Here is a 71,735-nt window from a genome sequence, read left to right on the forward strand (position 1 = left end):
TGTTGGAAAAGCATTCCTCATGAAGCTGGTTGAGAGAATGCCAAGAGTGTACCGAGCAAGGCAAAGGGTGGCTACTTTGAAGAATATAAAATATTTAAAAAAATGTTTTGCTTACGACATGATTCCATATGTGTTATTTAATAGTTTTGATGTATTCACTATTATTCTACAATACAGAAAATAGTACAAATAAAGAAAAACCCTTGAATGTGCTGGTGTGTCCAAACATTTTACTGGTACTGTATATGTTTTTAGGAACTCAGTCTGGTTCTCAACTTACTGTTTAGAGTTGGAATAGTAGAATACATAAGGTGCAATTGTTTTTTGTCACTCACTGACAGTCGCTCAATTAGCCCGATTTGACTGGTACTGTACGTTGCCATCTATTTTAATTAATAAAATATTTCGTTTTTTACTTTACATACTTTAGCTAGGCTACATTAAAATGGATTGCATAAAACTACAAATTTGAGGCAAAATCACAATAGCATGCTGTGGTATACTTTGAAAAGTTTGAATGAATGATTCATGACTGACAACTACTGAACAAAAATATAAACGCAACATGCAACAATTTCACAATTTTACTGAGTTACATTTCATATAAGGAAATCAGTCAATTGAAATAAATAAATTATGATCTAATTATGGATTTCACATGACTAGGAATACAGATATGCATCTGTTGATCAGAGATACATTTTTTTAAAGGTAGGGGAGTGGATCAGAAAACCAGTCAGTATCTGGTGTGACCACCATTTGCCTCATGCAGCGCAACACATCTCCTTTGCATGAGTTGATCAGGCTGTTGATTGTGGCCTGTGAAATGTTGTCCCACTCCTCTTCAATAGCTGCGCGAATATTGGAACTGGAACACCCAGTCATACATGTCGATCCACAGCATCCCAAACATTATCATGCTGAAACATGAGGTGACGGCGGTGGATGAATGGCACGGCAATGGGCCTCGGGATCTCGTTGCGGTATCTCTGTGCTTTCAACTTGCCATCGATAAAATGCAATCGTGTTCATTGTCCGTACTATAAGCCTGCCCATACTATAACCCCACCGCCACCGGGGCACTCTGTTCACAACGTTGACATCACCAACCCGCTCGCCCACACGATACCATACATGCTGTCTGCCATCTGCCAGGTAAAGTTGAAACGGGAATTCATCAGTGAAGAGCACACTTCTCCAGGGTGCCAGTGGCCAGCGAAGGTGAGAATTTGCCCACTGAAGTCGGTTACAAAGCTAAACTGCAGTCAGGTCAAGACCCTGGTGAGGACGACGAGCAAGCAGATGAGCTTCCCTGAGATGGTTTCTGACAGTTTGTGCAGAAATGATTTGGTTGTGCAAACTGACAGTTTCATCAGCTGTCCGGGTGGCTTGTCTCAGACGATCCCGCAGGTGAAGAAGCTGGTTGTGGAGGTCCAGGGCTGGCGTGATTACATATTGTCTGTGGTTGTGAAGCCAGTTTCGACGTACTGCCAAATTCTATAAAACAACATATGGTAGAGAAATTAACATGAATTTATCTGGTATCAGCTCTGGTGGACACTCCTGCAGTCAGTTTGAGACATCTGTGGCATTGGGTTGTGTGACAAAACATTTTAGAGTGTAATGATCATGCCGTTAAATCGTTATCTTGATATGCCACACCTGTCAGGTGAATGGATTTACCTTGGCAAAGGATAAATGTTCACTGACAGGGATGTAAACACATTTTTCGTTAAAAAATAATTGGGAATTAGCTAGTTAAATGATAAAAGGCTACATTGTCTGGGGTCTGTCCATAGGCAGCTGGTTCCAGACCAGATGGATCCACTGCAGTAGAAAAATATGAATTTATTTTGGTTAAACATAATATACTGTAGCTAGCTAGCCAGTTCTATCAGAGACACCTGACCCTCAGTAAAGCTGGCTAAGTTATTTAGCTAGCAATCAACACATTGCTTGGCTATCCAATAATGTCTAACAATAGCTTTGACAATATTATTTAAAAATATATATATATTTCACCTTTATTTAACCAGGTAGGCCAGTTGAGAACAAATTCTTATTTACAATTGCGACCTGGCCAAGATAAAGAAAAGCAGTGCGACACAAACAACAACACAGAGTTACACATGGAATAAACAAATGTACAGTCAATAACACAATAGAAAAAATACAGTGTGTGCAAATGAGGTAAAATTAGGGAGATAAGGCAATAAATAGGCCTTAGTGGCAAAATAATTACAATTTAGCAATTAAACACTGGAGTGATAGATGTGCAGAAGATGAATGTACAAGTAGAGATACTGGAGTGCAAAGGAACAACAAAAAAAAAACAATATGGGATGAGGTTGTTGGATGTTCTATTTACAGATGGGCTATGTATAGGTGCAGTGATCTGTGAGCTCCTTTGACAGCTGAGTCTTAAAGTTAGTGAGGGAGTCTCCAGCTTCAGTGATTTTTGCAATTCGTTCCAGTCATTGGCAGCAGAGAACTGGAAGGAAAGGCAGCCAAAGGAGGAATAGGCTTTGGGGGTGACCAGTGAAATATACCTACTGGAGCGCGCTACGGGTGGGTGCTGCTTTGGTGACCAGTGAGCTGAGATAAGGCGGGGCTTTACCTAGCAAAGACTTTCAACTTTCAGCATGAGTGAAGGATGCTTTGTTGTGAAATAGGAAGCCGATTCTAGATTTCATTTTGGTTTGGAGATGCTTAATGTGAGTCTGGAAGAACAGTTTACAGTCTAACCAGACACCTGGATATTTGAAATTGTCCACATATTCTAAGTCAGAACCATCCAGAGTAGTGATGCTAGATGGGCGGGCAGGTGCAGGTAGCGATCGGTTGAAGAACATGCATTTAGTTTTACTAAAGTTTTACTTGGCATTGGCCAAGTCGATGAATACGGCTGCACATTATTGTCTTTTATCAATGGCGGTTATGATATCATTTAGGACCTTGAGCGTGGCTGAGGTGCACCCATGACCAGCTCAGAAACCAGATTGCATAGCGGAGAAGGTACGGTGGGATTCGAAATGGTCGGTGATCTGTTTGTTAACTTGGATTTCAAAGTCCTTAGAAAGCCAGGGTAGGATAGATATAGGTCTGTAAAAGTTTGGGTTTAGAGTGTCTCCCCCTTTGAAGAGGAGGATGACCACGGCAGCTTTCCAATCTTTGGGGATCTCAGATAATACGAAAGAGAGGTTGAACAGGCTAGTAATAGGGGTTGCAACAACTGCGGCGGATCATTTTAGAAATAGAGGGTCCAGATGATCTAGCCCAGCTGATTTGTATGGGTCCAGATTTTGCAACTCTTTCAGAACATCAGCTATCTGGATTTGGGTGAATGAGAAATGGGGAAGGTTTGGGCAAGTTACTGTGGGGGGTGCAGGGCTTTTGACCGGGGTGGGGGTAGCCAGGTGGAAAGCATGGCCAGCCGTAGAAAAATGCTTATTGAAATTCTCAATAATCGTAGATTTATCGGTGGTGACAGTGTTTCCTAGCCTCAGTGCAGTGGGCAGCTGGGAGGAGGTGCTCTTATTCTCCATAAACTTTACAGTGTCCCAGAACTTTTTGGAGTTTGTGCTACAGGATGCAAATTTCTGTTTGAAAAAGCTAGCCTTTGCTTTCCTAACTGACTGTGTGTATTGGTTCATGACTTCCCTGAAAAGTTGCATATCGCCGGGACTATTCGATGCTAATGCAGTACGCCACAGGATGTTTTTGTGCTGGTCAAGGGCAGTCAGGTTTGGAGTGAACCAAGGCTATATCTGTTCCTGGTTATACATTTTTTGAACGGGGCATGCTTATTTAAGATGGTGAGGAAAGCACTTTTAAAGAATAACCAGGCATCCTCTACTGACAGAATGAGGTCAATATCCTTCCAGGATACCCGGGCCAGGTCGATTTAGAAAGGCCTGCTCGCTGAAGTGTTTTAGGGAGCGTTTGACAGTGATGAGGGGTGGTCGTTTGACCGCAGACCCAGTATGGACGCAGGAAATGAGGCAGTGATCACTGAGATCCTGGTTGAAGACAGCAGAGGTGAATTTAGAGGGCAGGTTGGTCAGGATGATATCTATGCGGGTGCCCGTGTTTACAGATTTAGAGTTGTACCTGGTAGGTTCATTGATCGTTGGTGTGAGATTAAGGGCATCTAGCTTAGATTGTAGGACGGCCGGGGTGTTAAGCATGTCCCAGTTTAGGTCACCTAACAGTACGAGCGCTGAAGATAGATGGGGGGCGGCAGCGTAGCCTAGTGGTTAGAGCGTTGGACTAGTAACCGGAAGGTTGCGAGTTCAAACCCCCGAGCTGACAAGGTACAAATCTGTCGGTCTGCCCCTGAACAGGCAGTTAACCCACTGTTCCCAGGCCGTCATTGAAAATAAGAATGTGTTCTTAACTGACTTGCCTGGTTAAATAAAGGTAAAAAATATAAAAAAATAAAAATTCACATATGGTGTCCAGGGCACAGCTGGGGGCAGAAGGTGGTCTATAACAAGCGGCAACGGTGAGACGCTTGTTTCTGTAAAGGTGGATTTTTAGAAGTAGAAGCTCGAATTGTTTGGGCACAGACCTGGGTAGTATGTCAGATCTCTGCAGGCTATCTCTGCAGTAGATTTCAACAACGCACCCTTTGGCAATTCTATCTTGTCTGAAAATGTTATAGTTAGGGATGGAAATGTCATGATTTTTGGTGGCCTTCCTAAGCCAGGATTCAGACATGGCTAAGACATCCGGGTTGGCAGAGTGTGCTCAAATATATTAATAAATATATTAATATCTAATACATACATTAAATTAGCTAACTCTACTCAACTTCAATTTTCAAAACAATTCTTACCTTGGTCAGTCACAATGCACGTTGGTGGCAAGCTAAAGATGAGCTAACTAGGTAGGTAGCTGTGTTAGCAAGTTTGTTGAAATCGTATTCTTCTGTCACCCACAGAAAACATATTTTAATTCAATGTTATGAATGTATAATCAAATAAAATGCCATTATCCATTAGAAAGCTTTTTGGAGGTGACATCTGCTCTTCTCCTTCTGAAGTCTCCGTGACCACGGGAAAATTCCATTTAATTGTCCATCGCGCTATGAAGCGGACCTTCAGCATTACGGATTGAATAGACCCCTTACAGGCACTATCTCATTGCCAAACAACTATGACCAGTGAGCTGCTATGATCAACAAAAAGGACCTGGAGGATGGAAGTTGGCCTAATGTCTGTTTCAGTTTAGTGTCTGCTCTGTCAAGCAGGGGTGCTAACTATATGCGCTGGACAGCCAACTGTGTCATGTGTCTGGCCTGTGAGGAGAGGAGGCGAGCAGGGCAGGACTGGGCAAGGCATTGCCTGGGGAGAGGGAAGGGGAGCAGGCCAGGACCGGGCAAGTCCTGGGAGAGTGGGCACTAATTAGACTGTGTTAATTAGGGACTGTGAATGCTGGATAATCACGAGACTGGCATCACCACTGGGATTGTGCTTAATGAGTGCATTCATATGAACACACAAAGACACACACACACACACACGTGCGCTGCACACACGCGCTCTTCAGCATGTCTGGGGGCTCTTGTGTCTTATGTCTTTTCTTTCTCCCTGTTGCTCTCTCCATGGCTCTCAGTGTCTCTTGATGGAGAGTCATGGTTTAGGCCCTAATTTAACTACACAGCCACAAACACTTAGTCTTGCACCAAGTTCCTGGTGTGCAGTGACTTTGAGAGTCCAAGGACAAGGCCAAACTTCCCCTCTCTTCTTTAAACAAGTCAAAAGCATATTTTTGGCTCAAGAGAAAACCTTTGTCTTTTCTGGAGCCACTCTACTCCCCTGCAGAGTCTAGTCTCTACAGTGGAACAACAGTGCCCTCTCATGTCTTACGTGCATGCAATATGTACAGGAACTCCATTTTTAACATCAGTGCAGAACAGTAGAGGAGACCCACTGAGATCAACACCCTGATGAGATTCTAACTCGAACCCTTTACAATGGTGGAGCATACTTTTATTTGACAGCTCTAACTTCACCCATAGGGAACATGCCTGTTTTTCCTTTCATGCACTATGAGGGGCACTGGTACTGTAAAGGATGATGGAAGAGTCATTTGCTATAGTTGGGAGAGAGAGAGGGAAGAACGTTACGGTGCAACATGTTTCTTGCAGTAAGAATAACTTCAACCAGGGTTCTTTGAGGACACAGAATACAGTACGAGCAAAATAGAGCAGGCTTTTCATGCTGAAAATTACAAGTGTATGAATTCATAACACATCTGCATGCATTATACCAAGCAGTGCTTTCTAATTTTGCTGTCGGCTTGAGTCCTGAGACATTGTGTAATTACATGGCTGTAGTCTCTCTAAATAGACCAAGGCTGGGGGAGGTTATGTGATATCCTGGCAACGACAGAATGGTATTGTTATTTGTCCTCGTGGTCAGTGAGTCTTTCGAAACAGTTTGTCTTAGTAACTGGTTTGGTGTGTTCCATGCCTGTCTGCCTGTCTCTGTTTGGTCTCTAGACTCTCTGACAGGGACACTCCAACAGCCACCCACATCCTGAACAACCCAAAACCACATTGGTAATGGGATTATTTACCACATAGGATGTCCTCCTCCCATCCCCAAATGGACCTGTTCATAGCTTACATTCATAGCCTACATTCATAGACGACAATCATAGCTTATATTAATAGCCTACATTAATAGCCTACATTAATAGCCTACATTCATAGCCTACATTCATAGACTACATTCATAGCCTACATTCATAGCCTACATTCATAGCCTACATTCATAGGCTACATTCATAGACTACAAAGTACACATAACCTACACAGTATATTTATAGCCTACATACTAGTACAACACGATCATAATAACTGACTAGAATTCAGCATGTTCTGCAGGAAGAATTTACTGACAGTGGATGAGGGTAAGGACTGCAGGAAAAAATTACTTACAGTGGATGAGGGTAAGGACTGCAGGAAAAAATTACTGACAGTGGATGAGGGTAAGGAAGACAATAATTCAATTAGTCTTCATTATCACAAGAAATTGATAGTAAAGTTATTTATTTATTTTATCTTTAAAAAACACAATCTCTCAGTAAATCATTTAGTTTTTTGTATTCTGTAACAAGAACAGCACAATTACATGATATATATTTGAGTCCAAGTTTTTTGGGTTTATCACCACGTTTTGCATACACAACACTAACACACTGTTTAATGCAAAATGAAAGATTAGACTGTATAATGATTTCAAATAGTGAAAAATACTTAGGCTCCACATTTCATTGATTTACAGCCTAACAATTATCCTAAATATGGTATATGTTGCTTTTGGATCTTGTGCGTACAGTAGATAATAAGCAACTTCATTAGGACTAACAAAAAAAGGCATCTTTTCTCAAGTCAACCATTTGAAGTTACAGAATATGTTTTGTATCATTTTAAATCCCTTCTATTGTTCCAAATCCATCCAAACCACACATCTAGCTAATATCACAACACCCCAAAAAAAGAAACATGGACTGGAACGGATGACTTTACAAACTGTACGCGTAATCATTGTTCTCAGCAATACCATCTCTCGTGTTTTTTGTGGAGTTGAACAGTTCTGACTGAACTTTAGCACCATGTGTCTTACAACAACAACAAATCGACCAACAAAAAAGCAGGCTAAGACTTATTCATTATATTCTTTATAACCCAGAGTCTATCAAGGTTTGAGGTTAAAGATAAAACCTAAACTACAACAGTCTCAGAAAATGATACTGTGCAGGTCTAAATGTCCTTAAAAAGTTACATTACGGTCAACCACACAATCATCCTAGTTTTGCATAGTGCACAGTTAAGAATCACTAAGATAACGTGATAGATTAAGCACGCGCGCACGCACACACACACACACACGCACGCACGCACACACACACACACACACACACACACACACACACACACACACACACACACACACACACACACACACACACACACACACACACACACACACACACACACACACACACACACACACACACACACACACACACACACACACACACACACACACACACACACAGCCTTGTCATGTGCTGCTACAGCACTCTGAAAGGATTGTTCTGAAAGGACCAGCTGCCAGAGTCTCTGGATACTGTAGTGGTAACATGGAACATCTCTCCAGAATACTGTAAACCCTGGACCAATGTCCATATTGACACGGAGTCTAACTACTTAACATCAAGTCATCACAACTGACAAATAACGACAGGACCCACCCAGTCCATTAAAGCTAAAGATCTGTCTTTGTTGCAAACATGAAATCGATGTGTAGAATTTTGTTTTCCTTTTGTAACTCAGTGGTCAGTTAGGGTTTACAGGCGACTGGCGGAGAGACGTCCGGGAGAGGGGCTTCTGCTGCGACTAAACCCCTGAGAAGGAGAGAAAGTCTGTCACACAGAGCATTTCTTGCACCTTTGGATTTGAGATGACGTTACTCTCTCCCACTAATACAACATCTAGGTGTTGCTGTTTTGTTGTTGTACTTACCCCAAGGGCTCAGGGTATGCATGGATGTATTTTGGTGGCAAAAGAAAAGTCTTAACACTAAATCACACATGCACAGCTTTCATCTAGTGTGCTTTCCCAACCGCAACTTCCCTGAATATTTTCTTGCATCATAAAAACCCTGGGCTGACGCATCTTTCCAAAGAGTTTCTTGATATTTGTGACATTATTTCAACGTGTTAGGTCTCAGTCGTCGTAGTAACTTACGAGAGTGCGTGTGGGGCTGCCAGAGCGAACAGGACTGCAGCTCCTGCTTCTGCTCCTCCACTGGAAGAAAGCAGAGAAACACCACATGAGTCATTCTGCATGTTATATTGTGATAATGCAGTAATTGCTCAAGCAAAGCCTATGATTCTACAGTAGGGACGGAAGGTGCATCAGTACCAGAGCTCCTCTCCTGGTGACTGCCTCTCCCTTCACTATGACACCGTCCCCCTCCACCAGTGCTGGCCACACATGGTACGCCACCAGAGGAGCAGTAAACTCAGAGTCATAGCTACGACGATACCTGGTAAAGAGCGAGAGAGAGAGGGAGAGGGAGACAGAGAGAAAAGGGAGGAGATGTATATACGGGACCAGGGTGACATCTAGTGGTAAGATTAGGAATTGCACATATAACATATTTTTTTCCTGTAACTTCATGAAGTAAAGGGTTGCAGACTGACTTGTTGTCGCTGTAGAGTTCTCCACCGCTGGTGAAAGCCAGGTCCAGAGGAGAGTCCAGTGTCTGCATGGCGAAGGCCACTCTGCATGTCTCCCGGATGAAGCTGTTGATCAGGACAAAGTCTACCTCCGGGGGAAAGGAGATCCGTGGGTTTACATTCATGGCGTTGATCACGTCCTGGGAGAGGGAAACACATCACAATACACGCTGACACACATCTCCTATTAACAAACACTCAATGAGCTACAGTGCGTGAGACTCTTGAAATTGTAATGTAAAGGTGACTGGAATCTACAGGTTTTTGTAACATGTCAGACATGTCAGTAAGAGAGAAAAGTGTAGGCCGTACATTAACACTGGCCTGCACGTCGTAGAGGTCCAGGTTCCTGACGATATAGTCCACCACCGAGTCCTCCAGGGACTCCGGCCCCAAGTGGGAGGGTGACAGGGTCTTATTTACTCTCAACTTGAATTGACGGTAGGCCAGCTTGGCTGCCTGGAAGGCCTCCTGACAAACATACACACCACACACACACACACACACACACACACACACACACACACACACACACACGCACACACACACACACACACACACACGCACACGAACACACACACACGCACACTCAGACAAAGGGATTAGAGATACTGTATGGTATAGGAGATTTACAGAGAAACCAGAACCTCAGATCTGACATGTCAAATTGGATGAAAACAAGGTCAGGTAGTTCCATGTGCTAGGATGATCATCTCCAATACATTGTGAATCCCAGCTAATCATCACAGGTTGTACTGTATGTAGTGTTATTCCATAATGTACAGGGTTTCCAGATGTCATACCACAGTGGCAATGAAGATGATTCTCTGGACCATCTCCAGGTCGTCTATGTAGCGTCGGAGCAGACTCTGGGCCTCCAGGCGCTCCACAGCATACAAGTCACTGAAGCGGGACACCAGCCTGGCATGGCGGGACGAATTGGTGAGCTGGGCCCGGGTGGGAGACTCACTCTTCAGAGGGCTGGAGGGGCGGCTCTGTCTGGGCAGGGGGCTGGGGGAACAACTCCTCACCAACCTGAGACAGATAGAAAGGAAGAGGGGAGGGATGGTTGACTTATGCCATGTTAATATGATATCTGAGTGAGTGACTAACAATATCAATGAGGGCCCCCTGGAGGTCTCCTGTGCACCTACCCTGCGTGCCTGTCGGTAAGTTGGCCATGATTACTACATGTTTAGATAGCTGGCTAGACAAACTAGTCTAATTTACAAATCTAAAAAAAATGACTGACTTTGTGTATTCTACTATTCTAACTCTCAACAGTAAGTGACTGAATTCCTAAAACAAATGTTGATATTTTTTGTGAAGATTTTTTTTTCTCTTAATGACCAAGGTCTGACCCTCTGTGTCCTCAGTTGAAGCTACGGCCCTGTGTGTGTGTGTGTGTGTGTGTGTGTGTGTGTGTGTGTGTGTGTGTGTGTGTGTGTGTGTGTGTGTGTGTGTGTGTGTGTGTGTGTGTGTGTGTGTGTGTGTGTGTGCGCGCGTGTGTGTGTGTGTGAGCGCGCGTGCGTGCGTGCGTGTGTCCTGCTCACCTCTCCTGCAGCATGCTCTTCTCTGCTGTGAGGAAAGACACCTCATCCCTCAGCAGACGCACCTGTCTCTCATAGTCATCCAGAACATCCAGCTTCCTCTTATAGGTCTCCACCTGGTCACGGGACGCACGCAACCTGACACACAGATACACACCATAATAACCTGGGAACATACACATCAATAAGCCAAAGAGGACAAATAATATTCAAATGAAACGTGTACAATGTTGTATTACAGTATTTATCCCTCACTCTGCTTTCAGCTGTAGTATCTCATCCTCGGTGGCCAGCAGAGTTGTGGCTGACATATTTTTTGTGTTGTCCAGTTGCAGATGAGCATCCGCCAGTCTGTAAACACATTAAACATACCAGTAGGTGAATAAAACAGAGACCAGATAGTTAGCCATACTAACGTAACCTGGGGCAGACTGATTTGTTTGGATAGAAATGAGTAGGTCTATTGTATAGATTAGTCATTTGTTGTATGCTTTGTGCAGACTTACTCCTGTTTGACAGAGTCCAGCTGTAGGTGAGTGGAGCACAGCTGAGTCTCCATCTTCTGCATGTCGTTCTCATGGGAGGCAGACAGCTCTCTGATCTTCCTCTCCTTCTCCACGGACTCCTGCATGACAACACTCCTCATTTAACCTTGATTATCACTGTCTTATTCACACTATGTGACAGGACAGCATAATGGAATAGAACAAGTTAATGAATGTACAGTAGCTAGAACCATAAATAACAGAACAGATTATTTCACCTGGATGAGGTTGAGGCTGGTGTCGTTGGTGACAGAGGAGGTTGCCATGGAGAAACAAGTCCCCAACCAAGGCAGCAGGCGTGATTTGAGCACATCCACTCCTGCATAGTGACCACCTGACTCAAAGGAAAAGGAGACATTATTAGAGAATGTCAAAGAGAGAGGGAAGTTGTGAGAAGCTTGGGCACATACCCTCTCTAGCAGTGAAGTTGAGGATGGTGAAGAGTTGACCCTGTATCTTGGAGGTGAGCTCTACCAATTCACAGCACCTGTTCAGATTCTGATCACAGGAGATGACCTTGGAAGGTGACAGACACTGTATGAGAATTGTGTACCATCACAAAAGGGACATACATTTTAAAGATGTAATGTCATCTCAATTGTGGGGTCAACATTGTAGGACATTTAAAAAACAAACATTCACATGGATCATTGATTAGTGAATATCTGTATTGATCATATTGAATTGAGGGATGTACTATATGTGCTTTTAAAATAAATGATCTGTGACTTCCAGGCAAATGCACTGGTTGGTCTCTGGAGTATCTGTGTGATAATACATGGGTTCTATCAGGACAAGCGGTTCGGGTTCACACCAAAATGCTCAAGGGGGCGTGCTCGAGCCACTAGCTTTCAGAGTCAGCAATGGTTTCACGGTCGCCATGACGACTAGCGTCTATAGCAACCAAACTTCGCCAGAAAATCTATTTAATCGAAACAATTGAATTCCTTTAGCCCCTACAGTGTTTCAAAAACGTTCCAATCCATTGTCAATGTGATACATTGTAAAAAAATAAAATAAAAAATACATACCAAATAATGATTCCAAATATATTACACTATCTGGCCATGAGTGGCATAATCAAGTAGGCTAATCAAGTTATTTTAGATGGGTGGACAGAAATTCTATAGAGGAATCAAGTTCTCAAGGGAAGAACGCATTTGCTGAATCAAACAGTGAAATATGCTATTGATTTCCACATCAATATCACATTTATTATAGCCAATACTAATTTAGACAATAGCCTAAACTATTACACGGATCGAATGATTGCAATAATCATGTGTCGCCTATCTTTATTGTTGGTTAGGCCACTTTTCAGCCAACAGATTTAGGGCAGAAATCAATTATTGATGACTTACATGGTAGTCCTTGTACCAGGACTCAAGTTTGTCCTGTAGAACGCTGAAGGAAGATGTGTTCACCAACCTCCTTAGCGAGTCGGCCATGTCTGCTCCCTCACTAATCTTGAAAGGTTCCAAACGCTTTGGACAACCGTGGGATTTAATCTGGGGCGAGAGCGCCCGTGACAGGCGCGCGCTCCCTTTTTATACCCGCCTTAGAAATTCTTGCCCTTGACGTTTTGTCCACCTTCGTTACAACGGGTGCCAAGTACCATCTCAGTTGTGGCAACGCTTTTTACTCATTTTACTCATATACAGATTGAGAATGTTTGCTAAAGCCACTTGCATTGTTTTCAGTAATAGTCTGGTTATTCTTGTGAGAAAAGTATAGACCGTAAGCGTCTTCTGCCTGTTCTTCCTTTATGATGTAGGCGCTCAAGTGAAGTAGGCTGTCTGTGCTGTAAACGAGACCATTGTAATGTCATACTGTTACACACACGTGGGCGTTGGGAGTCTCCTGCCATTAATGTCATATGTGGAAGATGTGAAACACTGAGCTTTTTTTTCAGAGGCACAGTCAATTTCGGATGACGTCAGTATTAGTTAAATCGGTTATAGGCCAAGTGGTACGTTTGTATTTTAAGGTAGGCCTACTGTACTATGGTAATTTTGTAACCCAATCAAAATAAATGTTTTTTGGTTTGTTGCTGAATGTGTTCTGTGCTTGAAAAAAATGGTTTTGGTTAGTGTGACATCATCGTAGTGTGTGTGGTCAGGTTTCCTTGGTGGGGCGACCTGTTAAAACTGGCATACATATGAAACCTTGCGCTAGAATGACAAAGGCATAATTCTGTCAATTATAATTAATTATAAACAATTTAGCTTGTTGTGTTAAAACAAACTGTTATTGGTAGTGTTTTAAAATATAATAATTATTCATGTAAACAGTTATTATATTTTATGAAAACCAGGTTGATAGTATTGTCCCACTTCCCCTGATTGGTGTTTGATGAATCTTAAAAAAGGATCTTTAATTAATTAAAATATATTTCTGGCATTAGATATTATAAAATACATTGTAATTTGTTGTTTAAGTTGTTCATAGCATCTCTGAATCGATGTCATACACTATATAGCAAATAAACAGTATAGGATGAGGGTGGAAGGAATTAGAGGGAAAATAACAAACAAGGAAATAAAGGAAGCAAAATGACATGGAAGAAAGAGACTATAGAAAGAGGCTACATTAATTTTGAAAGGGTAATTTGGGGGATAGTAGTGTTCCAGGATCAAGTTAAAGCTGTGCAGACTCCCAAAAGCTTGGAATGTCCCCCAATTCATTTTCCAATGGCATGGGGAGGGTTTAGTAAATGTTTATTGTCACAAAATTGTGAAAACAGTGTGTTATCTACAAGATTCTACAAATTCTATAGTCTTATTGATTGAAGTGGGACACGAATGTAGTTCTAAGGAGAATACAGTGTCCCAGTTCATTTACTAAAATGTCCCACTAACACTGAAAGCCACGCTTTAGCAAAAGTGTCGGTCTGGTAGTGTTTTAGGGGCTGTGGAATCCATACATTATCAAGTTGTGTCATCATCTCTGATAAAACCTTTATTACTTGAAATAAACAACACTTAAGTAGGGATAAAGTGATGTTAATTGTCTGTGGACTAGTCTATTCGGAAGCCCTGCCTGGAAGAAAATATGAATGGACAGGCTTTATATGGACTTTCTTATTTTGGACTCCTGTTGCGGGCCTTTCCCATTGGCTGGTTTAGCCAGGAAGGAACCATCTGTGATAAACAGTGATCCAGCTATGAACAATTTGATAAAAAGGCTTCAAATTCCACCTGCTAATATAATAATTACCCTAATAAAAACCTCGTCACAAGTATTAAAACTGGAGAGATATATATTATTTTATTCATTTGAATGAAGTGGTCTAGTCCACTGTCTTTCCGGACTCCGGAGCTGTCAAACGCTTTGGAAGAGGGGGAGGGTGAACATGGCGTCTGAGCAGGTCTGTTTCCATTTAAAGACGTTATTGTTTTTCTACATTTTCCATTCCCGTTTTGGTGTAGGCATCTATATGTACTACGAACTCATTTGAAATGAATTACGGTATTCGGGCGGGCGTTGTAAAGCGTATGCGGAATATCCATAGTACGCTATCACGCTTCCAAGCCCTGTACTACTGTTACGCTTTTTATGATAGACATACCTCGAAATAACGGCTTGATTGCCGCAGTTTTTCCACGGCATTGGGAAGTTTAAACTGATTGTATTACCCCAAATAATGAAGTTATCTTTTCATCCGAGTTGAATATGGACCTGGACTATTCATATTTGTTACGTGGAATATACGTGTACTTTATTTTTAGTCATTACCTACAGACAGAGAGACCCGGGTGTTTAATTGCGCGCATTCCTCAGAAGCAACCTGTCTATCCAGCGACACCTGCATAAAGTCTAATAAAATAGAATGTGGTGGTTACAATATGTGGTGCTGTACTCAGAGATACAGTATATTTGTTACATTGTAACTACATATGACAGCTAAATAAGCTGTCAATTGGGTTGTTACAATGTATCAACTACTAGGTCAACTAGATTGCAGAGTGGGGAAACAAATAACATGTGGTAGTTACAATGTATAGAACTCTTAATGTTTAATCTCACCCAGAGAGGTGTACAGGGAAGTCAATGCTTTGATTGATGGGAACCACCCAGAAAGTGTTGTTTGTAGATGTCACAGCAGTATAGCATGTTAAAGCTGAGTGAGCCTACTGAGCCTTGACATTGCTGCTGTTCTGTGTGCTGAAGGAGAGTTCTAATGGGCCTGTGAAGAGGTCCATGAGGGAGAAGGCCATGGAACGGCGGACCACCAACAAGGAGCACAACAGCAACTTCAAGGCGGGCTATGTGCCCATTGAGGAGGAGCGCCTGCACAAGACAGGCCTGAGAGGACGCAAGGGCAACATGGCTGTTTGCATCATAGTCCTGCTCTTCTTGCTGGCTCTCATCAACCTCATTGTGAGTGCCCAATGACACACAAAGCATCCTCTGCATAATGTCACCATCCTTATTTATCTGAATTCACTTTTTAACAGGCTAGTATCATCAGAATGTTAGTTATGGATATGTTATAACTAGTTCTGATTATGACAAATCAAGTCAATGTATCTGAATCTCTGACATTTGTCCTGTCTCTCAGATCACTCTAGTGATATGGACAGTGATCCGCATCGGGCCCAGTGGTTGTGACAGTATAGAGTTCCATGAGAGTGGGCTGCTGCGTTTCAAGCAGAAGGCAGACATGGGCGTGGTCCACCCACTACACAAGAGCACTGTGGGGGGCAGGAAGGACCAGGACCTGGTTATCACCGGCAACAACAACCCGGTGAACTCAGGCAAAACACACTCACTTATGGAAAAATACACTCACTTAGGCAACACACACACACACACACACACACACACACACACACACACACACACACACACACACACACACACACACACACACACACACACACACACACACACACGGTAGTGGGTTCGATCCCCGGGACCACCCATACGTAGAATGTATGCACACATGACTGTAAGTCGCTTTGGATAAAAGCGTCAGCTAAATGACATACATTACATTACATTACACACACACACACACAGAGAATAGATTCAGAACACACAAATACATTGGTATAAGCAGTCTATACACACACACTTCCCCAGTCTGATTAATGTATTCATATCCAGATATGAATACCTTAATCAGACTGTATGCTCTTACATGTATATGGTTTTTGTATATGTGTTCCAGGTGGTGTTTCAGCAGGGCTCCACTAAACTCAGTGTTGAGAAAGAGAAGACGTCCATCACCAGTGACATGGGAATATCCTTCACTGACCCCCGCACTCAGAACACCTTCTTCAGCACAGACTTTGAAAACCACGAATTCCACCTGCCCAAAGGAGTCAAAGTACTCAGTGTGAAGAAAGCCTCCACAGAAAGGGTATATTCCAGGCCAACAGAAGCCATCTAATAAAACATGTAGCACCACAAATAGTGTTACTGTAGATAAAATACATTCTAGTATCCATTCCTGTCATTTATTTATTTTTTTTATCCCAGAAAAAAGTGGTAGATCTCTGAATACTCTCTCTGCTTTCAGATCACCAGCAACGCCTCCTCTGACTTGTCCATCAAAGGGGACAGCAAGGCCATCATCCGCGGCAATGAGGGGGTCTTCATCATGGGCAAGACGGTGGAGTTCAGGATGGGAGGGGACATCGAGCTCAGAGCTGTGAGTGTTACCCCTTACCCAATTTGGTCTACATGTTTATCAGGCCCTCTCCTCGGGCCCCCCAGACTTTTCACATTTTTCTTTTAGCCCTAAACTGGCACACCTGATTCAATTAGTTAAAGACTTGATGATTAGTTTACTAATTGAATCAGGTGTGCCAGTTTAGGGTTATAACATACATGTGAAACATCTGGGGGGGGGCTGGTCTATGGTGTATTGCATTCCATTAAAACTTATGGTTAACAAGGTCTTTCCCTTTGCAGGAGAACAGTATTGTTCTGAACGGGTCGGTGATGGTGAGCGTCAGTCGCATGCAAAACTCCTCAGTGGGGGCCAACGTGTATTTCGACGAAGGTCTGTTGAGGTACAAGCTGTGTATGTGTGCAGATGGCACTCTGTTCCGTGTCCAGGTGAAGTATCAGAACATGGGCTGCCAGACCTCAGACAACCCCTGTGGAACGGCCCACTAAAGAGACTGGAAGACAAACTGATGTTACACCATCCATCTTGTCCTACAATTAACAGATGGTCAAGTATGGCCAACCAATGTTGAAATACCCTAGAACAATGTGCAGTGCATACTGCATACGCATTCATAATGTAACACCCAGAAACACTCTCTTTTTTTATGGAGGCCTTTTTGTTTGTCTGCATATCCGCTTTGCCAAAGATAAGAGCTACATACAGTATTATCATTTTGTTTTGTTTAGACTTAGAGCAGCACACTATATGAAGTAACAACAGACACAGCACTCTACCAAGCAGTCCAGTATTATTACCGGTGTTCTGGGTATTTATATTGCTTATGTATATTTCCACTGGCAGCTGTGTGTGACTCAAGTACAAGTATTAGGCATCAGCCACTGATCACTTAGCCACTATATTTATGTTTTGAGTATGGTTAGTTAAGGAGTAATGAGTTGGAGTTAGTGGGATATGTGCAAGGGTTAACACTTAAAATAGGAAACATAATTTTAGCTTAAAATAGGAAACATACTTTTAGTGCTCCCTACATTGCTATCTACAGTGCATTCGAAAATTCTTCAACATTATGTTACGTTACAACCAATTAAAAGTAAAAAACAGAAATACCTTAGTTACAAAAGTATTCAGACCCTTTGCTATGAGACTCGAAATTGAGCTCAGGAAAAATCCTGTTTCCATTGATCTTCCTTGAGATGTTTCTACAACTTGATTGGAGTTCACCTGTGGTAAGTTCAATTGACTGAACATGATTTGGAAAGGCACACACCTGTTTATATAAGGTCCCACAGTTGACAGGGCATTTCAGAGCAAAAACCGAGCTATGAGGTCGAAGGGATTGTCCGTAGAGCTCCTAGACAGAATTGTATCAAAGCACAGATCTGGGGAAGGGTTCCAAAAAAATGTCTGCAGTATTGAAGGTCCCCAAGAACACAGTGGCCTCCATCATTCTTAAATGGAAGAAGTTTGGATTCACCAAGACTCTTCCTAGAGCTGGGCGCCCAGCCAAACTGAGCAATCGGGGGAGAAGGGCCTTGGTCAGGGAGGTGACCAAGAACCCGGTGGTCACTCTGACTAAGTTCTAGAGTTCCTCTGTGGAGATGGGAGAACCTTCCAGAAGGACAACCACCTCTGCAGCACTCCACCAATCAGACCTTTATGGTAGAGTGACCAGACGGAGGCCACTCTTCAGTAAAAAGCATATGACAGCCCATTTGGAGTTTGCCAGAAGGCACCTAAAGGACTCTCAGACTATGAGAAAGATTCTCTGGTCTGATGAAACCTAGATTGAACTCTTTGGCCTAAATGCCAAGTCACGTCTGGAGGAAACTTGGTACCATCCCTACTGTGAAGCATGGTGGTGGTAGCAATATGCTGTGGTGATGTTTTTCAGCGGCAGGGACTGGGAGATTAGTTAGGATGAATGGAGAAAAGTACAGCATGAACGGAGCAAAGTACAGAGAGATCCTTCTTGAAAACCTGCTCCAGAGCGCTCAGGACCTCAGACTGGGGCGAAGGTTCACCTTCCAACAGGTCAACGACCCTAAGCACATAACCAAGACAACGCAGGAGTGGCTTCGGGATAAGTCACTGAATGTCCTTGAGTGGCCCAGCCAGAGCCCAGATTTGAACCTGATTGAACATCTCTGGAGAGACCTGATGGAGCTTGAGAGGATCTGCAGAGAAGAATGGACAAACTCCCCAAATACAGGTGTGCCAAGCTTGTAGGGTCATACCCAAGAATATTTGAGGCTGTAATCTCTGCCAAAGGTGCTTCAACAAAGTACTGAGTAAAGGGTCTTAATACTGTAGTACTGAGTAAAGGGTCTTAATACTGTGATAATAAAAAATATAAAAAATGACATTATGGGGTATAGTGTGTAGATTGATGAGAGGGAAAAAAATATTTAATCCATTTTAGAATAAGGCTGTAATGTAAAAAAAAAGTGTGGAATAAATCAAGTGGTCTGAATACTTTTGGAATGTCCTGCACATCTGCCTTCTCATCCTGTATGTGCCAAACATTGTCTCTGTGTTTTCATAAGGGAAGAGATTGGAGTGTCTTTAGTTTCGGTGCCAAATGGAATTCATTTTCATGTGTCTATAATATCATACTGCCTAATGCTCAGAAACAGGACAATTATAAGATATACTACAGATTAATGCAGTCAGCTGCTTTTTTTTTTTTTGGGGTATTCATGAGGCTTTTGTGTTTGTTTCAATTATACATTTTGATAACATTGGTTTGAAACAAATAATTTTGAGTGACATTTTGTGCAACATAACATGAGTGGCAGTGCTACACGTGTGATGTGTATTTACTTTGTGCTAACTGGAGTGTATATTCAAGTGTTGCTATGGTAACAGTGTGGTCATCATCTCAAGCAGCAATATGGACTCCATGCCTTTATTTATGTATGTATTCATTGTTTTCACTGGAACCTTGAGAATGAGCTTTTTGAAAAATGTCCATTATTTAACTTCCATGTTTGTTTAATAATAAAGGGTTGTGCTGTGTTTGAAAGGCCCTGTTGTCTTTTGTCAATTTGCAGTTTTATTCATGTTTATTCATGTTTAAAACCACCCTTTTTGTGCCCTATCCCACAATGCCCACTTGGAGGTGTTATGCCACAATTCATTTAGTGTGTATTACATGTTTACTTCATTTCACACTGTAAAGGGGCTAAATAACCTAGATTTCTTTTTTTTATAGCTTAATTCAGTTCCAATCCAGTGATTTATCAATCAATAATAAATCCAAGCTGGGTTTAGTTGTCCTTGTTATGAGGATTCCTGGCAGCACAGTTACCTATGAAGGAGAGGGTAATAACATCCTGGTAAGACATTAACCATGGCATGTGAATGATTGAGGGAATCTGCGAAATGCTTATGCACATTTTTGTGTATGTGCATGTCTGACTCAACATGGCAGTACACACTGCAGACTTTGATCTGAAACTACAGGAGACAAAGTAAAATAATATGCTACCTTTGCCGGTGCACTGGGTGGGGAGAGAGTCACAAGTTCGTTTCGGTTGTATACAATGCGTACACGGAAGGGTGAGTTAGATTTCTTTTTACGTATTCATTGAGATTTTTGTTTATGACGTGTGCCAATATTGCAGTTTGATTTCTACATTTGAGAGTAATGTGTGTGTTTTGATTCCATTTGGGTGTTTTTGTATGTGTTAGATGTATTAGATTAATATTTAATTACGGTATGTGTTCAGATATTGTCTTTCATGTTGAAACTCACATTTCGCTAACTTTAGTTATTCTCTCTTATTTTACCTATATAGGCACAGGGCGTTTTGTGATGGCCGTGTCTCAGTGGATGTTCTGTGCTGCAGGGCTGCTCCTCCTCATCCAGGGGCTCCAGTGTTCTCCCGTTCCCCCTGCTTGTCCGGAGTCCTGCCTTTGTCAGAAAGGTCTGCTAAACTGTTCCTTCGCTGGCCTTTCCCAGGCACAACAACATGTTCCATCCACTGTCACTGAACTAGATCTATCTCACAACCTCCTGAAGTCCGTTACCCCCTCATGGTCAAGTTGGAGGCTTGAGAGTCTATGGCTTGGACACAACAGCATCACTCACCTGTCTCTGTGTGTGCGGAGGACCTGGAGGGGTAAACATCGGAAAATCCCCCTCTCACGTAGCCGAGGGAGATGTGTGTCCTGGGCCCCAACTCTGCAGCTGCTCTCTGCTGAGAGGAACAAGCTAGAGATGATTCCTGAAGGTGAGTCTCTCTCTCACACACACAAATACATAAGGAATTGCTTCGATGTACTATACATGTAGTTACACTTATCATGAAAATGTGACCTTGCCTAACACACATACAGTAAATAAGCACACATGCTCACACACACACACACATTCACACCCATACACCTGTGAATGATTATCCTTAATAATTAGGACTTTGCTCTAAAAGAAAATGATTAAACCAGCCCTGCGCCAATCACAAAAAATAACTTGACAAACCATTGCACAATCTTCAGCCAATCTTCGAGGCTGTTTACTGACATTCCAATGGCTCATAAGAGGGTGTAAAAGTGCAATGATTATGTTTTAAAAGAGGGCCAAGCCTCAATCATCATTTTACAGTAGTAGTTAATCTCTCTTTGTCAACATTCCATCAGAAGAGTTGAACCTTTGAGTTTTATATGTATCCCCTGGTGACTGTGAGTGTTTTCTCCGAGTTCGAGGTTTGTGAGGACTGTGGGCAGTTGTTATGTGAGCTCTGTGAGACAGACAGAGGCCTCTCTATGCTGCTTGATATTCTGCTCACAGTCTCCCAGTGCTCCTCTAATGAAGCCCAGGCCCACAATGTCTCACTTCAGCTCAGCAGTCTCACGCTAGAGAGAAGAGGAGACTGGGGAGACTGAAAATCATAGTGTGAAATAAGTGCTGCCAATAGAAAATCCTTGGCTTTAATGAGTCATAACAGTACACATATTTCTACCCAACCCCAGTGATTGTTTGTTGTCCCAGGCAGTGGTGTAAAGCACTTAAGTAAAAATACTTTAAAGTGTTACTTAGGTCGTTTTGTGGGGGTATCTGTACTTTACTATTGATATTTGGACAACAGTTACTTTTGCTTCACTACATTCAAGTATGACAATAATGTACTTTTTACCCCATACATTACTTGTTACATTTTGAATGCTTAGCAGGACAGGAAAATGGTCCGATTCACACACTTATCAAGAGAACATCCCTGGTCATCCCTACTGCCTCTGATCTGGCAGACTCACTAAACAGAGAACATCCCTGGTCATCCCTACTGCCTCTGATCTGGCAGACTCACTAAACAGAGAACATCCCTGGTCATCCCTACTGCCTCTGATCTGGCAGACTCACTAAACAGAGAACATCCCTGGTCATCCCTACTGCCTCTGATCTGGCAGACTCACTAAACAGAGAACATCCCTGGTCATCCCTACTGCCTCTGATCTGGCAGACTCACTAAACAGAGAACATCCCTGGTCATCCCTACTGCCTCTGATCTGGCAGACTCACTAAACAGAGAACATCCCTGGTCATCCCTACTGCCTCTGATCTGGCAGACTCACTAAACAGAGAACATCCCTGGTCATCCCTACTGCCTCTGATCTGGCAGACTCACTAAACAGAGAATATCCCTGGTCTTCCCTACTGCCTCTGATCTGGCAGACTCACTAAACACAAATGTTTTGTTTGTAAATGATGTCTGAATGTCGGAGTGTGCTCCTGGCTATCCGTGAATAAATACAAAACAAGAACCTTGTGCCGTTTGGTTTGCTTAATGTAAGCAATTGGAAATGATTTATACTCTCACTTTTGATTCTTAAATATATTTTGCGGTAACACTTTACTTGACACCCAGTGTCATAACACAACATGACATGCTTATAACAGCTGACATAACTTGTCATAACCTGTCATAATATGGTCATAACACTGTCATGACCCATATATTTACACCTGCTGTGACATGCATTGCATTATGTTTTGTCTGGTTATGACACGTAGTACATACGAGTGTTAAAACCCACATTTATTCAAATTAGTTTTTCCCCTGCCAAGAAGTTTCCTTTTGTTTGAAAGTTTGTTTCTTAAATCCTTTGTTGTTAGTGTAATGAATTCTTTAGTCATGTTTTTTTAGATCATATTTGAAATAGCTTGTAGAAAATACACTGTCATGAAGCATTATGAGCTTCATAATCATACAAGCCAGACAGGCCTTTCATGTACATGCCCTTATATTAGTCATCAGTCAAAAAGAGGGTGTCTTATCCTGCTCCTGAAATCTGTTCCTGCATTCATCCCAGTCATCAGCAACAGAGCATTGGGGTAGGTGCATGTCTGACAATGTGTGTGCAATTACAATCATAATTTAATATGGTCAATATATATTTTTTTTTTTAAATATAAAAATATATACAGTGGGGCAAAAAAGTATTTAGTCAGCCACCAATTGTGCAAGTTCAAAATGATTGTTGTCTGTCACCAATTGTGACAGACAAAATGAAAAAAAAAATACAGAAAATCACATTGTAGGATTTTTTATTTATTTATTTGCAAATGATGGTGGAAAATAAGTATTTGGTCAATAACAAAAGTGTATCTCAATACTTTGTTATATACCCTTTGTTGGCAATGACAGAGGTCAAACGTTTTCTGTAAGTCTTCACAAGATTTTCACACACTGTTGCTGGTATTTTGGCCCATTCCTCCATGCAGATCTCCTCTAGAGCAGTGATGTTTTGGGGCTGTTGCTGGGCAACACGGACTTTCAACTCCCTCCAAAGATTTTCTATGGAGTTGAGATCTGGAGACTGGCTAGGCCACTCCAGGACCTTGAAATGCTTCTTACGAAGCCACTCCTTCGTTGCCCAGGCGGTGTGTTTGGGGTCATTGTCATGCTGAAAGACCCAGCCACGTTTCATCTTCAATGCCCTTGCTGATGGAAGGAGGTTTTCACTCAAAATCTCACAATACATGGCCCCATTCAATCTTTCCTTTACACGGATCAGTCGTCCTGGTCACTTTGCAGAAAAACAGCCCCAAAGCATGATGTTTCCACCCCCATGCTTCACAGTAGGTATGGTGTTCTTTGGATGCAACTCGGCATTCTTTGTCCTCAAACACGACGAGTTGAGTTTTTACCAAAAAGTTATATGTTGGTTTCATCTGACCATATGACATTCTCCCAATCTTCTTCTGGATCATCCAAATGCTCTCTAGCAAACTTCAGATGGTCCTGGACATGTACTGGCTTAAGAAGGGGGACACGTCTGGCACTGCAGGATTTGAGTCCCTGGCGGCGTAGTATGTTACTGATGGTAGGCTTTGTTACTTTGGTACCAGCTCTCTGCAGGTCATTCACTAGGTCCCCCTGTGTGGTTCTGGGATTTTTGCTCACCGTTCTTGTGATAATTTTGACCCCATGGGGTGAGATCTTGCGTGGAGGCCCAGATCGAGGGAGATTATCTGTGGTCTTGTATGTCTTCCATTTCCTAATAATTGCTCCCACAGTTGATTTCTTCAAACCAAGCTGCTTACCTATTGTAGATTCAGTCTTCCCAGCCTGGTGCAGGTCTACAATTTTGTTTCTGGTGTCCTTTGACAGCTCTTTGGTCTTGGCCATAGTGGAGTTTAGAGTGTGACTGTTTGAGGTTGTGGACAGGTGTCTTTTATACTGATAACAAGTTCAAACAGGTGCCATTAATACAGGTAACGAGTGGAGGACAGAGGAGCCTCTTAAAGAATAAGTTACAGGTCTGTGGGAGACAGAAATCTTGCTTGTTTGTAGGTGACCAAATACTTATTTTCCACCATAATTAGCAAATAAATTCATAAAAAATCCTACAATGTGATTTTCTGGATTTGTTTACATCATTTTGTCTGTCATAGTTGAAGTGTACCTATGATGAAAATTACAGGCCACTCTCATCTTTTTAAGTGGGAGAACTTGCACAATTGGTGGCTGATTAAATACTTTTTTGCCCCACTGTATATACACACACACAACATAAACATACTGTTGAAACAGGCTATGATGTAATGGAATCTTTTGCCTTGTGTGGTAGGTTTCGTGGGTTTTTACACTATTTTGTAGGTGTCATAACCAGCCATAAAATCACACAATATATGTCACAACAGGTCTAAATATATGTGTCATAACAGGTTATGACAAGTTATGTCAGTTGTTCTGACATATAATGACATGGTTATGATGGTATCATAACCTGTTATGACGCTAGGTGTCAAGTAAAGTGTTTACCACCAAATACTTTTAGACTTTTACTCAAGTAGTATTTTACCGGGTGCCTTTAATTAACTTTTACTGGAGTCATTTCCTATAAAGGTTTCTTTACTTTTACTCAAGTATGACAATTGGTTACTTTTTCCACAACTGATCCCAGGATGGAATGTTCAGCGTAGATAAAAACGAAACGGTTACAAGTACTCTACCATGTCAATCACTCAAATACTGTTAGACCTGTCAGGTATAGGGAGCTGTAAGGGCAGGTATACATTCATCTCTGATTGGTCGGCTGCTTGTAAAGCTCTGAGAGGAATGCCGGACTCCTGCCCATGTATAGAACAGTACAAAGGTGAGCAGGGAACTTACACCTTACAACTACTATCCTCTGTGCATTCACACTGAGGACAAACAGGGGCCTGCCCCAGTCATCTGTGTAATTACACCAATGTTACTCCAATGTTAGGACTGTGTTTGTGCTTTGTCCTTCAGGCCTGGGAGGTAGTGAGTTCCTACAGGTGCTGCAGCTCTCCCACAACAGGATCTCTGACCTGCGACCTGGAGACCTGTGCAGTTGCCCCCTTCTGAGAGAGATCCATCTGCAGCACAACCGTATCTCCAACCTCCACCCACAGGCCCTGAGGGACATGCCAGAGCTCAGGGTAACTATACACATGATAACTACAACATCATAACAGCCATTTTGTTATCCTTTTCCTCCCACCTGACCAGATTTTTGAAATTCATGTTCATAATGTCATCCTTCAAGGTCCTGGATCTGAGCTTCAACTTGTTGACCACGATCACTCCATCAGCCTACCTGTCGCTGCGTAACCTGAATGCCCTGGTGGAGGTGAGTGGGAACAGGTGGAGGTGTGACTGCAGCCTGCGGAGCTTGAGGAGGAAGATGGCCTACGACAGGGACAGGGCCCTGCAGCAGACCTGGAGGGGGGTGGTGTGTACATCCCCCTCCACCCACGCAGGTAGAGACCTGCTACACCTGGAGGACAGTGACCTCACCTGCTCTACTGCTGAGAACAGGGTGGGGCTCCACCAGGATGTGACAGTGGATAAAGGGATGGAGATCCTGCTGCCCTGTGGCTCTCCAAAGCAAGGTAACACACTTCTTTCACGGTCTTCCAAACTCAGTCCTTGTTTTTTGCCCTAGCACTACAAAGCTGATTCAAATAATCAAAGCTTGATTATGAGTTGGTTATTTGAAACAGCTGTGTAGTGTTAGGGCTAAATCCAAAACGCGCACCCAGAGGGGGGGCAGGACCCTGCATTACACCAACAGTTAAAGGCCAAGTCTAGTCAAAAACGTGATTTCCCTGTGTTTTATACGTATATATTTCCACACTATGAGATTGGAATAATAATGTGGCATTGTGAAAATGATGATAATGCCCTTTTAGTGTGCGAGCTGTTTGAAAAGGCCGACTGAAATTTCAGCCTGTTTTGGTGGGAGTTCTGGCCTGCCTAGTGACATCACCAGGCGGTAAATTAGTTAATATACTAATAAGAAAGAGTTCCAAACCTCTCTGCCAATAACAGCTAGTTTTCAGTTTTACGCTCCCCACTCAGACCACTCACAGACAGTTTTAGCAAAATTAGAGCTAAGAAGCTATTTTTGTGTTTCTTTTTGACCATTTTAATTGAAAACAATCACAGTAAGGTACAGTAAGGTACTTAATTGTTATCCAGAAATAAAAACAGAATCATTGGACCTTTAATTTCTTTGTTTGTGTGTGTTGAGTATATAGCAAACAACCATTCGAATTGTAATCACGCTTGGCTTTATAATAGTCTCCCACTGTTTGTGTATTTGTTCTAGATTCAACATGGTGGACGCCCAATGGACAAGTTCCTGGGAGCCAGGCAGGCCTGCTGATCAGTGACATCACAGAGCGAGACGCAGGACTGTACGTGTGCGTCTCTGGGCCTCACGAGGAGTCTGTGTCTGTATTCAACCTGCTTGTTCACAAGGCAGAGAGGAAAACCAGAGACACTAGGAGTTTACACAGGGAGCGGCTACAGATGAACTCAGAGTTAGGCAGCATCCAGGGAGATGGTCAGGAGACAGACCTGAAATCTCTAGACCTCCACAGGGCTACCCAGAGAACACAGTCTGACTTGGTCCTGGCTGTCTGCCTGTCTGTGTTCATCACCTTCCTGGTAGCATTTGTAATTGGTGCTCTGACCAGACCTCTCCTGGACGCTCTCTGGAGGAGGTGTTGTAGCTGCTGTAACCGTACCAAGCAAAGCGCCTCCCCACCACAGTCGGTCTCCTCTGCCGGGCAGTCCCCCTACGATAACACGGCCTATTCAGATGAGGATGAGCGAGAGGAACTAGGGACACACAGGGAGAGGAGAGTGACATTTAGTGGACATCCTTCAGAACAAAGGGATCAGAATAGTATTCCATACTATGATACTGTGGCCAATGGCATGCAGGACAACCTCGCTGGGGAATATGATGCAACATATGAGAATGTTCCGGAGAGGGATACCTCACACCCCTCCCTTGAGGTCTATCACCCGCCTGAGGAGGAGAAGCCTAGGGTACGGGGCTCTGTCAGCTCAGGAAGCTTCCGACATGACAACCCAGAGACAGACACTCACAGTGGAGATCTCTCTGATATGTCTCTGAGTGATCCACAAAGGGGCGCTTACCCAGTCCATACCCACGGCATGGAGTTTGAATCCATCCCCGACCCAGAACAGTTGCAGGGGTGTCGAAGCTCGTCTGTGTCTTCACACTCTGACCAGGAGAGTCCAGATAGGGATCAGGATATGGACTGGCCCAAAGACAATTTGGCTCAGAGATTGGAGGAGCTCAAGACCCGGAATAATTCCTGGGAGCCTCAATCCCCCCAGAAGGAAGGCGACTCCTTTGAGCGGAGTTCAGATTTCCCTACAGTTAAACCAGTTGATGTTCTACAGATCAACATTGGCAGAGTGGGTGAGATCCCTGGATTTGCTTATAGGAAATCAAACATGGCAGATCCCAACCCCATGGATCCTGAGCTGTGGAATGACAGCGGAGAGAGCTTTGAGTTCCCTGATTCCATCCAAGGTGCATCGGCACGATCCAGTAGTCAAGATCTTTCAGGTTCTGCTTTTGCTGATCAGTTGAGAAAAGAGTATGAACAAGCGTGGAATAAAGAAACACTTGTGGAAGAATGGAGGGAGAATGATGAGTCCAGCTCCAGCAACTCAAGTGACAGTGGGAATGTACCTACAGAGTACACTGTGAACCCAGATATGGGGGTAGTGAAGGAGAAGGAGATTGTCCAGGATGCACTACTTACACATGATAGCACAACAGACCCTGCAGCAGCGAACCCCTATCTCAAACATGATGTCGGTTTGGACAAGCTGCACTATAAGGACCCAGTCAGTCCCTCTCCAGATGAGGATGGATTTCATGTGAGTGAACTGAGACAGGAAGTTCAACGCTCTCATTTGTTTTCAGAGCACTCTGATTTGTCCAGTGATAGTAGTGATGAACCCACAAAGTACACAGTGAACAAGGATAGCGATGAGGAAGAGGAGGATGAAGATCAAGTCCCAGCTGTGACACACAAAGGTCCATCTCTCAGTCTTGGAGACATTAATGTATCTTTGGCCTCAAGGAAAGCTCTCAATATTGGCTTCTCCAAGGATGGTTTTCAATATCAACCAGAGCCTGAGACAAGGTCGACTGGCTTGGATCGAACCACCCAGAGTGCCATCAGCACAAAGGAGCCCCTTCCACAAACTTCATTGCCCTCAGACGTGGCAAGGGTTGAAGACCCACCAGTTTCAGTCTACATCCCCAGACTCAGTAAGCGTTTAGATATTCAGCCTCCTCAGGAAGCTTCACCTGCTCCCGCAAAAACACCACCACCCTCTGAATCCTCTTCCAGCAGTGAGAGCGAAGATGAGACTACAGATAACTCAATGAAACTTGACAGAGAGGTCCCAGATGTCTCACAGAAGAATTCATCTCTCAGTCTTGGAGACATTAATGTCTCTTTGGCTCCAAGGAAAGCTCTCAATATCGGCTTTTCCAAGCAAGGTTACCAATATCATCCAGAGCCTGAAAAAAGGTTGACTGGCGTGGGTCTTTCTTTCCAGAGTGCCATCACCCCAAAGGAGACTTCATTGCCCTCAGATGGGACAAGGGCTGGAGAGTCTCCAGCTCCATTCTATTTCCCCAGCCTCGGGAGATGTCTGGATATTCAGCCTCCTCAGGACACTACACCTGCTCCACCACGAACACCACCACCCTCTGGTTCATCCTCTTCTAGAAGTGAAAGTGAGGATGAGACTACAATGAATCAAAAAAGAGAAGAGAAAGCTAAGGTCCCAGATTCATCTTTCATTCCCGCAGGAATTGATGTCTCTTTTGCTCCAAGGAAAGCTCTCAATATTGGCTTCTCCAAGGAGGGTCTTCAATATCAATCAGAGCCTGAGACAAGGTCGACAAGCTTGGATCTCTCCTCTCAGAGTGAATTCACCCCAAAGGAGCCGCTTCCCCAACATCGATTCCCAGAAGTGACAAGGACTGGAGAGACTCCACTAGATATCCCCAGATATTTAGATATTCAGGCCACTCAGGAAACTCCACCTGCTGCCCCAGGGTCACGCCGACCTGCTGGTTCATCCTCTTCTAACAGTGAAAGTGAGGATGAGACGACAATGAATCAAAAAAGGGAAGAGAAATCTCAGGACTCAGATTCATCTTTCATTCCCGAAGGCATTGATGTCTCTTTTGCACCAAGGAAAGCGCTCAATATTGGCTTCTCCAAGGAGGGGTTTCAATATCAATCAGAGCCAAGTTTGACTGGCATGGGTCTAACCTCCCAGATTGCCATCAGTACAAAGCAGCCCCTTCCCAAATCTTCAATTCCCTCAGATGGGACAAGGGATGAAGAGTCTCTAGTTCCACTCTATATCCCCAGTTTCAAGAGACATGTGGATATTCAGCCTCCTCAGGAGACTCCACCTGCTGCCCCACAAACACCACCACCCTATGGTTCATCCTCTTCTGGAAGTGAGAGTAAGGAACTTGACAGAGAGGTCCCAGATGTCACACACAAGGATCCATTTCTCAGTTTTGGAGACATTAATGTCTCTATAGCCCCAAGGAAAGCTCTCAATATCAGCTTCTCCAAGGAGGGTTTTCAATATCAACAAGAGCCTGAGACAAGGTCGCCTAGTTTGGATCTCTCCTCTCAGAGTGAATTCACCCCAAAGGAGCCTCTTTCCCAAAATCGATTCCCAGAAGGGACAAGGACTGGAGAGACTCCACTAGATATCCCCAGCCTCGGGGAACATTTAGATATTCAGGCCACTCAGGAAACTCCACCTGCTGCCCCAGGGTCATGCCGACCTGCTGGTTCATCCTCTTCTAACAGTGAAAGTGAGGATGAGACGACAATGAATCAAAAAAGGGAAGAGAAATCTCAGGACTCAGATTCATCTTTCATTCCCGAAGGCATTGATGTCTCTTTTGCTCCAAGGAAAGCGCTCAATATTGGCTTCTCCAAGGAGGGTTTTCAGTATCAATCAGAGCCAAGTTTGACTGGTATGGGTCTAACCTCCCAGATTGCCATCAGTACAAAGGAGCCCCTTCCCAAATCGTCAATTCCCTCAGATGGGACAAGGGATGAAGAGTCTCTAGTTCCACTCTATATCCCTATTTTCAGGAGACATGTGGATATTCAGCCTCATCAGGAAACTCCACCTGCTTCCCTACGAACATCACATAACTCTGAATCAACCTCTCCCAGCAGTGAGAGTGAAGATGAGACTACAATGAACCAAAAAAGAGAAGAGGAGAAAGCTAAGGTCCCTGATGTCACATATAAGTATCCATCTCTCAGTCCTAGAGACACACCCATTAATGTCTCTTTTGTTCCAAGGAAAGCTCTCAATATTGGCTTCTCCAAGGAGAGTTTTCAGAATCAATCATCAGAGTCAAAGTATGAGAGTATAACCACCACAAATGATAGAGGTTTTCAGGAAGATGCCAAGCCTGCTCCCAAAACATCAATATTTTACTCCACCTCCTCTGACAGGGCGAGAACTGAGGAGCCACCAGTTCCACTCTACATCCCTGGACTCTGGAGGCATCAGAATATCCAGCCCTCTCAGGATGCTACACTTGCCGAATCATCCTCTGCTAGCAGTGAGAATGGAGATGAGCTTACAGAACACACAAAGAAACCAGGGAGAGACGTCACAGATTTCTCGCTCAGTCCTGGGGACACGCCTATTAATGTCTCCTTTGCCCCAAGAAGAGCTCTCAATATCAGCCTTTACAACTCAGCCAGTACCACAGAGGAGGTGGAGAGGAAGACCGGAGCAGAGGACAGGTGGGAAAGGCCAGGGCTTGGTGGTCTGAAGGCACTGTCAGAGACACAAAGGTGGGACACAAAGGACAGTTCTACAAACATGAATGTTTCTTTCTCTCAAAGGAGTGCTCTCAATATCAACTCAGACAGCAGCACAGATGAGGTGGGCAGGAGAGCCAGAGCAGACTACAGCAGTCCCATACTAGAGCGTACCATTAGCAGAAAGGACGGAGGCTTTGAGGAAGAAACCAATCCCTCTCCCCAACTGTCTTTACCAAATACATCATCCCTTTTCTCCACTTCCACTGATGAGGCAAGGCCTATAGAGTCTCCACTCCAAATCCCCCGCCATAGGAGGCGTCTAGTTGTAGACATTCAGCCCCACCTGGCTCCACCTAGTGCCCCAGGAACACCACCACCTTTCCCAGAGGGAGAAGAGGCAGCTGGTTCTGGATGGAGGAGCAGGGGACAACAGAGGTGGAGAGCCATAGATGGATTTGGCCGTAAATCCATGACACAGGGAGATGAAGGAGAGAAGAACTATATGGGGTTATTGGCTGCTAAACCATTCGGCACAGCTCGTCAGTACCAGAGCGTTACCCCAGAAACCATTATGGCCACAAAGCATAGTGAGATCTCCGAGAGGGATGGTTCTGACCTGACCTTCTCCACTGTAAGACACAGTGAGGCTTAAGACCAACTGTATTTGTTTGTGCTGATTTAAGATAAGTTGCACTTAATATTGAGAAAAACGCAGCAGACGACAAAGAGATTAGAAGTTGGATTTTATATTTTATTACAGAATTATACTGTTCTTACATTGTAAAATATGAGTAATTTGTGGTGGAAAACCAGACATGTTTATCGTAATGAAAATGGCTGTTTATATGACTTTGAATGATATAATAGACTGAGGGATTGTAAAGGTCCCTCACATCCTTACCTACCTTAATCGATACACAAATCCCCTTTTTTCTTTGCCACAAAATATATATCTTCATGACACTGCCTCTCCACATGATGTGTATGCACAGACTGGTCATAGACTAGACGTAACATAGCAAACGTAAATCCGGGACCCTGAAATTAGTATGATACACTACAAAAGTATGTGGACACCCCTTAACATGACTGTTTTCAGCTATTTCAGTCACACCCATTGCTGACAGGTGAATAAAATCGAGCAGACAGCCATGTAATCTCCATAGACAAACATTGGCAGTAGAATGACCTTACTGAAGAGCTCTGTGACTTTCAACGTGGCACCGTCATTCTGATGCCACCTTTCCAACAAGTCAGTACGTCAAATTTCTGCCCTGCTAGAGCTTCCCTGGTCAACTGTAAGTGCTGTTATTGTGGAATAGAAACGTCTAGGAGCAACAACGGCTCAGCCATGAAGTGGTAGGCCACACAAGCTCATCGAACGGGACCCCTGAGTGATGAAGCGCGTAAAAAACGTTGCAACACACTACCGAGTTCCAAACTGCCTCTGGAAGCAACGTCGGCACAATTACTGTTTGTCAGGAGCTTCATGAAATGGGTTTCCATGGCTACCTGCCCCAATGCATAGTGCCAACTGTAAAGTTTGGTGGAGGAGGAATGATGGTCTGTGGCTGTTTTTCATGGTTCGGGCTAGGCCCCTTCGTTTCACTGAAGGGAAATCTTAACGCTACAGCATACAATAACATTCTAGAAAATGTTGTGCTTCCAACTTTGTTTCAACAGTTTGGGGAAGGCCCTTTCCTGTTTCAGCATGACAATGGCCCCGTGCTCAAAACGAGGTCCATGCAGAAATGGTTTGTCAAGATCGGTGTGGAAGAACTTGACTGGCCTGCACAGAGCCCTGACCTCAACTCCATCGAACACCTTTGGAATGAATTGGAACGCCGACTACGAGTCAGGCCAACATCAGCACCTGACCTCACTAATGTTCTTGTGGCTCAATGGAAGCAAGTTCCTGCAGCAATGTTCCAACATCTAGTAGAAAGTCTTCCCAGAAGAGTGGAGGCTGTTAAAGCAGCAAAAGGGGGACCAAACTCCACGTTAATGTCCATGATTTTGGAATGAGATGTTCGAAAAGCAGATGTCCACATACTTTTGGTCATGTAGTGTATGTTGTTTGGTATGTTTACATAAGATAGGTTACTTAAATCAAAAACAAAAAGGAGGGTGGAAAAAGGAGGAAGGGAAGCGCTACTAAGGGACACAATAGTACATTTTGGTAGACAGAAGGTGCTCTTTGGTAAAAGGGGTGAATTGGTCATCAAAAAGAAAGGAGGACCAAGGCACTCTTCATATAATTAATTAAAATGCCTTTATTTGTATGGAATGTTCAATAGAAACAAAGTTTTAAAAAACCTGACGTGTTTCAGCTACATGGCCTTCGTCAGAGAGTACAAACGGAGGGTGGTTGGTCAGGTGGATGGGTAAGCATAGAACGTGAACACCTAGCAACCCAAAGGTTGTGTGTTTGAACCTCATCATGGACAACTTGAGCATTTTAGCCAATTAGCCACTACTTAAAATGTTAGCCAACTCTTCCCCTAACCCTAACCATTTTAGCTAACCTCCCTAACCCTTTAACCTAACCCTAACCTAGCTAACATTAGCATTAGCCACCCCTAGCTAACGTTAGCCACAACAAATTGGAATTCGTAACATATCGTATGAATTGAAATTCATAACATATCATACGAAATGCTCTGAGACCACGTTGGTATGCATCATAAATAAACCTGTGAAGAAAGTAACTGTGTTTGTGATGCCTTTGTCTCTGTTGTTCTATGGATAACTGAATAATAAGGTGCACACACACTGCACGTGTAGTTATTACTGTGGTAATGCAATAGTCAGAACAAAAATACACTAGGCCTACAGTAGAGGGACCAAATATGATCCTGTGCAATTTAGGAACGCAGAATGAAACATCCTTTGACAACAATTGTTCACAATCGTTCTGTAAAGGAAAATGACAAAGCAAAAATGAAAGACAACGATAAGTTAATAAACCCATTTATACGTAGAGATAGGTTACAGTGAAAACAGACATACATACTGTACATACAGTCAGGACAAAGTTGTTCTTCCTCCTGCAATACCAATGTAGAATACCATCTGAATTAGACTTTGTGCAAATGATTAGTGAGCCGTTTAGAAACTAGCTCCATCTCCTACCAAAACCTAATATACACAAATACACTGATTACTGACAGTCAAAGCATCATGGATCACTGATAGGTGAAGCTATCATGTGTTCTTATTACTTCAGAAATTGAACCATTTACTGTACATGCTTTAGTTCAGACCACTGGGTTTAACCAATAAATGATTGACATATGACCGGATACCATTCTCACACCACACCTTCAACACTGCTCCAAACTTGTCTTCTTTCTCCAATTTCTCAAACTTTTGTTAATTTCAGTTCATGTCAATTTGTTTGAGAGACTAACAGTGTGGTTCTGTGTGTGTGTGTGTGTGTGTGTGTGTGTTAGAAGGGAGTGGTTGGGCAAATGCAGGATGGAACTCCTCTTCTCCAAATGAGGCCGCATGTGTGTTCCAGCTCTGAATATACACAGTCATGGTTTTCATAAAGCGTTAAGACAACATGACCAAGGATATCAAATGAAGCACAAAAACACTTGCACAATTTCCTGTACAAAAACAACAACAATAAAACAAGTATTCAAAAAATCTCGTCCATTCGCAGATGGCTCTGATGGAGAGCATGCATGCAAGGTTTCACTCTCATTGACAATTGAGCGTCACATCACAGCTAGAGACAAAAGTTGACATGTGTTACAAGAACATTAGCCCTACCGCTAGGCAAAAAAACACCATTACATCACCACCGGGTTCTAAATCTAACCCGTCAGTGTCCATGGTTTTGAGACCTCTTGAATGATACATGGCAATGCATGACCGCTGGGATTGGATTTCCCCTTAATGTACAGCCTGCCTACCCTACACAACCTATTCCTCAAAGGCCTTAAACAGTCTTCCAATTATAACACTCTCAGTACTGGGGAGAGAGAGAGAGAGGCTCGTTAGTAATATGGATTAAACTGGACATGTTCAGTGGACATAACAGAAGACAAGACCAAAGCAATATGCCAGATATGAAGAAAAAAATAGAGGTACGTTTCTATTTTTAACTTGCAACTTAGGCCAAACAGTCTAATTTAATCCTGAACGTATCCCTGACCACTGTGTGTGTGTGTGTGTGTGTGTGTGTGTGTGTGTGTGTGTGTGTGTGTGTGTGTGTGTGTGGGGTGCAAGTAAAGTGACTTCTATAAATTGTTAAAGAGGCACAGAAAACTCTTAAAAACCTACAGCTTAGAAACATAGATTGGTCACATAACCAATGAATGCTGGCCAGTCCACTAACGACTGACCACTGCACTGTAATAAGAGTTCATAAGCAGCACTGCTGATTGGTTAGTTGTTGTGGTATGAGGTAATCTGAAGCCTTCACAGGGGGCTACAAAGCTTTAGCACAGGCTGGTATCACAGTAAGACTAAGGATGGAAAAAAAAGGGGCTCAAAAAGCACTGGCACAAATGACTTCATCACAGTAAACTGTACAGGCGTCATCATCCACCTGTAACAACAGCTTTAATGACCATGACTAAAATACCAACTACTGTAACACTCAGCCATTTGACAGTGTGCTTCTTCAAGAATTCCAATTCAACCCAAACAGGACAAAACTGATAGAAACGATGGGTTCTGTAGGTTATAAAGAGTCAAGCACAGATCAAGTTCAAAGCACGGATATGCAATATTCAAATGTGACCGGGTCAAAATGACCTTGTTTTTAAGACTAAGACCGACCGTTCAAAATGGAGGGATTTAGTTTAATTCCTCCTAACGGGAGCAAAGGGTTCAAGAGTGGATCTCTCGCACACACGAAACCATTTAGCCACTCATGAGAACACGATATCCTAACACGCAGCAATATGACATCACAGTGAGGGGGCGCAACGCCACTGGGGCTCGCCGTGTGATTACCCACAATGTAACATGGGTAGGGATCATTACCTGGAGAGGGTTTTTGTCTCCATGGTGACCTACATCCTAATCTCGCCAGAGCGGCTTGCACCTTAACCCCCCCCCCCTCCCCCCAAACCATATCGCTATCATTACCTGGATGCGCCACCTGCCATCACTGACAAGCACCTCTCCCATTTTGTATTCTTTGTTTTTAGTTTTCTCATAGCCGTTTGTCATCGTCGTTGTATTAATGTGGTTTTGTTGCAGTCTACCTGATGCTATGACATCTCTCTTTCTTTGTACCATTCCACAAACTCATCCAACAAAACGGGCCCTGACAAAAGGAGAGAGAAAAGAAGGATCGCGTTAGAGCACTGATCCCTTGTACCACTTAGGGAATGAGTGAGTGTGTATTAGTGTGTGTGTATGTGTCCACTTACAGGCTCCATCCTCATCATAGTTACTAAGGTCTAGGTTGATTGTCCTGCTGAACTCTAGAACGTTGCACCACTGGTCTTTGTTGATAACCTTATACTTGGATTGCTGAATGACAGACAGGACAGGCAGTCAATACATAGTGACAAAACCGTGTCAAATGTTGTATGTACGGTATCAAGTTGAATGTTACACAGGTCAGTTAGACACCATACCTCTAAAAACTGATTGAATACAGGGAACAGTGGCCACGTCTTCCCCAGGAGAAGCCCCAGCATGCATTTGGCTGTGTTCAGGTCTAAACTCCTCTGGTCCTTTTCCTACAAAATCAGAAATGATTTTGTATCACGGAAATTCAGCTTTACAGCGTGACTGAAATTTAAAGGCAATGTTCCCGCTTTAGCGGAGACTGCCTTCCCTGTAAATACGTCGGCTCAAACGGAAATGACCTTTACATTTATTCTGCGGAGTCTGTAATGCCTCAGCTTTACAGATTGAATAGAGCCCTAACAGATGTATCAGAAGTCAGGGGTGAAATATGACTGACTCAATAGAAAGAGCAGTACTCATGATGAGAGCTTCAGTCATGCAAGACAAATAGGAAAGTCATCTTCAGACACTCAAAACTAAGAGCTGACAGCACAGACGTCACTTATCCCTTGTGTTTATTTCTACAAATGGTAATAGTTTCATTTGTCTGTCATCTTTCGTGTGTTGAATCTAAACATCAACAAATAAATATAACAGTCAAAATAAATATCCCAGTCAGAGGAAATCTAGTGAGAATACTGCAGATGCGGCTTTGTCTCACTCACCCGAGCAAAATCGAAGGCGTATCTGTAAATGAGCTTAAAGTTGGTGGTGTCGTTTAGGACAGACCTCAAGTAGTCCAGGGAGTTCCTCAGCCTCTCTGTGGAGTCGCACCTGACAACGCCAGAGAGACAGACTAGAGTCCCGGCTGACAGAGTACAGACTGTTGACTATAAAACAGACAGTTGAATATAAAGTAGACTATACAGACAGAGGCAGTCTATAAACCCAGTCTGGGGTAAGCACCATTTTGTACATGGCACAGCTAGAAAAGGACAAACTGTAGGGATAGACACACATAACACACGTACAGTAAAACACACAAACTGAGAGCAGAGACTTACTGCAGGGAGCCCATGCCTTTCAACCACTCCTGTAGAGTGAAGTAGCCCATACTCTGGGCATCCAGCTTCCAGGCCAAAACCAGCATCACCACCTGTTCACAAAGAACAGCATACACTCACACGCTATAACACAATGAGATGATTACTTTTCAATGAGTCATTTTCATCTTTGTGCCATCTCTGAATAACAGAGCTGTACCCAACTATAACCACCAAGTGCATGCACATGTGGATGGATTACAAATGTCATGTCTATGTAGATGGGTGACTAGCCATCCTTACATTCTCTGGTTCCACTCCAATATCTTCACAGAACTTCTCCATTCCCTCTGGCCCCACGACATCATCACAGCCTATCAAAGATACACACATATATATACAGGGCCATTATTTATGACATCATCCACTCCTACCAGAAACAAACACATAGGATTAATCTCTGATATTATGACAGCATAGTATGCCACAGACACAACAATGCTATGACATCACAACCATAGAGATTCTATTATATTTACATGGTGTGATATCATAATGTGGAGGTCAAAGCAGTCCCTATTATGACATCGCATCACGAAAACTATGATTGTAATCGCTATTGTTATGATGTCATAGAATTCTATGACATAGAATGAGGTAACAAAGTATTCTGACATCATCACAGCAAAAATTACAATCACAATGCGTACATACATACGTAACAATTCTCTATGACCCTATCCCACCTGCAGGTGACAAACACAAAACATTCATCTATGACATCATTTCAGCAAGCAAGAGACATCCTTTATGAAGCAATCAATGATGCCCGATTCACAGCTCTCACGCAGTACAATTCAACTATGACATGAAAACCCAAATCTAAAAGTAACAAAGGTATTTACACCATTATGGTCAGTGTGCTGATATAAACTGATAGAGAATTGCAAAATGTATATTTACAAACCTTGAGTCTCACCTGCGTACTCATAGAACCACTCCAGACATCTTTTACTGGAGAAGGTCTCTTCCTCTCGGATTTGTGGTGCCTCATGTTTTCTAAAAACACTGCATTTTGAAAAAGACCATTCAGACACAATCTACGGCACTGCACACCCAGCATATTTCACACATTACTGCGGGTGCTGGGAATACAGTGTGACCTCAAATCCTACCGTCTAGGAGCATATCAAACACTACGATGTAGAAAAAAGTTAATCCTGACAAATAACTATTGGATGAGCTATGTGATGGAAAGTCCTCTTGCTGCTCTTTTGGATTTCTAAGCTGACAATGAAGTATGCAAATCCACTGGGGAGACAAATCACGTGTCATCACGCATGCATACCGTTTCAGTGAACAGTTGAAAATCCAGAACAAAAATTGCACGCAATTGCGTAACATACTGGATTAGGTTCTGGGGGAGATGTATGAGAAAAAAAGATACTGGACTGAGGAGCAAAAGCAGGGTGGTAGCTCCACCCGCCTCTCTCTGCAAGGCTATGGGTCAAACGTACCCTCCCCTTCCCGAATTTTCGATAAGACGCGCACACCCGCTAAATCAAGACTTGTTCAAATAACCAGTGACAAAAACCTGCGCACATCAACAACTGTTATTCGCTATGCCTCGATCAGACTGACAGCGTCTTTGCATCAACGCTTTGTAATTAAAATGACACAGCATTTTTATTATGCAATCCAAAAATGTTTACTGGATATGTGTGCAACAAAAGTTCAACATCCACCTTTTGCTACTATTTCTGTCAAGCCCGACGCATACAATTTGATGCATACGTTGGATATATAGACCACAAAGAATGCACTGCAACTCCCTCCGCAAGGTAATGCTGCAAGGCAAACACAGCGTTTATTTGGAAATGAATGTACTTCTGGTGTCGGTGTGATGGAGGTGTTATTCACCCCCGTCTTTTGACAGACGTTACGTAGCCTGTCCACGAGTGATTAGTGAATCTAAATAAGTTGGATATAATTCCTCTTATTGTGTAAAACCTGATGTAACTGATGCATTCGTTGGTGTAGCAGGTTGGTAGTACCTGTCCTGGCGACTCTTCTTAGCTGACAGATCATCTCCAGTAGTGGGTCTCCTCTTTTTCCTCGGAGGCATGGCTCTGGAGCGGCAGGCTGAGAGAAACACAATCCGAGAGAGACAGAGAGTGAGGAGAGAGATATAGAGAACAGCAACCAGGTTTTTATGCGAGTAAATACATGTCAGATAGAAAATGTATTGACAGGCCGTGATGGAAACAGCAAATTTGTCGGTAAACTTTCCAAATGTCGACAAAACAAGACACGCTAGGCAAGGTGGGATCTTTTTGCGTCGGTAAAATGTATTATGTGAGAAATGTCCATGGAAATGCCTTTATGCGCAAATAGCCATCACATCGAAGTAAACGTGGGAGTCACGCGATGATATGTTGTGTGGTCCTCCCACCACGACTTGGAAACGTATGCAGTTAGACTACAGATTAAATAAGTTATGATGAACTTCCCAGGTTGGTGAAAGAGCGCAATGATGAGCTTGATGCTCCTTTCAATAAATATGGAAGGTCTTATTCTGGTGACATGATGATCGATGCTTGACTGCCATTTGACAAATAAATATAATGGTGCTCTTTTTGTCCATAATAATCTCATCATGTAGGCTATACCCGCACGGTATCTGTGAGCTGTTGGCTAGAGCTAACTTGCCAAGGCCAGAGTGGGAAAATTCGCTATATAATCAAAAGGATTGTGACAAAACAATCAGTAGGGTATAAAATTCAATAGAAACCCATTTAACTTGTCTTTTTCTTTTGGTACATGGGAATTTAACAGCAAAAGTCATTTTCATGTGCACTACGTCATCACGCACAGCCTTTAATCAATTAGATGGAAACACACATGTGGTGGGAAAATGATAATATTGTGTTAAAACCTGCCGCCAATTGGATGGAAACCTAGCTAGTAAGTGTCATGTGGGTCTGCATTAAGGTGCAGGCAGGGTCGGTACCTGTGGAGTGACCGTCCTGTCCAACGTCCTCCGTCAGGTTCTGAGTGGAGAGATAAATGGAACTATATTAGGCAACCCCCACCAAGAGACACACACACACACACACACACACACACAGCAGCACCGGCGTTTGCATGCAGTGAGCAAGGGAAGGGTGTGAGGGGAGGCCTGCGCTCTCATTTCCTCAAGCTTGTAACCTTTAGAGATGCAGTTATTATTTCAGAGAGAGAGAGGGAGGAGAGAAATAGGATGAGAGAAAGGATGAATTAATCCCTTTTAAGTATCCATCCAGGAATAGAAAAATCTATCCATGTCTATAACTCATTAATAACTAGGATTCATTTGTAGATAGGGGTAAATGTCCATGATCAAATTCTTAGCGTTTTGCCAGAGTAACTCCATAATGTAAACTGTTGGAACAGGTGGCTGGTACTCATATGTCACATGAAAAACACATAATGGTATGAGGGCAAAATGCTTTTACCAGCCTGTGCAGGGTGTGGTAGATTTTGTGGATGCTGGCCAGTGTAGAAAAATGGGAGTTCAGCTGAAAATCTAAAGGAGGAAAAGTACATTTCAGCACATCTCTAAATGTAACACCACTACATGACATGCATTAGATATGGAACAGACGCGCAACAGTAGGCAATATTAAACAATTATCTGCTTCTCAGAGAAACATAACCTTCTCACAGAAATATAGGTTTCCCAGGGCACTGATAGCTGGGAGAACTCACCATCTGCTACCCACAGCCTGCCTACATCATCATGCTCCTCCCTCTGTCATAGGGGTCACATCTTTGCATTCAGCCAATAGGAATGAGAAGGTATGCATGTAACCATATTAATCACCTTCATGATTTGCATCAAAGTAGTTGGGATGACTAAATAGTGATGTCAAACAGCCATAACTGCACATAATCAATGCCTTTCATCGTGATGGGATTGACAATAAAATGTTCATTTTTATGCTGAGCAGTTATAATCGTTCAGTAGGCATAATACCAACAAGAAATAGGTATGAAGGACTGTAGCTACGTAGCTACATTAGAATACAGTAATATAATACAGTAGTCTACAGTCAGATCATGAGCAGGATTGACAGATGAGGATTGTAATCAAACGTAACAGGGTTCACAGAACGCCAGACAAAAAAGTAGAGTGGTCGATTATGATTAAACACCACGCCGACATGGCCTATCCAATAAAACATGTAATCTTCTCATCTGCGCTCACAAAGTGTCATTTTCGTTTTTAATCCGTTTCTTTAGTCAAAACGCTCACACACCTAGATCAACGAAAGGCCGAACCTCATGATAGCACTAACTGAATAGACTACTTAAAATAGCAATACAGACACACAACTTGCACAGAGTTTACAAAGTATCTGGAGAGTAGAGGGAGACATTATGGTTGTTGTAGTCCATTTCCTGGATCAAGGCTCTAAGATCTTGATCAATGGAGAGTGGAGTAAGACTACAATTCCCGCCCTCAGAAATTAACATTTCATTCTGCACCCCTCTCCTGACACTCACCCCAACTGATGAATGCATATTATATCGATACAAAAATGTCACATCCTATGGAATAGTGCATGCAAGTATCTTATGGTTCTCTTGCAACAGTTGATGTATATGACGCGCAGTCGGCCAGCTCTATTGCAGCAAGCATAGAAATATATTTTACAGAACTGCGTCACAATTTTCATCCTCTGTAATTTTCCGCAGTTGACTGGAAAACTGACCTATTTAGCCGACACAACATTGTTCCAAGTGTAACTTGCTTTGCAGTAGCACTTCATTCCCGTCCGTAAATAAGCGACAAAATAGCAGTATAATAGGTCGACAATAATTACATATTTAGCTGATGTATTCAACCGAATTAGTAGCCTTTGCAACGTTAGTTGTCCTAACAATAAGTCAACAAAAAGTGCGTACATTCAGCAATAACACAGTACAGTCCCTTTGTTGCGCCCCAAGACAACACTTGGAAATACAAAGAGAATGGCAATAGACAGATAGTCTGCACATACCTCTATTTGACACTCGATTAACAGCTAAATCTAAAGGTAAACAGATAGATGCAATAGATCCGGTCGCTGTTACGTAAGTTATCAATACGAGGAGCCTAAACACATCAAAAGCCACTACTATAGCTACTTACTTGCCGCATCAGAGTGCATTTTTATGAAACACACAACTGCCTGTGTGAAGTCCGCAGACCGGCCAGTAGGCGGGACATGTCAACATAACCAATGCCCACAGATGATTTGGGTGGACAAGGAACCTAGTAGCCGCACCCCTACTCCTTCATAATAGGCTGTCTCTGGTGTCATGTAGGAAATCTGAAGACAAAGAATTTAGACCCTCCTTTGGGTGAACGTGAGAGGTCAAAATTCCAAACCAGGCCATCCCACCGCTGAAGTTCATTGGCTAGGAAAAGTACCTACGTAAGTCAATGGGAGAGTTCGATTAAGCTGCCTCGGTTTGAACCGAACTATGGCCCAACACGTGACCGGGCGAAACCGGTGAGCGAGGCACGCTCTTTTCAAATCAAACAGTAATCTGCGCCGCTCAGTCATATTGTGAATAGTGCAGCATCGTTCAGAAACATACATCTATTTTTTCCTAAAATATATATGCTCGAATTTTCAAACTGGTTTTCATTGTGACGGCAGATAAAGCGTTTTTTTATCTTAATCAATCACTTTTGCATGTGTTAACACATAATCATACTCGTTACTCCACGACCTTAACCCGAAGTCACTTTTGTTTTGAGCCGACTTCTCCGCCGGCCAAAACGGAGCACCCGGCTCATGCCCGGGATGCAGCCCGGTTCCAAATGGACGCAATCAACGCTAAGCCGGTTCACCCGGGGAATGCCCTGAGCATTAATCGAATCCCCTCACTAATCGGAATTTCCTCGTGCAAGAACGAAAACCAACCCACGATGGACCTTCATTGGCCGGTTCACCCATTAGGAACCTCCCAATACGCTTTGTGAATGGTGAAAATTCCATTCAATCATAAGCAACTACGTTTGTTGTAAAATACAATTGGTTACACAGAAAACTGTTGTTTACAGAAGGGCGTGATTTTATTTATTGTTCCCCATCTGAATGAATTGTTTTTTTGTCTCAAGTTTAAAATGATATTCTGACATCCCATGTTTCTGCAACATATTTGACAAGCATAATGCGTAAAGCTCAATTTTATAACATTCTGTGCCTGGCCTCAAATTCATAAATGTATGGAACTTAAAAAGCCATGTACTTTTCATTTCAAAGGACTTACATTTCATAGCTACATTTGCAGAATAGGTACGGCTTGATTCCACATAAGAGCAGCCCGTTAGTTTGCTGGAATAGGTCAGCCTATATAACGACATTATAGTGATGGGTTTGACAGGGCAGCCTTTGTGGGGATCTCCCAGTCACATACCAGAACTGCAGGGAAAACATCCTGTTCTCACAAGAGGGGTTTAAGGAGGAGGAGGCATTTACTAAGTTGTAGAGCACTGAGAGGTCAATACAGATTGAGTTACAGTGCTTCACTAGAGGGAAAATAAGAACATAATGAATTGTCACCTGGATTAATGGGTTAGAATGGGACAAATAAAGCAACATACACATTTTAGTCAAAAGGACATATGTTGTTCTGTGATTTTCAAATGAAACTGCAAACCTGGGTAAACAATGACATATCTACAACACTTAATTGTTTCCTGTAAATAAAGATCAGCAGGGTAGGCCACCAACACTTGGACAAAACGTTGTGGTTTTGAAGCCTCTGATAGCAGAAAGGTGAATGAGTCAGAGGGAGAAATTTTAGGCCCTCATCATAGATACAGCATATATCTCTGCCTCAACATAGGATAATATAAACAGGTTAAGTCATGTAATGGGAGGGGGATGTACTTCCTAGTATTCATATTTAAATTGTGCTTCAAATATTCTTGGAATCATATGTGAAATATTTCTTAGAGTAACCACTGTAGCTTACTGGGAACTTAACTACTCTTAACAAAAATATAAGCACAATATGTAAAGTGTTGGTCCCATGTTTCATGAACTGAAAGAAAAGATCCCAGCCATTTTCCATATGCACAAAAAAAGGATTTCTCTCAGATGTTGAACACAAATTTGTTTACATCCCTGATAGTGAGCATTTCTCCTTTGCCAAGATAATCCATCCACCTGACAGATGTGTCATGTCAAGAAGCTGATTAAACAGTATGATCATTACACAGGTGCACCTTGTGCTGGACAATAAAAGGCCACTTCAAAATGTGCAGCTTTGTTAACAACACAAGTAAATGTTCATTTCTCTACCATAAGCCATCAGCAAACCACTCACCCACATGACGCTATACACGTGGTCTGCGGTTGTGAGGCCGGTTGGATGTACTGCCAAATTTTCTAAAGCGACCTTCAAGGATGAATAGCCCATTGTCGTGCCATTCATCCGCCGCCATCACCTCATGTTTCAGCATGATAATGCATGGCCCTATGTCGCAAGGATCTGTACACAATTCCTGGAAGCTGAATATGTCCCAGTTCTTCCATGGGCCTGCATACTCACCACACATGTCACCCATTGACCATGTTCAGGATGCTCTGGATCAACGTGTACGACAGCGTGTTCCAGTTCCTGTCAATATCTAGAAATTTCACACAGACCTTGAAGGAGTGGGACAACATTCCACAGGCCACAATCAACAGCCTGATCAACACTATGCGAAGGAGATGTGTCGCACTGCATGAGGCAAATGGTCACACCAGATACTGACTGGGTTTCTGATCCACGCCATTACCTTTTCTTTAAGGCATCTGTGACCAACAGATGCATATCTGTATTCCCAGTAATGTTAAATCCATAGATTAGGGCCTAATGAATTTATTTCAATTGACTTATTTCCTTATATGAATTGTAACTCAGTACAATATTTGAAATTGTTGCATGTTGCATTTATATTTTTGTTCAGAGTAAAAAACAATAAAAGACCCTATGTATCCAATCAGATCCATTCAAGGCCACAAGAGGGCGATAACACCTGCAATCTAGTAATCAGTCTGGTAAATACAGCCGAGGACAATACCTAAATACACTTAGGTTGGAGTCATTAAAACTTGTTTTTCAATCACTCCACAAATTTCTTGTGAACAAACTATTGTTTTGGCAAGTCGGTTATGACATCTACATCTAGTATTTTTTACAACAATTGTTTACAGATTATTTAACTTATAATTCACTGTATCACAATTCCAGTGGGCCAGAAGTTTACATACACTAGGTTGACAGTGCCTTTAAACAGTTTGGAAAATTCCAGAAAATGATTTCATGGCTTTAGAAGCTTCTGATAGGCTAATTGACATCATTTTAGTCAATTGGAGGTGTACCTGTGGATGTATTTCAAGGCCGACATTCCAACTCAGTGCCTCTTTGCTTGGCATCATGGGAAAATCAAAAGAAATCAGCCAAAACCTCAGAAAAAAAATGCAGACCTCCACAAGTCTGGTTCATCCTTGGGAGCAATTTCCAAACGCCTGAAGGTACCACATTCATCTGTACAAACAATAGTATGCAAGTATAAACACCATGGGACCACACAGCGGTCATACCGCTCAGGAAGGAGACGCGTTCTGTCTCCTAGAGATAAGCGTAATTTGGTGTGAAAAGTGCAATCAATCCCAGAACAACAGCAAAGGACCTTGTGAAGATGCTTGAGGAAACAGGAACAAAAGTATCTATATGCACAGTAAAATGAGTCCTATATCGACATAATCTGAAAGGCCAGTCAGCAAGGAAGATGCCACTGCTCCAAAACCGCCATAAAAAAGCCAGACTATGGTTTGCAACTGCACATGGGGACAAAGATCATACTTTTTGGACAAATGTCCTCTGGCCTGATGAAATAATAATATAACTTTTTGGCCATAATGACCATCATTATGTTTGGAGGAAAAAGGGGGAAGCTTGCAAGCTGAAGACACCATCGCAACCGTGAAGCATGGGGGGTGGCAGCATCATGTTGTGGGGGTGCTTTGCTGAAGGAGGGACTGGTGTACACTTCACAAAATAGATGGCATCACAAGGGAGGAAAATGATGTAGATATATTGAAGCAACATCTCAAGACATCAGTCAGGAAGTTAAATGGGTCTTCCAGATGGACAATGACCCCAAGCATACTTCAAAAGTTGTGGCAAAATGGCTTAAGGACAACAAAGTCAAGGTATTGGACTGGACATCACAAAGCCCTGACCTCAATCCTATAGAAAATTTGTGGGCAGAACAAAAAAGTGTGTCCGAGCAAGAAGGCTGCAAACCTGACTCAGTTACACCAGCTCTGTCAGGAGGCCTACAAACCTGACTCAGTTACACCAGCTCTGTCAGGAGGCCTACAAACCTGACTCAGTTACACCAGCTCTGTCAGGAGGCCTACAAACCTGACTCAGTTACACCAGCTCTGTCAGGAGGCCTACAAACCTGACACAGATACACCAGCTCTGTCAGGAGGCCTACAAACCTGACACAGATACACCAGCTCTGTCAGGAGGAATGGGCCAAAATTCACCCAACTTATTGTGGGAAGATTGGAAGGTTACCCAAAACATTTTACCCAAGTTAAACAATTTAAAGGCAATGCTACCAAATACTAATTGAGTGGATGTAAACTTCTGACCTACTGAGAATGTGATGGAATAAATAAAAGCTGAAATAAATAATTCTCTCTACTATTATTCCGACATTTCACATTCTTAAATAAAGTGGTGATCATAACAGACCTAAGACTGGGAATTTGTACTAGGATTAAATGTCAGGAATTGTGAAAAACTGTATTGAAATGTATTTGGCTAAGGTGTATGTAAACTTCCGACTTCAACTTTACATACTGTTTGTAATATTATTTTCTTGAGTTATTTTTGAAACCACTGATACATTAAATTATATACTCATTAAGACCACAGCAGGTCTTTGTACTCTGGACCTGCCTTAGCTAGCAGATTGTAACGGGTTAATGTGAAGCTGAATTAGCCGTTACAGGTTAGGTACTGTTTGGCATAGCACAGAGAATTTGAGACCAGGGCCTCTGCAGTGTTTATTGAAAAAGGTAGCAGTGAGGAGGACAGTGTAGTCAAGGAACAAACAAGAGTAAATTGAAACGTGTAGCAAAGAAGACTAGGTACAAGGAAGAGAGCTCCTGATATAGAGGTATTGACCATGGTGGTGTACCACACATAGCCTACACAGTTAAACAACAAACCTGTTTAAACAGTGCCTTCAGAAAATATTCATACCCTTTTATTTTGTGTTACAGCCTGAATTGAAAATTGATTAAATATATTTTCTTCTCACCCATCTACACACAATAACCCATCATGACAAAGATTTTAGACATTTTCTCAAGCTCTGTTAAGTTAGATGGGGAGCAGCAGTGAACAGCAATCTTCTTGTCTTTCCAAAGATTTTCAATGGGATTCAAGTCTGGGCTTTGACTGGGCTGCTCAAGGACTTTCATAAAGCCCAGATTGGTGAAGTGCTGTAGAGACTGTTGTCCTTCTGACAGGTTCTGTCATCTCAGCCAAGGAATCTGTAGTACTGTCAGAGTGGTCAGTGGGTTCTTGGTCATCTTCTTGCCCGGTTGCTCAGTTTGGTCAGACGGTCAGCTCTAGGCAGAGTCTGGGTAGCTCCATATTTTTTCAATTATGGAGACCGCAGTGATCTCTGAAACTTTCAACACTCTATAAATTGTTTATACCCTTCCCCAGATATACTGTATGTCTCATCACAATTTTATCTCTATCAAGGCGAGACCCAAATGCAGACACCTGAGGCAGATGGTTGGAGTCTTACGCTTACTAATCCAAAGGGGTAGGCAAGAGAATGGTCGTGGACCGGCGAAAATGGCAAAACCAGATCAGAGTCCAGGAGGTACAAATTGGCAGACAGGCTCGTAGTCAAGGCAGGTAGAATGGTCAGGCAGGAGGGTACAAAGTCCAGTAACAGGCAAGGGTCAAAACCGAGAGGACTAGAAAAAGGAAAACGCAAAAAGCAGGTGAATGGGAAAACCACTGGTTGACTTGGAAACATACAAGACGAACCGGCACAGAGAGACAGGAAACACAGGGATAAATACACTGGGGAATACAAGCGACACCTGGAAGGGGTGCAAACTAGCCTACTGAAGGGGGTGAATAAAACTATATTTAAAAACAGATTTTTACAGGAACTAGAAAAAGTGTTATGGTAATGAGACGTCCACAGACACTGTTTGTACCTAATAAATATTATAGTTTAATGTAAACTTCAAATAATATAAAACATTTTAGGAGTTATGGACAAACTACAGCAACATATTTGGTATTTTATTAAAATAAATATATTTTTTTCTAAAGTAAAATTGATATAAAATGACCTGAGAATTTAATCAAGCCCCTTTCCCTGGAAATGGCACCTTCTGCATTCCAAACCATCTCAGACCTGAAAAATGCTGGACGCTGTTGGTGACTGATGATGGGGGGGGCAACCTGGTGTGTGCATGTCTTTCTTTTCCTCTTTCGTTCTCATTCCTTTTTTTGCTCTGCTCAGAGATGAACAGTAGTCTGCAAATACTGTGGTTTTGTATAATTGCCCGTATTCAAAGGGTTTGTTCACAAGAGGACTTCGGACCTTTTTTTAATGCCTTGTTTTCTGACCATCAGTCACCAAAGGGGTTAATGATCTCCATTACAGTGGAAGTTCAGTGAGAAGGTATGATGTAAATAAAGCTGAACATCAACCAAACTGCCAACAAATAATACAGTATGACAACTACTAACCTCATGTTCCTCTCAGCTCTTCCCCTCTCTCTGGGAAGCATGGCTGTCACTGGGGGGGCTCATCTACAAAGGTAATATTGGAATTACCACTCTGCTGTTACACAAACAAACATGCACTTTCTAATATGCATTAAAGAAACTTGGCCGATTCCCAAAACTAGCAGGTGAGTCGTGAGTCCATACTGTTTGTGGAAACCTGGTTTCTATGGTGACATGGTCACACATTACTTTTTCCGCAACTTTAAAGGGACTTTTGGCCTCAGTGGAGTTGATGCTCCCTGCCTAAATGGTGGCAGATGCTGAGATGCTGGATAAACAAATGGGCATACATGTTGATTTTAGCATTTCATGGGTGACAGGTCGACTGAACCTGTATGTAAATACGATATCAGCTATTGTGGCTTAAACTTTAACATGCCAGTGGATTATCATGTATGTTAAAGTTAAGGCACATGAATGGTGTGTGCTGGTGTGAGTGATTAATAAAGCTAACGTCTGATTGGGAGTCTGTTGGATGACTGGTGTGATGTGGTTGTTGAGCAGCTTCACTGCAAGTATATTGTATGTTTTGGATAATACATAAATAAAATATTTTAAAAAAATGTAATAAATAAAGCTAACGTTGGTGAGTTTAAGCATTAGCAGGATCCTCTGTCTCTTTTATTCACTGCCACCATGTGTGTGTGAAGAGTGTAAGAGACAGCAAGTCCCTGCTGCACCTGCACCTACAGAGAACATGCAAAGCTAGAGGTAAAACACACTCAATTATAATGATCCTCTATTCTCCCCCCCAGTAAGTTTGAGACACCATGGAGTCCAATCCAGGGGATGTCACATCTACTCCCGCTCCTCCCCTCCGGCATTAGACGTGGCCAGTATACGAACCACCGGTCCTGGGATCCATCATTAGGCACACCTGGCATCAATCATTATGTGCACCTGCACATCATCATGAGGCACACCTGGACTCCACATTACCTCATTTATTACCTCCTCTATATCTGGCACTCCCTTAGGCTCTTTCCCCAGTCAGTATTGTTCTTGTGTTTATGCATAGACGCTACTGTTATGTTGTCTCGGTCCATTCTTGTTTTACTAAACGGCTCACCTGCTTCTTGACTCTGTGTCTCTGCTACAGGATACAGTGCAAATGGACTTGATGAAATGATTGTGTGTGTAGTTGAGATTGAGTATTGAGTAAAGATTGAGTATTTACCTCAGTTAAATACCTTGTTGATTTGTGTTCAAGTTTGTGTACTCAGGATGAAACCATGTAGCAGTCCCTGCCATAGCAGCATTGTTGAACAGATTAGATGGCTTTGCCATATTCTTTATTAATTATGAAAGTTAACACAGCTCTACTTTGTACTCCAGCAGAGGGAGAACGATCAGAAACCCTGAGCTGAGCAGGGCATGTTTATTGACTGAGTGAAAATCACTTGGACTGACTTCTACTTTGACACGCACACACACGTGTGTGTTTGTATGTCTGTCATCCAAACAAAGCTAGCATATTTGTAGCTTCGGCCTTTGTGGAGTCCAGCAAAATTTGGCAGTTATCCATTTTATTTTTTAAAACATTGCAATACATTCAAATATTTTACAACATTAAGTGTGTGCCCTCAGGCACTTACTCTACTACCACATATCTACAACACAAAATCCACGAGGATGTGTGTGTATAGTGCATATATGTTATGTGTTTGTTGAGTGTCTGTGCCTATGTTTGTGTTGCTTCACAGTCCCTGCTGTTCCATGCGGTGTATTTTTATCTTGTTTATTTTTTTAACCTAATTTTACTGTTTGAATGAGTTAATTGATGCGGAATAGAGTTCCATGTAGTCATGGCTCTATTTAGTACTGTGCGCCTCCCATAGATTGTTCTGAACTTGGGGACTGTGAAGAGACCTCTGGTGGCATGTCTTGTTTGGTATGCATGGGTGTCCGAGCTGTGTGCCAGAGACAGCTCGGTGCATTCAACATGTCAATACCTAGTGATGAAGTCAATCTCTCCACTTTGAGCCAGGAGACTGACATGCATATTATTAATGTTAGCTCTGTTCGTGCTGACCTGTTCGGAGCCAATTGCAATTTTCCTAAGTCCCTCTGTATGTGGCACCTGACCACACGGCTGAACAGTAGTCCAGGTGCAACAAAACTAGAGCCTGTAGGACCTGCCTTGTTGATAGTGCTGATAAGAAGGTAGAGCAGCTCTTTATTATGGACAGACTTCTCCCCATCTTAGCTACTGTTGTATCAATGTTTCATCATTACAGTTTACAATCCAGGGTTACTCCAAGCAGTTGTCTCCTCAGCTTGCTCAGTTACCAAATTAGCATTACAAGATTTAGTTGAGGTTTAGGGTTTAGCGAATGATTTGTCCCAAATACAATGCTTTGAGTTTTGGAAATATGGAGCATACAGCATGAAGAAGACAAATGACTACACAAACCAGTTTGGTTTAATAATCAACCCAATTGTTTAACAAAACATAAGCGGAAGTAAAACTATATGCGTTACAGTGCTATTTTTCATGTCTGAGGTACATGGTGGATTTCTGCGGTGACGGCGCCACACCTTACTGAAAAGTCAACAGACCTGACAGCTGGGCAAGCCTGGTCCTGGAGGAAATCTCAGTCAACACATCCTTTGTTATGTTACTTTTGACAATGCTGCGAAAAACCAAGTGAGGGGACCTATACATTACAATTGAATACAGCCAACAAACTTACTAATAGCCTGTTTCCATCCCATCATTTTCGTTCAAATGTAAAATGTTCAGTATTACCAAAGTCAGCTCATACTTTTGTGAAGGTTTATCTATAAATCCTATTCCTAAATGAATATATAAATATTTTTCCATGTCAGTGAATAATTCCATTCTTTGACGTCATCTGGACCTTTTCTGGTGTCAGGTTCTTGTGTTGAGGTGACCCGAGATCACAGATTAGAATGCCTGCAGGTAGTCTAGTGGTTAGAGCGTTGGACTAGTAGCCGAAAGGTTGTAAGATCGAATCCCAGAGCTGACAATGTAAAAATCTATTGTTCTGCCCCTGAACAAAGCAGTTAACCCACTGTTCCTAGGCAGTCATTGAAAATAAGAATATGTTCTTAATTGACTTGCCTAGTTCAAATTAAAAATTAAAGCTGAAAGTCAAGGGCTTCTTTTTTTAAATGTTATTTATTTATTTATGTTGACCTTTATTTAACTAGGCAAGTCAGTTAAGAACAAATTCTTATTTACAATGAAGGCACACCAAAAGGCAAAAAGACCTCCTGCGGGGACAGGGGCTGGGATTATAAATGAAAAATAAATAACATATAAATATAGGACAAAACGCACATCTAGACAAGAGAGACTACACAAAACTACACAAAGAGAGACTTAAGAAAACAACATAGCAAGGCAGCAACACATGACAACACAGCATGTTAGCAACATAACAACAACAACAACATTCTTGTCTCTCATAATGGACAATTCTAGAAAGCTGCTATTCATCTTCACTTTTGAAACGATATTATTTTGGGAACGTAGCTATAGACGGTTTGGTTGTTTAGCAAAAAAAAAAACGACATGTGCGCAACTATGGGGAAAACAGACATGTCTTATCCTTGTTGCTAGCTATCCGGCCATCCAGAATCACAACACACAGACTCCTGTCACACTGAAGTGTGCGCATCGTTTTTGTGACGACGTCAGCCTCAGCTATCCCGTCTATGTGTTCTTCAAATGACTATGGCATGATTGCATAATTAGCAGAGTTATTGTGTATTCTGCACGCGCCTTCTCCTGTTACAGCAGCTGATCAATGGCTCCTGAAAGCAGACTATTCACTCATGCATCTCCATATTGGTTATTTTTACACTGTTGAGGCAAAAACAAAATAACCACACAGCAAATCTGCTATATCTATGCATTGCAGTTGACTAATGCACCCGGAATATTGTGTTTAAATCAACAATTATAAAGGCTATACGGTTCATTATTGCTACAAACTACATGTGCCTTAATACAGACACCCTGCTCTGGCACAATAATTTAAACTGATGTCCAAGTATGTGAGCACTGTTAACACACTGAATAATCTATATGGTCAGGCCCCATCCTCATTGTTATCAACATATGTGAATAGTCCCAAATAATAACAGATCACTGTGAGGAGTGAGTCACCATCTCTCTTCGGAAAACAGGTGTTTCAGCTGGGGGCTTGAGCTAAAAAAAAGCCTGATTAGCATCTCCCAACTCTGATTGGTTTTGAGGAGCAAACCTGTGTACAATAAAAATCTAACTTGGTAAGACGTCAAAACAATAACCTGTTACCACAATAAAGGCTCAAATGACATTGATGAATATTCATTCAACAACCAAACGAGTGTGTGTGTTTGAGGGGGGCGGGGGGGGGGGATTAGACGCCATACTGACTGTTGTGGGATATGACGTTGCCCTTGCTTTAGGGCTTCACCCAATGGAAAATTCTCCAGATTGTTTACATTTCTCCTGACTTAACTTTGTGTAGGAGTTCTTTCCGCCAATGACTCCAAACAGACCAGAAACTGAAAAAAGACACCACACAAACACAAAAATGAATATTCCCAAAGACATGACAATGCTTCATATACATTTTGAATTCCAGCAGGACACTGACAAGCCACACATATTCATTCAGTCGACATTCAAACCGGTTATAGACTATATGAACGCAGCCGCCACTGTATTGAAGCCATTGGACGCAGTTTATCTTTGAGCACTACGCTTTATTACGGCCGATAGGTTCAGTACACATCACTGCATTCAGTATCAGCATGTAGTCTGGCCCTCTTTGAAGTCTCGTAGATCGGTTAATTGCACTCTTTTTGTTTTTAAACCTCTCCTGCATAAACTTCTGCCGTACCTTACTTCATTGTTAACTTATAGACGTATGAGATACCAGACCCGGTCTCAGGGATGGCTAACTCTCCACTGAGTTGGGTAGATCTGGTTGCAATTTTTTTGCACCTTTTGTGTGGAATGATCGCCAATGCATTTTAACATTTGAGGAATTGGTGTCTGTTTTTTAATGATTGTGTTGTCCTTTTAATGCATTGATGTATAATAATGTGTATTTTTATGTATATATGGATGTGTAGTTTAATGCGTCTATTGTATTTTGATGTGTATTGTTGTGTTAAACAGGGCTCGTCTGGAAAAGAGACCTTGGACTCAGCTTTGGCTCCCTGTCAAAATAAACATCTGCCTTTACTTACTAGCTACTTTAGGCAGGTAACCAAATCGTAATGAGGGTGCAAGGATTCTTGGAAGGGAGATATAGAAAGGGAAGTAAAATACAATGAAAGGCATTAGGCTGATATTTGAATCACAATTTTACTGGCCTGAACATTAAACTCACCTTTCATAACTAGTACTTGAGCTACAGACACTGCCACAGCAGTTATTGGAAAGACTGAGAATAAAAAATGTTGTCATAAGTGCATACAGAATCCATACATCCTTATAGCTCTTTATTTTAACAATGCATGCCAAAAACACTTCAGTAGCTATATGCTTGAGTAAAAGAGAGCTCAAGAGCGGAAGATCTGGTATGTCTACCAAATGGCACCATGTTCCCTTTATAGTGCACTATTTCTGACCAGGGCCCATACGACTCAAAAGTAGTGCATTACATAGGGAATAGGGTGCTATTTGGAACATAACCCTGACCTTTGGCATCCTTATGCTGTAGCATGACTTACATGCTTACCGCGCGCGTGCATCCACATGCAGGTTGATTTTGTTCACCCAAACCAGACGCAATCAGGACACGCATGTTGAAATATTCATTTAGGGACAGGTTAAAAAGCATTAAACATTTATGGCAATTTAGCTAGCTAGTGTGCTGTTGCTAGCTAATTTATCCTGGGATATAAAAACATTGAGTTGTTATTTTACCTGAAATGCACAAGGTCCTCTACGCTGACAATTATTCCACACATAAAACAGTCAATCGAATCGTTTCTAGTCATCTCTCCTCCTTCCAGGCTTTTTAATCTTTGAACTTATATGGTGAATGGCATCTAAACTTTCATAGTATTACTACACTGACCGGCAACGAAGTTCGTCTTTCAATCACCCACGTGGGTATAACCAATGAGGAGATGGGAGAGGCAGGACTTGCAGCGTGATCTGTGTCAGAAATAGAAAGGACTTCTATTTTAGCCCTTGGCAATGCAGAAGCTCACGATCAGTGTGGGTGCAATAATTGAATAACATGGATTTCAAAATGTATTTTGCAACGCACGCGACGCGAGAACTGTGGTCAGCCTATAAGGCTTCTTTGTCTTCTTTGGACTTTATATGGCGATTGGCATCTAAACTTTCATAGTATTACCATGACGACGACCGACCTCAGTTCCTCTTTCAATCACCAACGTGGGTATAACCAATGAGGAGATGGCATGTGGGTATCTGCTTCTATAAACCAGTGAGGAGATGGGAGGAGCAGGACTTGCAGCATGTTCTGCGCCAAAAATAGAAGCAACTTCCATTTTAGTGCCTGGCAACGCAGACGCTCATTGGCGCGCAATGATTGAATAACATGCATGTGTACATTTATTTTGCAAGCTTGCGCACGGACGCGAGCGGTGTGGTCAACATGTAATTAAGGGCTTGTAAGTAAGTATTTAACGGTAAGATCTACACATGTTGTATTTGGCACATGTGGCAAATAAAGTTTGATTTGGTTGACAGAATGCCAAGAGTTTGCAAAGCTGTCATCAAGGCAAAGGGTGGCTACTGAAGAATCTAAAATATATTCTGATTTGTTTAACTCTTTTTTTGGTTACTACATGATTTCATGCGTGTTGTTTCTTAGACTTGATGTTTTCACTATTATTCTACAATGTAGAAAATACTACAAATAAAGCAAAACCCTTGAATTAGGTGTGTCCAAACTTTTGACTGGTACTGTACATCTAATTTTTGCCCTCTCAAGGGACGCCATTTTTTCCTGTCAAGCCTTGTTCTATCTTGATGCAGATGCTGATATTGTAACGACCCTGGGTGCAAGGGGCTTATAAACCCAGGGTCGTTACAATATCAAACCATAGCCAGTTAGACACATGCCTAAATACTCATGCGCCCTCTGATATCCAGCGTTTACGCAACGTATGCCGCGTTCAGAACAACTGGGAACTCGTGTACGACTTCGGTGCGTTCAAGACCACTTGGAACATGGAAAAAAACAGGGAACCTGCTTTTGTGCACCACCACCAGAGGGCGTCACGTGTACAGAAGCACACCCAGTCCAAAAGCATCAAAGCGTCCGAGGAGCAGGGGGATAGAGAGCAGCCTTGTGGCTAATGCCGCGTTCACGTGCTAGTCGGAGCTAGGAAACTCAGAAATGTCCAACTTGCTAACTGATTGACTGCAGCATGTGTACAGCTCAGCTACAACCAGTTAGCAAGTAGAACATTTCTGAGTTTCCGAGTTCCGACTAGCACTTGAAATGTTACACTGCGGTAGCGTCAGTTTGAAAGCCCATTTTACCACTCATTCTCAGGGACACCATCCAGTCAATGCAGAGACGTAAGTTTGCCAGAGGCTGAAAAAATAAAATCATTGATACAATAGGTTTATACTAATCTTAAAATGCATGACAAACTGCAAAATCGTTAACCAATGCCCGAATATGTCAAAGAGGACAATGTAGTGTAATTGCAGACCACAATTCGGGGTGTTTCTTGATGTGGGCGTTCCTTGATATCATAGATGATTTGTTAAAGTTGTAGGTTGGGATAACGAGGACAATTCACGTGGCAGGTTATGAGGATAAAGATTACGGTTGGGAAAAGGGTTAGTCTTAGTTATAATGTTACATTTGTCAACAATTGTTGTGCCCGAAGCGAAATGAACGACCACGGATCAATGGCGAGCAACAATGGGAGTAACTTGATGTCAAGAAACGCCCTTAACTGTGATCTGCAATTACACCCTTTTCAAAGAGGAGGGTAGTTGTCATTGGACGAGTTTTAGGTCTTTGAAAAAAATGAACGTTCTAAAAAAAGAATGAAAGGAAATGGGAGGTGGGGACACAGACAAATGTTGAAATATAATTTTTGCGAGGCCTGTGAAGCTTCACTGTTGGAAAAAGCTAAACTAGTTTAGCATGCCAAAGGAGTTGGATTGCTAGGAAACAAGCTAAGCGCACTTTGAAAGAGGTAAGCTCGGCCGAGATTTGAAATACTCGGTCCCACCACAGATAGCTAGCTAGGCAGTTCAAGTTAGCAAGCTAATTTATGAGTAGCTAACGTTTCGTACAAATGGATTAGTTAACGAATTGTTTCGATAACAACTATCAGCCGTTAACTAACAGTTTGTCTGCCATAGGTTGCAGTTAGTTAGCTGGCTAAAGCGCACCCACATTGCTAGTTAGCTCACGTTAGCCCGGTTAACTAGCTAACATTAGCTATAAGCTATTTATTTTCTAGGTAAGTCAGCAACATAGGCACAGATAGAACAATGAGCTATGAGCGTTAGTTATACAAATCTTTGCATAACCTTAGTTAGCCATGTTGTCAGGATTTTGGCAAGCACCAGAAATACTTGAATGAGTATGCTACAGTTGTCAGCAAGCTAGTTATGGTGTCAGAAACAAATTCCACGCTAGCTAACATTAACCAACCAGGCTAACCGTTAGCTACGATGCAATATAGAAGACACAGCACAATGATACTGCTGTTCGCTGTTAGTTCATTATGTAACGTTAGTTATAGCGAACTATAACCCCCTGTTTCTTTTGTTTTGCCTCTGTCCATCCGTTGATGTACGTCCCGTAAATTGTTCCTGACACAATGTATTGGCAATTTGACTGGCAAGGATAAGTAGTAAGTTACTAGCTAGGATACCCACTAATGTTTCAGGATAATCAGCAAATATCCATATACACTTGTTATTACACAACTCAATCTTACTTCGGAAACGCCTTTACTTTGTCATGCCAATATACCCCAACATTGTATTCAATGCTAGTTGTGTATGCCTCGGCCTGTAGCCCAACAACAAGGAATATCATTCTCTCCCCCAAAGATTGCATTCTCTATCAATATCATTGCTGAGTGTTTTTTCACTCTACCTTGGTGTATATTCTGTAGGTGCTAGATATAAAGTTAACCTCCAATCAGAACTGTAATAGCTAACATTCTGTAATTGCTACTGGGCACTCTTTCTTCCAAGTGTGTAATTACAGCAACAGCCAAGTTGCATTTGTCCTGTTTAGCAGCTGTTTTTGTCCCCCTCTTAAATTGGACCACATCCAGGCTGGCATGGGAACCAAACATTAGTGTCTGTGAAAACGTTTGGCAGTGTACACACTGCACAGTAAAGATCAATCATAATAGGGTCGCCTGTCTGTCTTCTGGTGTGTTTGTACTGGGAAATAGTTGTGTTTCATGTCTAACATTCTTAGAACTTTATCTGCTCTGTTGAGTGCAACAGACAGACAATGGGGAGTTTGTTCTTGTTTTCTGGAGGCAAGCATTGAAATGAGAACACAGACACACAGAGGAATCTGGTCACTTTGCAATGAGCCTGGAGGTGGAGAGGGCTGAACTATTTCAGACGTGGCCTGTGGACCCCGAGGCCTTTACAATGCACTTCTCATCTGGAGAAAAGTTTGTCTGTCACTCCCACATGGGTGTTGTACATGCTCTGAATAATCAGTAACCACTTAATTCAAGGACCGGTGCTCTTTCATTGTTGAATAACAGGCCACATCTTACATAACGTATAATGCCGATGCATCATAATGGGTTATAATTTATTATTTTGATTAAAAAAACATCACTAGATTGTCATCGTCAGGACAGGAGGCTGTTAGGACTAGTGGCAGTCTGGTTTGTTGTTGTGGTGAGTGTAAGGTACAGCGAGGTCCCTGTCTGTCCCATCCGTGTCTCTCGCTGTGTGGTTGACTTATCCTCCCGGCTCCACCCTGCAAGGATAAGCATCTGATGGCAGTACAGGTGTGATTGCACTGTACACAGACACACACACTAGGTCTATGTGCATAGAAACAGCAGGGAATCCCTCTAGATTGCAGAGGGGCATCTATCTGCAATTATTCAGAGCATAATTCCAGGGAATGTGTGATTTTGGTTTAATCTGGTAAGACATTAATGGCATTGAGTGTAGGGATGAAAGGCCAGGCTCACTAAGAATGGCCCTGACAAAGCATCCCTGGCTCCCCTTTGCAAGGAGTTAACTTTGCAGCTTGTCCTCATTTATTTGTGCTGTTATCAAAATAGTTTCTATCATACACCAAACATGTGACCATCATGACACGTTTGAAGAAACACTTTCCTCTGAAATGTCTCTGAGGTTGTGCAGGTAATCATGGTCTGAACAGAAGTACTGTGTTCTCTTTTCATACCAGCATTATGTCATGTCTATATAATTCCGATGAATACGACTTGATTGTTGCTAAGGATTTGCCCACGCATCAGGTACATGGACTGAACAATGTTAATACCTTGGTACAATTGAGCAAGGTCTCTCAAATTTCAAGGTGGCATGTTTTTGAAGACCACTAAGAGCTGGCCTCCGGTTGAATGGTTCTCCAACAACAAGGAATATCATTCTCTTCCCCCAAAGATTGCATTCTCTATCAATATCATTGCTGGGTGTTTTTTCACTCTACCTTGATGTATATTCTGTAGGGGCTTGATATAAAGAGCTGGCCTCTGGTTGAATGGTTCTCCTGTCAGGCCATGGGCTTGTCTCCTCTCAGGATGAGCCAGAGGTGGGCCATGGATCACTTATCACTGGAGTGTGGTGGTTAGATTTACAGGAGCCACATAATAACTGTGCACTAAAGAGCATTTCTCTTCTTATTGAGCCCGGTGTCGCACTGTTTCTCCTGTCCCATCAGACTGACACGGTTGTCCTTCCCCTCTCTTACTACTTTGTCCCTGTACTGACCAACTGACTGACACTTTTTGCGCCTCTGCCATCTGGTAAACAAATATGCTTTCCATTATTTACATACAGGGAGCTCATGGCTGCACATATCTTGCCTTGCTTCTTGACTCTCTGTAACACCTGTATCTGACTGACCTATGACATCTCAACAGTTCACCTACTGCCTTATCAAGAGAACTTAAAGAAAACCTGGATTTAGAGTGAACTACATCCGTCTGTATTTTTATTACCAGCTGAATTACAGCCTGTATTTGCTTGCCTGGTGACTGATGCTGGATCTCCTGCCAAATGATCTACTAAACCTAACTGAAAAGGTTGGAGGCATGACTGTGTTTGCTTGGAGCTAAATAATTAATCTGAACTGCTGCAGTGGGTATCCACCGGCAATAATGAAGAGCATGTTAAACTGAAAGGTCATGCAAGTTACTGTTTAAATAGCTGTTCTTCATCCGACAAGCCATAGTCATAATGATCCTAAAATCAGAGATCCTTTCTCTTTGGATTCTAAGGCTGTTCTGTAATACACAGAAATGTGGGGTAAGTTCAGCTAGAAATAGCCTATAATTGGACCTTGCCGAGGCAGATTATTTTTGGGTCGGGAGAACTGGTTTGGAGCAGGATAATTAATGTTTGGGACTGACTTCACCAAAGAAACCACCCTTTCCTTGGCCCAAGGAAAGCCAACTCTCTACCTCTCACACCTCATATAGTGTGCTTGTGTGTTTGGATTGGAACTTTCAGGGATGTGTACTAGGCTTAACATGCCTCTATTTTTAGAAAGCACACTAGTTATGAGGAAGAGCTTTTAAAACAGGCAAATAAAGGGTCCTGTTTGGGTGGTAGAATGAACGCCTTCTCTGTCAGAAGCTAGTGATGTTTCCGATTCATAGGAAGGTAGTGATTATGCCAGGGCAAAGCCTGTCATTTTAGTGCTGGTGAACCAGATGTACTTAGTTCTTCTTTGTCCCTTTTGCATTACCATTACAGAAATGGGTGTGGCTCCATGTGTAAAGCACAACACATGCCTGTGTTTCGTACCTGGATGATTGGGGTGTAATAATAGTGAGACCTCACCCCAGTCATGACTGCACCAGTGGTTAGATCAAGATAATACAGTATATTCTCACTTGTAGATGAGATCAGCATCCTGTCTGACCTGGAAAACCCTGGGGGATTTCAGTTTCACTTAACCATTCAGGTTGGTGCTGCATACTGTGGTGCCCTTTGTTGTCCAGGCTTCTTACTCTCACCCCACGACAAAGTCTATTTCAGCACGTCTGTCACAACCGGTCATAGTTACGTAAATGTCAATGTTATTTCCAAGCTGCAAAATGCATGAGTGCAACTCTGTACTTCTGCTGCTTGTCATGGGTCTATATATAGATGGCAGAGGTTCCGTTAGCTGCCTTTTGGGCCCCAAACAAATGCATAACTGATTAAATTGGCACTGATCAATTTTCCGGGAAAAGGAAAAAATAATCCCTTCATTGATTGAAATAGCCTACCAGTCGATGTATGTCGTGAGCTGCTAATATAGCTCAAATAGCTGTTTTAATGAAGCTGGACTGACACGTGATTTGATAAGCACAATCATTGCGCAACAATACATTTAAAAGGAAGATACTTTTATTTCTCAACTGGTAATTGAAGCGTGCTTCCAGTTCGCCATAGGAAACTAGGCAGGCTTCAGCGCGTCACACACCACTTTGCAATGAGCTGGAGGCAGCATGGATTTGAAAACATTTACGTACTTGTTTGAAGCTTGAACGCTTTACTACATACTGGGGCATGTCTTACCTTGCTTCAAAGTAGCGTAGCAAAAGTCAAACCAAGCGGGCAGGCAATTATTTTATAAAGACTTCCATGTGCCATTGAAACCAGTAGCCTTTCTCTCATATGCTCTATTTATTTTCAAATCAACTTTCATTTTCCAGTAGCCAAAGGCACAATCCTAGTCATATTAGCAACCTATGCTAGTTGTTGCATATTTTAAATCTCCTCTTTCAAAATTTCTAATGGGATATTTTCATCTGTCACATGAAACCGCTCAATGGCGTTTTACGCTAGTTTCATTATACCGAACCCAAACCGGCTGCGCGCGTGCGCCATCGTGCATACATTTATTTTGCCCCCCCCACCAAACGCGCCCCCCACACGCAGGTTAAAATATCAAAACAAACTCTGAACCAAATTATAATTTGGGGACAGGTCGAAAATCATGTATGGCTAGTTAGCTTGCACTTGCTAGCTAACGTTAAATTGTCCTATTTAGCTAGCTTGCTGTTGCTAGCTAATTTGTCCTGGGATATAAACATTGAGTTGTTATTTTACCTGAAATGCACAAGAACCTCTACTCCGACAGCCAACCGAATCGTTTCTAGTCATCTCTCCTCCTTCCAGGCTTTTTCATCGTTCAATTTATATGGTGATCCATCTAAACATTCATTGTATTACCACAACTACCGGCAAAACAGTTCGTCTTTCAGTCACGTGGGTACCTTATTCTATAAACCAATGAGTAGATGGGAGAGGCAGGACTTTCAGCGCGATTTGCGTCAGAAATAGGAATGAGTTCTATTTTAGCCCTTGGTGTCGCATACGCTCGTTGGCGCATGCGAGCAGTGTGGGAGCAATAATTGAATAACATGGATTTCTAAATTTAATTTGCGATGCTCGCGCACGCGACGTGTCCGGTTTGGTCAGCATGTTAATGGAACAAACATTCACGGGTATCCTGCTGGCTTGTGCGTGTTGCTGCGCTTATTATGCGAATAAATAGTTTAAGTGTTGCATGAGCCTAATTTGCTTTTTACTTTATTTTTATGCAGTCTAGTTGGTTGTATGGAATTGGGAGTTATCGTCCCACAGCTGTCCTAGAGTCTGGAATAGGCTAGTTCTTTCTCGCGAAGAACGACAAGCTGACCAATGGAGAAGGCAAACATTTCTGCTATGGGTCATAGTAGATTGACATGCAGTGCATTCGTAAAGTATTCAGACCCCTTGACTTTGTCCAGATTTTGTTATGTTACAGCCTTATTCTAAAATGGATGAAATAGATTATTTTCTTTATCAATCTTCACACTACCCCAACTTGAGATGCATTTTAAGGCAATGGATGAGAAAGTTAACTGATCATTTCCAAACGTTTAGGTCAGTTGTATGCTGCTGCTTTGCGATCTATAAACGCAAAGGTTGCATTTAAATGGGCTACTTTTTACTGATGCATTTGGCAATATTCAATTCATAGGCACAAAACATATAATTTTTTTAAATTTTTTAATTTTACCTTTATTTAACCAGGCAAGTCAGTTAAGAACACATTCTTATTTTCAATGACGGCCTGGGAACAGTGGGTTAACTGCCTGTTCAGGGGCAGAACGACAGATTTGTACCTTGTCAGCTCGGGGGTTTGAACTCGCAACCTTCCGGTTACTAGTCCAACGCTCTAACCACTAGGCTACGCCAAAGCATTCACTGTGAAAGTTGATAGGCTACATGCAGTCCATTCCTATATAAACTCAGCAGAAAAAGTCAGCTGTGTTTATTTTCAGCAAACTTAACATGTGTAAATATTTGTATGAACACAAGATTCAACAACTGAGACAAACTGAACAAGTTCCACAGACCTGTGACTAACAGAAATGGAATAATGTGTCCCTGAACAAAGGGGGGTCAAAATCAAAAGTAACAGTCGGTATCTGGTGTGGCCACCAGCTGCATTAAGGACTGCAGTGCTCCTCATAGACTGCACCAGATTTAGCCAGTTCTTGCTGTGAGATGTTACCCCACTCTTCCACCAAGGCACCTGCAAGTTACCGGACATTTCTGGGGTGAATGGCCCTAGCCCCTCACCCCCGATCCAACAGGTCTCAGACGTGCACAATGGGATTAAGATCCGGACTCTTCACTGCCTATGACAGAACACTGACATTCCTGTCATGCAGGAAATCATGTACAGAACGAGCAGTATGGCTGGAGGGTCATGTCAGGATGAGCCTGCAGGAAGACTACCACATGAGGGAGGAGGATGTCTTCCCTGTAACGCACAGCATTGAGATTGCCTGCCATGACAACAAGCTCAGTCCGATGATGCTGTGACGCACTGCCCTAGACCATGACAGACCTTCCACCTCCAAATCGATCCCGCTCCAGAGTACAGGCCTCGGTGTAACGCTCATTCCTTTGACGATAAACACGACTCCGACCATCACCCCTGGTGAGACAAAACCGCAACTCGTCAGTGAACACTTTTTTTTTTTTTTTTTTACCAGTCCTGTCTGGTCCAGGAACGGTGGGTTTGTGCCCACAGGCAACGTTGTTGCCGGTGATGTCTGGTGAGGACCTGCCTTACAACAGGCCTACAAGCCCTCAGTCCAACCTCTCTATCTTTTGTGGACAGTCTGAACACTGATGGAGGGATTGTGCGTTCCTGGTGTAACTCGGGCAGTTGCCGGTGTTGTTGCACGTGGTCTGCCAATGCAAGGACGATCAGCTGTCCGTCCTGTCTCCCTGTAGCGCTGTCTTAGGCGTCTCACAGTACGGACATAGCAATTTATTGCCCTGGCCACATCTGCAGTCTTCATGCCGCCTCGTAGCATGTCTAAGGAACGTTCATGCAGATGAGCAGGGACTCTGGGCATCTTTCTTTTGGTGTTTTTCAGTCAGTAGAAAGGCCTCTAGTGTCCTAACTATGATATTAATTGCCTACCGTCTGTACGCTGTTAGTGTCTTAACGACCATTCCACAGATGCATGTTCATTAATTGTTTATGGTTCATTAAACAAGCATGGTAAACAGTGTTTAAACCCTTTACAATGAGGATCTGTGAAGTTATTTGGATTTTTATGAATTATCTTTGAAAGACAGGGTCCTGAAAAATAAACGTTTATTTGTTTTACTGAGATTAGTTTATGCTTGAGTCGATACATTTTACTTGCGCACACCTGTCAATTTTTTTTCTTTTCTGGATAGAAATGTTACACTCCTGTCATGTAAAAATTACTGGCATGGCAGACTCGGACGGGACAAATTATGCTTTGTGCTCATGCACATAATTACATTACCCGACTTTTGTTTGTGAATGCAATTTCCGAAATGGAACGGTTTATTTGTTTGTAAGCTATTTATTCTTTTTTATTTTTTAATGTTACCCCCTTTTCTCCTCAATTTCGTGGTGTCCAATTGTTAGCGTGGTGTCCAATTGTTAGCATCTAGTCTCATCACTACAAATCCCGTACGGGCTCAGGAGAGACGAAGGTCGAAAGCCATGCGTCCTCCGAAACACAACCCAACCAAGCCACACTGCGTCTTAACACAGCGCGCATCCAACCAATGTGTCGGAGGAAACACAGTGCACCTGGCGACCTGGTTAGCGTGCACTGTTCCCGGCCCGCCACAGGAGTCATTAATGCGCAATGAGACAAGGACATCCCTACCGGCCTAACCCGGACGACGCTTGGCCAATTGTGCGTCGCCTCATGGACCTCCCGGTCGCGGCCGGCTGTGACAGAGCCTGGGCTCAAACCCAGAGTCTCTGGTGGCACAGCTCGCACTGCGTAAGCTATTTATTCAAGACTCCCTTTACTTTATTTTTAAACTAAAATGCTTGATTTGCATTTACAATCATGAATGACACATATGCTGCGTGATGACATGAACAAATGATTTGATTGATACAGTGACTTATAGAAGTTGAATATAGGCCTAAGTAAGTTACTGTATTAAGACTAGTGAAGCACCAATATGACATTTTTGGCTGGTACTGATATCAGATTTTTTCCCCTTGCCAAAAAAACAATACTGATAACCAATTATTACATTTTTTTTTTTAGCATCCTTTTAAGTGTTCTAGTACAGTTAAATAGTTAGTTGCACACACACATGGATGCAGCGGTCTAAGGCTCTGCATCTCAGTGCAAGAGGCATCACTACAGTCCCTGGTTCGAATCCAGGCTGTATCACATCCAGCCGTGATTGGGAGTCCCATAGGGTGGCGCACAATTGGCCCAGCGTCGTCCGGGGTAGGCCGTCATTGTAAATAAGAATTTGTTCTTAACTGATTTGCCAAGGTAAATAAAGATTACACACCACACTGTCCAAAAAGTTATTTTGTTTTATTTACGTATGTCCCCATTACCAGTAAAACAATAATCAAAACCTATTTCTTTCACTTATTTGCTGTGCTGTTTTGTTTTTCTGTCGTTTCATTCTCAACCAGGATTTCTATGGAACGCTGTTTTGGTCTTTGCTTGTCAAATAAGCTTGTTGACCAATCAGGACCTGAATATGACTGCACGTCACATAATTTAACGTGTTCATACTTGTTTTTTCTCGTAGTTATTAAACATTGATTACACTATCACTCGTATTTCATGTCACAATGATTCATCGATACGTATGCTATGATGCAGGTCAAGTTGTCTCGCGCAACAGTGCTGGTCATAATTTTTAAATATTTTTTTAAAGCTAGCTAGCTCATGGATGCAAACAATGTTCTTCCCAAAAGCATAGTAAAATGACATCTGTTTCAGTAGCTAATTATATAGTTAGGTGTCATCTAAAATTACCCTAATGTAGAAGACAGTTCTTATTTGATTAATGTTGGTTGGACCCATCTATGTGAAGCTCACCACAATAAGGATTAGCCACAATAGTGGACTTTGCAGTTAGCCTTCAAAATATAAGTATGGCTTAATTCTACAATTTGTATGAATTTGCATCAAATTCAAAGAGGTACTTTTATTTTGAAGGCAAACTCCAAATTCCGCTATTGTACCTAATCCATATTGTGGCTAGCTTCACAACACAACCCGTTCCGGTCGAGCCTCACTAGCCAGATGAAGCTAGCTGGCTGCTTGTAACGTTAGCTTTGGGCAACAGGGTTAAGTAGCTGGCTAGCTATTTATTTTCATGAACTGAAGTTCAATTTCAATAGGTGAACAAGTGGCAACCTAGCTAATACTTACTCAAGGATTCCTAAAATATTGATAAGAATAATGAAAATGACTGCAGTTTCTACTGGTCATTGTTTTCAGACTGGTTGTAATTGGTGCTAGCTAAGTACCCAAGAAGTTGTGGTCAAACAAATGATGCTTTATTACTAACGGGGTATTGGAAACACGTCGTTCGTGGCCTGTGTTTGCTTGTTTGCAGACCGTTTTTTGTACAGCTTTGACAGTGTTACTGTATCTTTTTTGACACGCAAAGACTCAAATGGCGTTCCATAGTATCTATGTCGTGAAGCTAATAGCAGTGACGCTATTACTGTGTAACTCCGATAGGGCAACATCTGAAAAATGGCACACTTGGTAGTGTATACCAGTGCTCGACCAGTCGGCGAAAGCCAACATCACCCACGACAGAGAACGGTTGATTGTCAAGGGCAATGAATTCCATTATCTTGGCTTTAATGGGTTACACCCTTGAGTTTTCTCGCTGAAATTTTCTTACTCTTTCCACACTGCAGACGTTGTGGACTAGGTTAGGAATGCTGTTTGTGCAAAATTTTATGTGGTGTCATTACATCATGTACCTACGTTATATAGGTATGCACGTCAGCTTTGACATCGGTTCTGCACATCGGCGTTAAACTAGACATCAGCCGATACCGACGTTGGCATTTCTAGTTAATATCAGCCGATTTCCGATATGTTCACTTTTTTAAAATGTGTATATATATTTTTTATATTGTGCATTCCCAATTAAGACTATGTAGGATGTGCTCTTAGGCCTACAGATTGATGGTGGTTATAAAGGGTGCTGTACTAAGCCTACTAATGATGACATATCATGAGAAAGAAAAAGGAGCATCATTATAAATATAATCTTTCTGACCATTTGGAACAAAGCCTTTTATTACAGCAAAGAAAATATTTTAAAAACAGTCGAATTTGTGAAACTGTTTACTTGATATGTTACGTGAGGTTTGTTGCTGACAGAATCAGTAGGCTATTAAACAACCGGCAACAGAAGCAGGATCTCTTACTTCTGTAGATTACTTCTGATTTTATAAAGCCAGGCACATCTAACAGTTAGGCTATTGATTATAAACCCAATTTTTCAGTTTGGGTTTCCTCTCCTCACTTTTCTTAGACAAGGCAAGGGCTGCCTTCTCATAGCCCAGCTCTGCTGCTGCTTCCGGGGCATTGTTCTAAAAACCGATAGGCCGGGTAACTTTGCTATTGTGCACATAACATCATGGTCTAGGGAAAGGCACCAATTCAACAGCACACTGATCCAATGAGGGAGAAAGCGCATTTGTTATAAAATAATATTTTGTATTAGTGTCGCACCATTGTTCTTATGTAATATAACCATATTCAATTTCAGTAGCACCTGTCTCAGAAGCACTGGTCTGATGGACTTTGCCATCTCCACGGCCTCCACAATGGTTCAGTCCACTCAGCGCGAGTCACACCGGTATCTTGTACACCATGAGAGAGGTGTTTTTTATTTTTTTTTGTGCTTTTTTGTAAAGTCAAACTTAAATGAGAGGTTCAGCTTTAATTTTATATATACTTTTCTTACAAAAAGTGGGGCAGTATATGTTAGAAATATCTAAACTTAGATATTGGAGGGCATAATAGGTGCATTTACCCTAATCCGTTACTCCCCAACCCAGTGAGGTAAAAAAGGGCCTTTATGGTCTTATTCTTGGCTCCACTTGTTCTGTCTGTGGTCTGGTAACACACCTTTCCGGTGTTGCGGTCTGAGCTGTAACAGGAAGTTAATCTATTATTCACAGGTCTGTCAGTGTGTGTGCGAAGCATTTTTGTCTGCGTTTTTGAGTAAGATGCCTCATTCCACTGTGAGTGTGTGTGTGAGTGTGAATGAGTTTGTTTTGCTACCTTTTTAAATACTGATGTGCTGTGAAATTAGAGGTGTTCTGACAGTTTCCATTGAATGTCTGATCAATGGAAAAAGGATGCACCTGAGCTCAATTTCGAGTGTCATAGCAAAGGGTCTGAATACTTATTTAAATAGGGTATTTCTGTTTTGTATTAATACATTTGCAACACTTTCTAAACCTGTTTTCGCTTTGTCGTTATGGGGTATAGATTAAGTTTTCCTCAATGTGGAAAAAGTCTAGTGGTCTGAATACTTTCCGACTGCACCGTATAGAAGGTTGTTACCGGATGTATCTCTGTGGGTGATTGACTGGTGTGGTAACTAATTGAATGATTTGTTTCAGAGTCTTGTGCACTGACATCGTTGGGACCTCCTTCCTGACTGCCCCAATACAGCCACTGCTCTATGGCCTTAAGGTACGTAACATTACACCGTTTTAGCAGGAGCTGTTTGCACTGTGATTTTCTTACATGGCTGTTACATGAGCTCAGAGCTAAGCAGTGTGGGAACTGGGAAAGATTATTATGGCTGAAATAATAATTGTAGTTTGTTTAAATATTCCTTTAATTCTCTGGGCTTTAAACACTATATTAGGAAGCGGCATAGATGTTTTGGGCACTTTGACAAGTGCCTGGCTGCCAAACGATCTCACTGGCAGTGGTTTTGACTCTAGGCTGTGAACTAGGTGTTGTCTGTCAGCTGTGTGACATGAGAAATGTCACCTCAGTCTGACACTGATACACTCTACCACCATTAGACAGAACACACAAAGAAAGGGTTCTGTTCTTTGTATAATTTCCTTTGTGTCGTATGAGTCTCTTTCTTGATAGATCAGTGAAAGTTGTTGACGGGTTCCTTTCGGGCTAAGTGTGCACTGCCGTGCTTGTCTGATAGCATGGAAACGCCAAGGTATGCAAGGGCACGTCTCTGCAGGACATAGAGGAGCACGTTGGTTCCTGCAACATATCAATAGAATAAGTTTGACCTTTTAGATTGCACTCTTTTATTGGTTCTTGAGCAAGCAGTAATGTAGCAGAGCTGGAAGGGAGCTGTTAGGTTATGTTCACTTTAATCTACCAGTTTTATAGTGCTGTGCAACACTCTGGCCTCTAGCTGGTAATTTGAAGCCCTCTTGTTAGTTCTGAGTGGTGATTGGCCAAGACCGAAACGTGTGTGATTGTGACCCAGGGGCTGGTTAAGTGACATTCTCACGGTCCCCATTAATGACAACCATGTTGCCTGTGGGCAGACCTAACAACTATCTCAAAGAGAGGCAACATGGCAACTGCCTGGTTTCAATGACCCCCTGTGTTCAGATCTATGAAAGATCTGGATATTTGGAGGCAATGATGGATGAAGCGAAGCTCCATCCTTTCAGACCTGTGAAAAACTGAAGGGGGTATGTGAGAGCCAGGTGAAGGGGCAAGGCCAGAGGAATTGGAGAAGTGTTGCAGTAGCAGGTGGTGATTCACTGCTGAGACAGGCATCAAAGGTGTGTCATGTCAGACTGTGTTTGCTGACTGCGCAAAGCTCCTTTTATCAACTCCTGTAGTTTTTGTCTAGACCACGGGAGGGCGTACAGCAACTGTCCTTACCCAACCTACTCCAGCTGTTGTTTGGGATCAGGTCAAGTGGACTAGCTGGCTGGGTTTCTGTCACGTGGAGGGAGCACAGCTCCGTTCTCACATAACAGGAGGGTCATCCTCAGGACTCCACTCAGTGAATGACCTTTTGTCTATCTGCGAGTGTAGCCAAGTGTTTGGGCGCTGTACAATCTGAGACGGCCCGGCCCCGGCAGTTTTCCTGTTTTTCTCAGGCATGAAAGCAGGCCTGAGGCCTGAGTAGCGTCGGGGCGGAATCCAGGGAGGTGTAGGAACCCTTGCGCATTGTTCCCTGAGTTTCCTCGCTCACATTCCCCGGGGCTGACTGGGATCTGGGCCTCCTGCACTGGGCTATTGTTTTAACTTTGC

General features: G+C 42.5%; 5 protein-coding genes across 10 annotated transcripts in view; 3 read left to right on the plus strand and 2 right to left on the minus strand.

Moving 5' to 3' along the window:
- Window positions 1-8,273: 8,273 nt before the first annotated feature.
- Window positions 8,274-13,213, minus strand: LOC118359040 (mitochondria-eating protein-like). Its single transcript, XM_035737214.2, has 12 exons — window positions 12,712-13,213; window positions 11,761-11,866; window positions 11,569-11,684; window positions 11,312-11,430; window positions 11,061-11,156; window positions 10,809-10,943; window positions 10,059-10,290; window positions 9,568-9,726; window positions 9,220-9,395; window positions 8,939-9,062; window positions 8,762-8,821; window positions 8,274-8,418 (listed from the first exon to the last, which is right to left on the minus strand). Exons 1-12 carry the CDS (start codon window positions 12,796-12,798, stop codon window positions 8,362-8,364), a joined length of 1,467 nt encoding a protein of 488 aa, XP_035593107.1. The 5' UTR covers window positions 12,799-13,213; the 3' UTR covers window positions 8,274-8,361.
- Window positions 13,214-14,615: 1,402 nt separating this feature from the next.
- Window positions 14,616-20,006, plus strand: LOC118359041 (beta-sarcoglycan-like). The gene is made up of 6 exons (XM_035737215.2): window positions 14,616-14,717; window positions 15,521-15,730; window positions 15,912-16,097; window positions 16,524-16,715; window positions 16,875-17,006; window positions 17,270-20,006. The coding sequence occupies exons 1-6, from the start codon at window positions 14,703-14,705 to the stop codon at window positions 17,474-17,476; spliced, it is 942 nt and encodes a 313-aa protein (XP_035593108.1). The 5' UTR covers window positions 14,616-14,702; the 3' UTR covers window positions 17,477-20,006.
- Window positions 20,007-20,121: 115 nt separating this feature from the next.
- Window positions 20,122-34,430, plus strand: LOC118359042 (uncharacterized). The gene is made up of 5 exons (XM_035737216.2): window positions 20,122-20,549; window positions 20,789-21,223; window positions 25,730-25,899; window positions 26,007-26,352; window positions 27,072-34,430. The coding sequence occupies exons 1-5, from the start codon at window positions 20,534-20,536 to the stop codon at window positions 32,270-32,272; spliced, it is 6,168 nt and encodes a 2,055-aa protein (XP_035593109.2). The 5' UTR covers window positions 20,122-20,533; the 3' UTR covers window positions 32,273-34,430.
- A 144-nt stretch (window positions 34,431-34,574) lies between these two features.
- On the minus strand, window positions 34,575-43,417 carry LOC118359043 (DCN1-like protein 4). 4 transcript variants are annotated; one of them, XM_035737218.2, is made up of 12 exons: window positions 43,312-43,417; window positions 41,633-41,703; window positions 41,149-41,188; window positions 40,193-40,280; window positions 39,106-39,206; window positions 38,442-38,512; window positions 38,160-38,251; window positions 37,821-37,929; window positions 37,221-37,325; window positions 37,011-37,113; window positions 36,843-36,904; window positions 34,575-35,599 (listed from the first exon to the last, which is right to left on the minus strand). In XM_035737218.2, the coding sequence occupies exons 1-11, from the start codon at window positions 43,328-43,330 to the stop codon at window positions 36,849-36,851; spliced, it is 855 nt and encodes a 284-aa protein (XP_035593111.1). In that variant the 5' UTR covers window positions 43,331-43,417; the 3' UTR covers window positions 34,575-35,599; window positions 36,843-36,848. The 4 variants fall into 4 exon arrangements, with proteins under 4 accessions (XP_035593111.1, XP_035593112.1, XP_035593110.1 ...); XM_035737219.2 differs by having other exon boundaries at window positions 36,724-36,904; window positions 39,118-39,206; window positions 43,312-43,414; XM_035737217.2 differs by having other exon boundaries at window positions 36,724-36,904; window positions 43,312-43,414.
- A 14,075-nt stretch (window positions 43,418-57,492) lies between these two features.
- The window catches only part of LOC118359044 (protein furry homolog-like), a 94,965-nt gene continuing 80,722 nt past the window's right edge, over window positions 57,493-71,735 (plus strand). The window contains exons 1-2 of one of the 3 annotated variants that reach the window (XM_035737239.2): window positions 57,493-57,531; window positions 70,109-70,181. The gene's annotated coding sequence lies outside the window, so the exon portion shown is untranslated. Of the gene's footprint in view, window positions 57,532-57,979; window positions 58,164-70,108; window positions 70,182-71,735 lie in introns of those variants that run through there. The other 2 variants (XM_035737238.2, XM_035737240.2) reach the window with 2 other exon arrangements.

The sequence above is a fragment of the Oncorhynchus keta genome, chromosome 26, assembly GCF_023373465.1.
Source record: "Oncorhynchus keta strain PuntledgeMale-10-30-2019 chromosome 26, Oket_V2, whole genome shotgun sequence".
Classification (NCBI taxonomy): Eukaryota; Metazoa; Chordata; class Actinopteri; order Salmoniformes; family Salmonidae; genus Oncorhynchus; species Oncorhynchus keta.

Coding starts and splice junctions, on each gene's coding strand:
- LOC118359042 (XM_035737216.2), top strand. Junction 25,900..26,006: donor GGGACATGCCAGAGCTCAGG/GTAACTATACAC, acceptor TCATCCTTCAAG/GTCCTGGATCTGAGCTTCAA. Junction 26,353..27,071: donor CTGTGGCTCTCCAAAGCAAG/GTAACACACTTC, acceptor TATTTGTTCTAG/ATTCAACATGGTGGACGCCC.
- LOC118359041 (XM_035737215.2), top strand. Junction 15,731..15,911: donor TGGCTCTCATCAACCTCATT/GTGAGTGCCCAA, acceptor CCTGTCTCTCAG/ATCACTCTAGTGATATGGAC. Junction 16,716..16,874: donor AGAAAGCCTCCACAGAAAGG/GTATATTCCAGG, acceptor CTCTGCTTTCAG/ATCACCAGCAACGCCTCCTC.
- LOC118359040 (XM_035737214.2), bottom strand. CDS start 12,798: ATGGCCGACTCGCTAAGGAGGTTGGTGAACACATCTTCCTTCAGCGTT. Junction 11,685..11,760: donor CAACTTCACTGCTAGAGAGG/GTATGTGCCCAA, acceptor CCTTTGAGTCAG/GTGGTCACTATGCAGGAGTG. Junction 11,431..11,568: donor CCAGCCTCAACCTCATCCAG/GTGAAATAATCT, acceptor GTTGTCATGCAG/GAGTCCGTGGAGAAGGAGAG.
- LOC118359043 (XM_035737218.2), bottom strand. Junction 40,281..41,148: donor ACAGGACGGTCACTCCACAG/GTACCGACCCTG, acceptor TGTTTCTCTCAG/CCTGCCGCTCCAGAGCCATG. Junction 37,326..37,820: donor ACGCCTTCGATTTTGCTCGG/GTGAGTGAGACA, acceptor CTGATTTTGTAG/GAAAAGGACCAGAGGAGTTT.